This window comes from Urocitellus parryii, chromosome 12, assembly GCF_045843805.1.
Source record: "Urocitellus parryii isolate mUroPar1 chromosome 12, mUroPar1.hap1, whole genome shotgun sequence".
NCBI classification, from domain to species: domain Eukaryota; kingdom Metazoa; phylum Chordata; class Mammalia; order Rodentia; family Sciuridae; genus Urocitellus; species Urocitellus parryii.
Genome location: NC_135542.1, coordinates 92,310,725 through 92,366,394, shown reverse-complemented (window position 1 = coordinate 92,366,394; position 55,670 = coordinate 92,310,725). Strand labels below are relative to the sequence as shown.

Sequence of the window (55,670 nt, the reverse complement as noted above, 5' to 3'; positions counted from 1 at the left end):
CACATCCAACAAAAGTGTCTACTGAGACTATGAGCTATTTGTTTTTCTTACAGGGGACATGTGGGTGAAGTCAAGTTTCCAGAAAGGTCTCCCCTAGCTTGGTGTGTCAGAAATGGGGGTGTTCTCACATTGGGGTTGGGGTTATCCTTGAGACAAGTGGTGCAGGATTGAGGTACTTGTTGGAGATACTGTAAATCTGAAGAGGACAGTTTTAGTGAATTATTCAGGGATCATTGGAGGGAGCACATATCAGTGTAAGATAATAGGACTTTAGTTTCATCAGGGAGAAAGTGGAGTTTTGTGGGCATAGAGGCTTGTGATGATTGAGGGTGGTGGTGAGAAAGAGCACCCTGCTTCACTAGCCAGTCCCCTGTACTATTTCCTCAGGAAATATATCCCTTGCCAGCCTGATGTCCTTTACAGTGCAACTCTCCCATCTTGTGGAATACAGGAGCAGCTTCAAGCAAATTTCTTATGTAATTAGATTAAGAATTCCTGCCTGAGGAAGAAAACCGCTTTCCCTACAGATTAGGATATTAGAATGAATTATGTTATAAGTGAATTTGAATCAATAAAAATATTGACTGATTTGTTTTCAGCTCATGATAAAACTTGAGTGAGAGCAGCAAGTTCAGCTTGTTGAGATGTGGTGCCTGAGGGGAGGGAAGCAGCCTCAATTAAATGGGTGAGGACAAAAGAAAAACCTGCTGTAATGTTTCCATGAAGTATAGCATAGCCTGCAAGGTTTGGGGTCTGTTAGCACAAAAGGTCCAGGCTGGATACAAACTTTATGGATCAGCACAGCTTTTATGCAGGAACAGAGTGCTGCCTCTGATGAACCCACTTCTCAGAAGGTGGAAAATGAGCCATGGGCCCAACAAGGAATCAATGCTTATGTAGGTTACAGAGAGGTGACTTACTTAATGAGTAGTCAGGAAACAGGTTTTGGAGAATTTGAAAATTTGTTTTTATTGTACAATGTTTTTACTTGGAGTAGAATGGAGGGTCTGGGGTCAGCATTCAGTGTTTAACTCTTTCTCTTCGGAGTCCAATTGTAGTGTTACTGTGAAAATATTTATTTGGGGAAGGATTAATGCTCTGGCTTCCTTTCTAGGGATTTTTCTGTCACTGGCAAAGAATGCAGTGGGAAATGATCAATTCCATCAATATGCTGCTTTTTTTTAACCCCTTCTTCCCATGCCCCAGTATTTTGGAGTTTGTCATTTTCCATATCCAACAGGGACTCTTTGTGGGAGCTTCCAATTATGAACCAGTCTGGGGAGTCAGGGATTGGCTAATCAGTTATATGTGAAAAGGGGTTCATTAAGAAATCAAGGGTGGGACTGGGGTTGTGGCTCAGTGGTAAAGTGCTCTCCTTGCACAGGAGGGGCCCTGGGTTTGATCCCCGGCACCACATAAAAGTAAATAAATGAAATACAGGTATTGTGTCCTACTACAACTAAAAAATAAATATTAAAAAAATAAAAAAAATACAAATCAAGGGTTCAGGAAAAGAGTGAGAAATCACAGGGGCAGAGGGGTTTTTGGTTGGGAGAAGAGTGGTAGGGTTTAATAGGGAGTCTTGCTGCTAGGTAGTTAGGGGATCTAGTAGTTGTGTATGCAGTCATTGGACTCTGGTTGGGAGAATGTTGGTGGAATGCAGAGAAATGACCAGCAGCTGAGAAGTTCTGAAAGAGAGTCTCTTATAAGAATAGTAAAAAGTTGACATAATGCAAATGTCAAAAAAAGTTTTTTCTGGCCTCAGGGGTATATTCCCTGACTTCTGGTAAAGAAGTCTCAAGGACTCCTTTGTCTTCTTTGCCTGAGTGGAGTGACAGGAAGAAAGGCTTATTAGGGATAGGTAAGTAAAGAATTAAGGATTCCAGAAGAGAATTCTGGAGAGTAGAAATGGTGGAAGAAAGGGAATGGGGAGGTGGAAGAAGATCTAAAAGATTCCCTTTTGAGGCTTCATAAAAGGGTTTGACTATGAGAGGCAATTTGGGTATCCAGATGTGAAAATACTGAAAAAGGACTAAGAGGGAAAGCTTATCTCTTTTAGTGGAAGGTAGGGGAATGTTCTTTAAGGCCTGGAATCATTCTGAGGGTATTGTATGGGAGTTGGGGGGTCAGTAGGATACCTAACTATTGCACGAGGGGAGCAGAGAAGGGTCTTAGAATGAGAGATCTGGTACCCTAGGAGGCCAGGCCATTAAGTTGGGTGTTGATGATGTTTGGAGAATTTCGGGGATGAGCTACCGAGCAGGAGATCATCTACATGTTGTATGAGATGGCTGGGGGATAAATTTAAGGTGGCCAGGTCTTGTTGGAGAGCCTGGATAAAGTATTGGGGGCTATAATGGACGCCCTGTGGGAGAAGGGCCCAGAAGAGCTGCTAAGACACATTAGTGCTGAGAGCCATAGTGGAGTCCAAATGATGCATGGCATTCTTGCCAGAATGGAGTGTTTGAGAGGTGAAGGCAGCAAGCCATTGAGATGATAATGGTTATGTTAAGCTGTGTATATTAGACCCCTGCTGTCCGCCTCAGCCTGCTCCTTTGGAGTTCTCATGCTAATTTGGAGTTCTCCTGGGAATTTCCTGAGAGTTCCCATTTGTTGAGGAAGTGCCTGGAGAGGGATTTCCGGTTGTTGTGATGTGTGTCCGGAGAGAAGGCTGCATGCATGGCGTTCGCGGGAATGCAGAGAATAAAGTAGTTCCTGTTTTGAACCTACAAGGCTGTGTGGCGGCTGGGTTATTTTGTGCCCATCCAGACTGCGGCATTTCATGGCCCATGTGGGGAATGCCTGAGGGTAAATGATAAGGTAAATTGCTCGCCCCTGAGGGAAGGTGAGAGAATGGGTGACCATTTCAAAAAACAATGTGTTCTTGTTTTGATTTGTTTTGTTTTTGTTTCAAGCTGCCTATCCCTAGAACTTTCTCAGGCAAACTGGGAAAAACGGTTGACTCAAGGTTTGAAGTTGTTTGCCCCTGAGGAAGAGATAGAAATAGACCACAAATGCACATGTCAAGAAAATAGGAAAATTGATACAACGATTTTTTGTTCCGTTTTTGTTTCATTCTGTTTCGGTTTTGTTTTGTGTTATCTTGTTGGGTTGTGTTATCTTTATAGTAGATTAGAAATTAGTAAAAAACAAACCAAAAGAGTTTTAAGTAAATTGTTAGAGGTTCAGACCATGGAAAAAGACATTTTAGATCAAGTAGAAGAGAAGGTCTCTCGAGCTAGTCAGACAGAGGAAAAAAATTGAAAGGAGGAAGAACTATCAGGGAAACAGTTACAACAGGAGCCTGCTACTAACACCTTTGTATCACCAGAGGGCTTAAGTGTCCAACCAACAGTTCCACCTATAGAGACAACATATCCTATGTGGCTCCCAACCCCCGTAGTTGATAGATGGGATCCTAAGACAGGACCTCAAAGATTAGCATGCCCTGTACTTGAGCAGGCAGGAGGGCAGCAAATTCACCATACTTTAGATTTCAAAACAGTGAAGCAGTTAAAGGAGGCTGTAACAACCTATGGTCCCCAAGCACCCTTCACTGTAAGCATGGTCGAATCCATTACCAACTTGAACATGACGCCAGCAGACCGAACTAGCATGTGTAAAGCTGTGCTAAATGGAGGGCAATACCTGTTATGGAAGGTTGCCAATGAGGAATTTTGCATGGAGACGGCTAGGCAAAATGCAGCAGCCGGTTACCCTCAAAGAAATTTAGATATGTTGTTAGGAAAAGGACCTTATGAGGGTCATGGCAAGAAATTGAATATGATCCTGCTATATATTCACAAATTGCTGCAGATGCAGTTAGGGCATGGAAGACTTTACAAGGACATGGAGATTTACAAGGTCAATTATCTAAGGTAACACAAGGAACTAATGATAGGTTTATTCAATTTGTAGATAGGTTTATTCAATTTGTAGGTAGGTTTATTCAAATAGCTACCAGAGTTTTTGGGGATATAGAGCAAGCAATGCCATTAATTAAATAGCTAGACTTTGAGCAAGCAAACAGATGATGGAAGGAGGCCATTAGACCATGGAAACATGGAGATTTAAACACATATATCAAATTATGTAGAGATATTAATGAACAAAGGCAAGTCTTGGCAGCTGCAGTACAACAGGCTTTAGATGCCAGACCTAAAACATGCTATAATTGTGAACAAACAAGACATTTTAAAAGGAGTTGCCCCATAGGAGGAGGGTTTAACAAAGCTAGGTATCAAAGGAGTAGAATACCGGGTATTTTCCCACGATGCCATAAAGGGAGACATTGGGCTAATGAATGCCATTCTCAAACCACCATAGAGGGTACTCCATTATCAAAAAACGGACAAGGACCAGGTGTTTACCCACAATATAGTGGAGAAAAGCATCGGGCTCCATTGCCAAAAATAAACGGACAATGCTCCGGGGGCCACGACCACAAAAATATGGGCCACTGGAGGAACCCAACAACACCATGGAGAAACCCAGTGACACCATCAGGGTAGTGCCCAGGACACATTATCCATATAAGTTTGCCTTTATTATTTATTGTAGTACCAACAAAAAATATTCCTACAGGAGTATTTTGGCAAAAAGGTCCATTATTGTGGATACATTTATCTTATTCTTCTAACACTATTCTTACTAGGTATCCTAAGTCTGTAGGACTATTAATACTCAAAGGAATAAAAGCAACAAAGGGAGTGTTTGGAATTTCTCCCGATAAAATTATTACTCCATATACTATGGATCAAATTGATGAGTTAACTAATGAATTAAATACTTGGGCAATAATCATGTGTAAATCTAATGTTTCATTTGATAATCACTTACCATCTAATCCTTTGTTGTCTTTTTGGTCTTTGCATCCTGTAGTTTTTCCAAAAATGACAAGAAAAACACCTATCATGAATGCTCCAGATATATTCACTGTTACTGTAACAAACACCTGAGATAATCACCCTATAAAAGAGAAAGGATTTCATTTGTTTCACAGCTTTGGATGATTCAGTGCATAGTGAGTTGGAAAGGCAGCACATGATGAGGGGGTTTTCATGGTGGAACAAGCTGCTTACATTATGACCTGGATGGAAGAGAGAGAAGGGTGGGGAAGAGGAGGTACTGGGCCCTATTTTTCCCTTCAATACTGGAAACCCTCAAACCTTAATGACCAGAAGATATCCTACTAGGCACCCCCTGTTCTTTCTGATACTAGGGATTATGAGCTGTCACCAGCTCCTCTTTTAAAATCTTATTTTGAGACAGGGTCTTGCTCAGGTGTTCAGACAAGCATAGAACCTGAGATCATTCTGCTCAGCCTCCCAGGTAGCTGGGATTATAGACATACAACATTGTGCTTGGTTTAGGCCCCATGTCTTAAAGGTTCCACCATTTCCCACTAGTGCCAAGCTGGAGACTATGGGACATTCTAGATCAAACTTTATAGCATGTGGTAAGATCATTACTGAGAGCAATATAATTTGTACATAGTGAAATATGCAGGTTCAAATGCTGTTTGCCACTCCTGTTCCCAAGCTTCATAACAATTTGTTTTCATAATTCCATTCACTTAATTCTATCTTGAAGTCTCAGCATCATCATACATTCTAAAACTAGTCTAAAATGTGGTCTGAAGAACCTAAAGAGCCTTGGTATAACATAGCATCAAGTCCTCCCCAACCTAAATCCTCAGTTTTTATACTGAGGTTATTGTCCCAGGGACAACCCCATCCCTACATTTTGTACTGATCATGATGACTGGGACTCATTTTGGGTTCACCCTACCATACTATCTGTCACTGAGGTCCTTCTATATTCTCTTCTCAATTTTATTGAAGATTGGAAACCCTCAAACCTCCATATGGTACATAGGTCCTACCAAAAACTGTCACATTTTATTAGTGTCAACTACTACTCAGTTGCTCCAAATAGACCTTACTCCTGTCTCTATTTTCCTGTCCATGTATTAGGTATCTGGAAAAAATACCTAAAATCATCCAATGACCTCTCATGAGGTTTAGGGTTAGAATTTGTACTCTTTACCTGGATTGCAGAGTGATTCAGCCACTGTGGCCTCACTGACCTCATCTTTCTTCCTTGCTACTCTCCAGCCACACCATCAGAACCTCTACAGTTCCACTGCAGACCTTTGCCCAACTGATTACTCTCATGAGGTGCTTCTGTAGTGCTTTTCATTTGGCTGGTTATATCTTATCATTCATGTCACCTCCTTAGAGAGAAATTCCCTGCCCATGAATTCTAAGGAGCTACCCAGTTACCCTGTATCAGTTGGTCTTGTTTCAGTTTTCTTGATAGTCCTTACCTGTCTCTGATATGGTTTGGTTGGTTTATTGTCTTTCATTTTTCACTAGGATATGATGTCCAGAAAGACAGGATTTATGATTTGCTTCCAGCTCCCTTCTCAGTGCTGACATTGTTTTGTGACCCCAGTGGATATTCAATACATATTCCCGGTTGCTCACATATTACTGAGGTCAATGCTGTCTCCTTGTGCCCAAAATCAATTTCATGGATGGTCTAGCCAATTATGGTGATAACCACGATGTGCAAAGCTAAACCAACCATTATGTACCTGGGACCAAGAATTCTTGAAAAGGCAGTCCAAGGTAGAAGCATAAAGCCTCAAGGATAGCTGCCTTCATTAGCTATCATGTTTGGGAATCTATACTTGCCAATGGCTCTACAATGAAAACGAACACATTCTGTTTTGATAGATTTAATAGATGTTGGCTTAGAGCCATCAGAAGGACAAATAATTTTAAAAGATGAGCATGGGGGCTGAGGTTGTGGCTCAGTGGTAGAGTGCTCACTAGCATGCATGAGGCACTGGGTTTGATCCTCAGAACCACACAAAAATAAAATAAAGATACTGTGTCCACTTAGGCTCAAGTATAAATATTTTTTAAAAATTCAGTGAGATCTTTTGGAGGATTTAGGTGGGTTGCATGCATTGAAACACTACAGCAGCCTATGTGAAACATTGCTAGGGAACGGAGGTTATCAGAAAGCAGAAATGGAATGTGTATTAAAGAAAATTGTTCACACTGGTAAGATGTTTGCTGTGAACCCATTGGGAATATAAAAGGACAGAATTTGAAAAGTAGATACTTGGGAAGACAAAGATGGGATGAACTGGTTAAAATATAGGTAAATACACAAATGCATTGCAATTTTTAAAATTGTGCATTATTATTGTAGGTAAATTATCTTCTTTTTCACATGGAATTGGGATTACCTGATGATGTTGTCCCTTAAGAAGGGAGGTGATTTAGCCTTTGAAGACGTGGGCATTAAGCCCACAAAATGTGGGCATTCAAGAAAAAGGTGGCAGTAAAACCATACATGTAAAACCATAACATGAAGAGTAATCTGTGGTTTGGAGCACCACCTATAGTTTCTTTAAAGACTGGTATCTGCTGTCAGCAAGGAAATGACAGAATTGGAAAACATGTTCTTCCTCATGCGTGGATAGATCTTTAATATGTGTGTCTGTTAAAATTAATGATTAAATTTATTTTATAAATACTCTGTTCCTTTTTATGGCTAGTTAGCTATGCACTATATGATTTATATTAAGTAATTCAAAATCTTTGTTTCAGTTAAACGTTTCATCTCAAGGTTGAGAATTTCTAAAAGAGTTAAATGCCATAAGAAACTTTAGGGTTCTTTGGTGTACTTCAGGTCAGTGATTTTATCATTTTCTATTTGGTTTACACATTTACTTTATAAAGTGGGTAGTAAGCAGACACTGTATCTGTTTTGTATTTATAATTTTTAAAAGTTTTTAAAATTTATTTGTTCTTTTTGTATATACATGATAGTAGAGTATATATATATATATATATATATATATATATATATAACCTTATTTGACATATAAGTATAGATATAAAGTATATATATATATATATATATATATATATATATAAACCTTATTTGACATATAAGGTTTACATGAAGTATAATTTTCCATTCTTTTGTGTTTGTTTGGTGTTGGGGGAGGAGTTTAGAGGAACATCCTTTAATGGTGTATACCTCAGCATACTCCCACACCCAGATTGGAGTGGAGTCAAAGAAGCAGGGATGAGTGAGTGACCCCACAGAGCCTCACATGGCAAAGAGGAAGAGGAAGGTGACCATCAAACAGAAGAGCCAATGGCGTCAAAAGGCATAGGAGAAGAGCTGTTGCTTGAGAGATGGGTTTCTACCCGGGACAGAGATCAATGCCTACCCAGGAAGAGGAGAAAATGAGAGTGGGGGAGGGTGGAGGGCACAGGAAGGTGAGGGGAAGGTGACAGTGAGAGTCTAGCCTGCACATAACCTGGGGATCCGATAGGTAACAATTTGGCAAGTCGAATTGAACTTGGTTGGACACACATTTATATTCTGGTTTAGTTGTCACTGGCATAGCCAGTGGTCAAGCTGGGTTTATAAAGTGGCTAATAAGCAACTACTATAACATTTTTGTATTTCTAATTTCAAATTTTTTTAAATTATTGATTTTTTTTGTTTATACATGATAGTAGAGTATATTTTGACATATTAGGCATACATGGAGTATAACTTTGCATTCTTTTGTGTTTGTTTGGTCTTGGGGAAGACGTTTAGGGAAACATCATTTCTCCAAACACAGTTCCAAACCAGCCTATGATCTGGTCACACCAACAGTGGCAGCCCTGCCACCAATGAACTTGTCTGCTGAGTCAATGTCCCAGGAGACAGTCCTGTTCTGGAGCTTTTGTCTGGCCATCTGGAGAGGAGCTGGTGTAGGAAGGCTGTTTAGATGAGTCCTGTGGTCTACTCCGGAGGGAGACAGACAGAGGCCTGATTAGACCCCTGGTAAAACAGCGGGTCAGAGCTGGAGAAATAAGCAGTGCCTGGGTGGTCTGCATTTTTTCAGTCTCTCACCTTTAGCCCTTGGTCCCAGTGTCCAACTGCCCAACCCACGTATCCCTAACTTCCCATTCTTGTGGTTGTTTGTGTGGTGCAGTTAACTGGTCATGTATTCACACATGAACACAGAAAACCTACGACCAATTCATTCTACTGCCTTTCCTATTCCCACCTTCTTCCATCCCTTCATTCCTCTTTCTCTAATCCAATGAACTTCTACTCTTCCCTCCCCCATCCCCCAACATTCTGTGTTAGCATCTATGCATATCACAGAAAATTCAGCCTTTGGCTTTTGGGAGATTGGCTTATTTCTCTTAGCATGACAGTCTCCAGTTCCATCCCTCGACTGGCAAATGCCATGACTTCATTCTTCTTTATCACTGAGTAATATTCCATTGTACATAGATACCACATTTTATTTATCCATTTATCTGTTAAAGGGCTCTGTTGGTCCCATCATTTAGCTATTATGAATTGAGCTGCTGTAAACTTGAATGCGTCAGCATTAGTATACTATGCTGATTTTAAGCCCTTTGGGTATATGCCATTCAACAAACATGTACTGATCAGCTCTTATTTTTGAGACACTGTTTAAGACATGGGACACATGGAAATGAACAACATATGAGAAAATTTTGTGCTCTCAAGGGTCTTACATTTTAGGAATTGCCGGGCAAGGGAGTGATGGAAAGTCTAAACCATAAAGACAACGAAGAATTAAATTACAAAATGTATTGAAAGGTTCACAACAGTACAGGAGATGTAGTCCCTGGTGAAGGGAATCAGATGGAAGGAAGGGAGAAACCCTGAGAGGTGCTTGCAGTTTTAAAGAGTGTAGTCAGACAAAGCAACATTGAAAGGTACAATTTGAGAAGAGGCTTGAAGGAGGTGAGGAGTGTTTTTTAGGCTTGGAACAGCAAGTGGGCTCAGGGGGTCTGGGGTGGAGTGATTGAAAGGGAGCATAGCAGTGGATCAGGCAGAGCCAGAGTCTGTAAAGCAGTACAGCCTGTTTTTGTGAGTAAAGTTTTATTAAAACAGAGCTAATCCATGTGTTCTCCTATTTTGCATGGCCACTTTCATGCTACAAGTGCAGAGTGGAGCTGTGGAGACAGAGAGAATCTGGCTCACAGACAGTTATGTATTCACCATCTATCTGTCTTTTTATGGAAAACATGTGTATCCCCTATCATGGGGATAGAAAGGCAGTAAATGGTTAGGGATTATGCTACAGCAGAAATGGAGGAATGGAGTTAGAAGTGGGTAGGTTTTAGATGTGATGTGAAGAGAGGGCAGATGAAATTTACTAAAATTCCGAGTGTGTAATTGGGAGAGAGAGAAAGGAATCAAAGGATGTCAAAGGTTTCTGGCCTGGACAACTGGAAAGATGATGCTAAGGAAGACAAGGAAACTGTGTATAGACCCGACACCCCACCCCCACCCACAGGGGAAGGAGAGCAAATAGGAGATTCCTTCTCAAATGTGTTCAGAAAGAAAATACAAAGAAAAGAAAAAGACACATTTGGACTAGAGGCCATGTCCCCATTCTTCACCTGTCCCGCAGACTACTCCCTCTTCCTGTGGCCAGATGTCCCTCCCCCATGAACCTTGAGATTGCTTCTCACTCAAACACCAACATAGCAAGCAAAGACACCAGGTGCCATGGTCTTTACAGGGGACTCACAGTCTGCCTTAGTCTTAACTAGTTTGGGGGAAATGAAGCTCTGCTTCAGGGAACTGAAACCTGCAACATTCTCAATTTAAAATAATTATGTTATCCATGAAGATTTCAGAAAGATGCAGGCAGAATTGTAGTTTGGAGTCTCCCAAAACAAAGAGAAGAAAAAGACACGTTTGGCCTAGAGGCCATGGAAATAGATGAAAGAAAGCCAAACCCTGGAGTAGCATTTACCACAAAAGTAGAGAACACAGTGTTCCCTAGGAACCTCAGAACAAAAGGATAGGGCCAACCACCAGCAGGAGGCACCAGACCTGCCTGGCAGCAGCACTTGTACCAGAGGAAATGGGAGACAGGAGGCTTTCAAAGCTCTAGCAGGCATTCCTGCAAAGCACTGTGGGCCAGCAGGAGAAGAGCAGCTGAAACTGAGAGGAGTTCTGGCCAACCCCAAAGTGAGTGCAGTAGGTGTCCTACAAAATGTACTATACGTTGTATAATCAATATGGTACAACAGCTATTTACATAGCATTTACATTGTGTTAGGTATGGTAAGTAATTAGAGATGATTTAGATCATTTGTGTGCAGTCTCTCTTCAACTCTGTGGAATTTGGTGTCTGTGAGGGGTCCTGGGTGCCATTGTCTGTGGATACTGAGGAGCAGCTGTAAGTACAAATGTTCCACATTTAAATCGGAAGGGCTGACGCTGTCCAGCCCCTGAACTCTCTTGAAAAATGAACATAGAACGCTCCTTTTTAGACAAGGCCTCACCCAGAGGAGAAATCGCTGGGAGGAACAATAGACACAAAGCATAAAACTCCCTGTGTAAACATCCAGAAAGTTTTAGAAAATAAGTCGACATGTTTTTAATACTTCAAGAAGTAAGAGGAGGAGAAGGAGGAGAGCAAAGGGAAAATGGGGACGGACAGAACTGGAGGGAAGAAGAAGAGGTGGAGGAAGGAGAGGTGGAAGTTGTCGTACCGTCACATAAGAAACTCTATCCTCAACCATACTTTTACAAAGAAAATGAATCTTGCATAAAAGTGCATAGCAAGAAAAGAAGGAAACCAAATCCCAAATAAAGGTATTCTAAGAAACAGGAGAATAGCATCCTCTCAGACGACGAAAACAAGTCAGAAAAGAACCCCCCAAGCACATCAGATGGTAGCCCACTCTTTCAAAACTAGCTAAAAAACAGAAGGCCAAGCAATGCAAAATAGGACAGAACATGAGAGGGGAATGGAAAATTATATCATGGATATAGCTTTCTGTTTGGGATGGTGAAAAGTTTTGGATTTGGATAGTGAATAATGCTTGAACAACATTGTGCATCTACTTAATGCTGTAGAGTTATCCACATAAAAATGGTTGAAATGTTGAGTTTTATGTTTCATAATAAAAAAGAACAACATAAGTGGAGATTAGATGAGATGGTAGAAATCAACATAAGACTAATCTAAAAGGGAAAACATGAATGAACATAATAGATGTCTAAAAAGAAAGAATAATGAATTTTTTTTTAAAAGGAAAAACATGATAAAAAATATCCTAGAGACCTGGTAAATAGGAAAAGCAAGAAAGCCAGGCAAATTCTACAAAGAAGAATGCAAATACACATAGGAATTTAATATGTCATAAAGGTTACATTTCAAATCCGTAGGTCAGATAATTTAACAAATTGTGATACATATATTTTGGGGTCAAATATCTCTGGAAGTTTCCAAAATGTGGGAAAAGTTGATGTCTCCTGTGGGAAGAGTGGTGAAGATGGTGACTGGCAGTTTTGAGGGAATGGGTAAAAGCTGTTGGGGCTGCTGGGTCCTGCAGCTGTTGGCAGGTTGCTCTTTGCACATGCGCACTCTGCTTGCGTTGGGTGGAGATGGAAGCCAAGGAGTGATGTTTTCCTTGTGAGCTTCGGTTCATGGCAATGGTCCCTGAAGACAGCATCTGCCAGAATCAATGGAAGAGGACCTGACAGGCTTCTCAGTTCAGTATTTAACCCCCTTTCAAGTGTGATCTCTCTCCTTCACCCTCTACCCCAACGTCTCTATGGTGTGCTCTAAAAGCCAGGTTGGCTGCCTGCAGGGGGCCCTTGCCAACACTGAGGACTTGAGGACACAAGCCTCAGATTGAGGCCTTGCTTCTCAACCATTAGTAAAGTGTCAGAGTGGTACTGGCCTTGTGTGTGAAGGTTCATTCAAGTAGTGCCTCTCTGCTGCCCTGGTGCATGGGTGTTGAGTCAATGGTGATTTATTCCAGGCCATGTTCTGGGTGGGCCTCATGCTGCTGAGTTCACTTGGCCAAGTTCCAGTTATCAGCTTCCCTCAGGGTAACTGAGAACCCTGTAACACCCCTGGTAGATTCCCCGTGTTTTGTATTCACCTTTCCCAGCTAGGATCTTAAGTGACCCAATCATGGTGGGGATGTGCCCTGAATCTTATTTTTGAAAATGCCATTCAGGTATACCAAAACTCAGCCATTCTCCATGAGAGTTTTTTGTTTGATTTTTGCATTTCTTCTGGTCAACCTGAACCCGTCTCCTATCATTTTCAACTTGCTTGACATTTTATCATTTTAACCCTCGTTTCAAACATTGTGTTATTGGTCAGCCATTTTGCCAATTCCTGATTCTTCCAGTAAACCCATACATCTGTCTTCTTTTTGCCTTCCTAGTGCTGGATGACATGCCTTCCTCTTTCCCCCATTCCTAGCCTTTACTTCTATTATCCTGGCCAAATTTGAGTTCCTTTCTTCTCATGTAGGCTGTGATCCACACCGCTACCAAAATAAACCACATTTAACAGCCATTCAAACTCAAAATTCCTGTTTATTATCTATTAATCAATTCCATTACATTTCTTTATTCAATTTTATTAAGTTTTAAAAGTATATTGGAATGAGTACATATTCATATGTCTATGAGGACAAATGTTTGATAGCCCAGTGGTAACACAAGGCCTCTTTATTATCTATTAACCAATTCTATGGAATTTCTTCCTTCAATTTGACTAAACTTTAAAAATATATTAGAGTGAATACATTTGTATCTTTGTATCTACATATTTATAAAATTTATATCTACACATGTGGAAAACTATGTGATGCCCAAGCAGTACCAGGAAGCATCTTTATTACTTATCTCTCAAACAATACTATTACATTTCTTTATTCAAGTATATTAAGTCTTAAAAATATATAAGTGAACACTTTTGTATCTATGTACCTCTCTGTATATATACGTATAAAACTATTTGATATTCAAATGGCAATATAAAGCCTCTTTATTACTTACCCTCTAATCAATACTATAGCATTTCTTTATTAAACTATACTACCTTTTCAACTATGAATAAATTCTCATGTATCTATCTATGTGTATATGAGAACACTATTTGGTACCCTTGTAGTACCGAAAGGCCTCTTTATTTTCTAACAATTCTCAGTGGTACCAGAAGGCCTCTTTATTATGTATTAGTGAATAATATTACATTTCTTTGTATAAGTTTATTAAACGTTGAAAGCATCTGAGAATAAATAAATGTGTATGACTCTATCTAGATACATGTGGAAAACTATTTGGTCCCTAAGTGGCACCACTGATCTTAGCAGCTCTTACATTGTGTAGCCATAGTAGCGAGAAATCTCCATCTCTCTTTCCCTCTCAATGAAACACTGCACTCTCCCCAAAGCAGTGTACTTGGCAGCATTCTCACGCTCTTGTTGAGCCTTCTTCTTCATGGCTTCCCGCTCTGGCCTCTGCTGTTTGGTGATGGGAGTTGATACTACTTGCCCAGCAACATTGGGTTTCCTCCATGGAATTGGTTGTAAGGCAAAGTCTTGGAGGAGATATTGGTTTTGAGGCTTGGGCGGTTGTGACTGGGGCTTGGTCCCAACCCTGGGAATGGGTTGCCAATGAAGAGAAGTACAAGATGATGTTTTGTAGGGTGCAGGCCCAGAAGCAGCAGACCAAGGGACACTAGGCTGGGTAGAAGCGCTCACACGTGACTGAATGGCATGAGTCAAAACGGGGTGAGCTGGCTTGGCAGGACGAATCCAAGATGGGTTGGCAGTAGCTGGTTGGGATGTGTTGACTGCCATGGGTTGAGCTGAGCTAGCAGGGCCAGGCTGGGCAGGGTAAGCCCCAGTGGGTCTCCGTGAGGCCAGAGACTGTGGCCTCCTATTGATTACTGGTCGAGGTGGAGGTTTCTCCTGGGTCAGAAAAGGCAAAGGTACCAATTTGACCTTCCCAGGTGGTGGAGGCTCATAAATGGATGGAGCGGGACCCTCTCCTTCAGCACTGATATCTGGATTCTGGGCTTTGACTTGTGATTTCTCAGGACCCTTAACCACCAGCCTTGGTTTCATAGCTGGGCAAGTACGGGGGTCTTGGGTACTGCCTGAGTTTCCCGGGGCCCGGGAGGAAGAGAGCCCAGTTTTCTTGTCATTCTTCTTCCCCAGTGCATGGAAAACCTGCACCGACTCCACCATGTGCATGCCGAGACAGCTCCGAGGCTTTTTAAAGGACTCCTGGCAAAGCTCAGGTTGGTTCCTCTTCCGCTTTAGTTTGGGCACAGTTGGCTTCTCTTCCGCCTGGACTCTGTTGCCTGGCTGCTTCCTCTCCTCGGCTTTCTTGGAATTTTTTTCCCTGGTTCTCTTGGTCTTTTCCTGCCCATGGCCCTTAGCCTTGCTGTTCCTGCTGGATGCAGCTTCCTGAGCTTTGCTGTTAGAGTGCTTGGCTGTGTGCACATTGGCCCTACTGCTGTCTGTATCCCTGTGAGCAACTTCTCCTCCTAATGCACCCTCTAGGTCCCTTAGCTGCATTTTGGCCTGAGGAGTTCCATGAGGAGACTCTGAGGCTTTATGTTTTTTGTTCCTCACTGGATCACTAGGACCCTTTAAGGCACTTGTGATTTCCTGCCCCTGATTCACCATGATGGATCTGGTGTCATTGGAATTTGTTATTGTGGGACTCTCAGCTTGGTCAAGGTCTTTCAAGGAATCGAAAAGCTCAGGAAGTTGAATATCCCCCAGCAGTGCAGTGAGGTCTCCAAAACAACTGCTAAATTCAGTCCCATTTTCAAGTGTGCCTTGGTCCTCAAGACTCAAGCTACTCCTTTCTAGAAGGGTATTTTCAGAATGTGGCTTCTCCTCTTGGTCCAGAGGACCAACGGAGGCCAGAAGCCGGTGGATTTCTGGGATGTCTAAAGGGAGTAGTGGAGGATCCTGGTTCTCCATGGCAATTTGGTAGGCATCCAGCGGCTCTGTGAGCATGGTGTTAATCTCACACAAATTCTTAATCTCTGTTTGTTTCTGGCTTTGATTTGGGGGCAATGCCAAGAAATCAGTGGAACTCTGGACTGGAGTGATTGTGGAAATGTCCCCAAGTTCAGTTTGTGAGTTTTTCTCACTTATTTGGCTTTTTCTGTTATTGCAGATGTATGAGAATTCTGGAGGCTGTGGAAGACAAAATGTCTGACTTGGAGGTTGCAATCCCAAGGAAGCCTCCATCCCTAGGGAAGTTTCCATCCCTGCAAAGGAATCAAGGACGATGGTAAGTAGGATGCTCCCCCTTCCCAGCTACACACTATTCAGGGAAACCACCAACTGTGGAGAAAGCATTTCTATTAGCTCTTTTAAAGGACCACTGACAGATATCTGTTAAGAGTTGCATATTAGTTACAGGTGATCCCTTGAAGTCTTACTTTTGGGCTGGTTCATCACCATGGCAGCATGGGTTTCTGGTAGAGCACTTGTCTCCTCTGTGGGAAACCCAGAAAAACTCTTTCATGAAGTCTCTCGTTCTCATATAGGGGCCTCTCAATTCTCTCCACTCTCCCCAGAATGTAAGAACACTTAACACCATGAACTAGGAGAGGGTGGAGCTGTTGCTCATGAGATCAATGTGAATGGTCATGGGTTTTGGACTCCTGCTTTGGGCAGCATCTCTACATACAGAGGTTAAATCCTGCAGTCAATTAAGGGACAATTAAACTGTCACACCCTGATATGTGTTGATGTATTTTTCTAAACCAAAGTACAATTAGGGAAATATATTTATAGTGTGGTTGTGCAGCTGGACTGAGTGCAAAAATAGTGAACAGCCGCTTCCTTCCGTGTGCTCCTAGAGGTCTCTTAAATGCATGGGTGGCCATTATGCTGTGCTGCATGCTTCTCTTACAGAGTCTGAAAATGGGGACTGCTGAACAAGATTGTGGTTAAAATCTCAGCACTTGAATTCTAGGGATGTGTGGACGCACAATTACCAGCTGAAAACTGGACCCTCCATTCGAATGGTAATCTTATTCCTTCCCCTTTTTGCTGTTTGTACTCACCTTGAAAATTTGTTCCTTCTATACTCTGAGTGGACACAGAGTAGTAGGTCACAGGTGTAGGGACTGATGGTAGGGCATTTGTGGGCTGAACTTCCTTTAGCACTGTCACCATTTCTGGTTGAGGGGCAGCGGCACTACTTCCTGCATATGGCACAGAGCCATAGGATTGCAGGCAGGGCCAATGTTCTCCAGAGAGCAGAGTCCCCAGAGAGCTTTGATCATAGTAGTAGACCTGGCTTCCTTCTTGGTGGGGTAGTGAGAGGCAATGTCCTTGATTTGGAATCTGAGGTAGTGTCACCTGGACAAGCCTACCCGATAGTAGTGGATACCCAGGGATCATGACATTGGCTTCAGAAGTTTTGTCATACTGGAATGCCATAGATAGGGAAGAATCTGCTGTAATCTGCCTTAATCTGACAGTCAGATTAAAGTCCCTGAGTGAAGATGAGCTCTTTTCAGCACTTCCTGGGATATACCACTCAGAGATACTTGGACAGGGGGCAGGTGCCATGGGAGTCTGGTTCCGGCCAGTAACCCCAGACACCATGGCTGTGCTAGCATGTTGATAAAGGGAGGCACTGCCCATGAGTGGCTGGAAGGAGGTGCCACAGGTTGAGGGCAGTAACCATGCTGAAGTGGCAGCTGGAGCAGAGGCTCTGGAGAAGTTGCAGACACTTCCTGTCAGGGAAGCTGCATTGGTCACCACAGGAAGAGAGAGCTGCAGAGAATCAGCATTTCCATGTAAAGAAGAATTTTGGAAATTTTCTGTAGGAAGAAGAGGGTGGTGAAAATATTGATGAGACAGGCAGATTCTTACAATAGTCAAGAAACAATGACATCATACTGTTGTAGTAATCAGGAGGGCCCTGATTTCAATAATCATTGAGAGACCCCAAATCACTCCATTTAGGATGGCTGCAAGTACTCTTCTGATTACCAGCCTTTTCTCTCAAATTGGGCACAGAAGTCCCAAGTGGTCTGCTTCACACATTGTTCCCTATAAGTATCCTTCTACCTGTCCTACCTTTCCTTTGAGCCTGCACTAGTATTGACTCCTGAATTGGCCCTAGAACTGAAGTATTTTCGAACTCAGAGAAAACCCCAACATTACCAGTTAGCAAATGAGTACACCAAGGGTCAGGGAAGTGAGACTGACTTTTTCAGAATCCGCAACAGATTATGGAAACTTTCTCCCTGGCCAGGACTCTTGTTCCAAAGACCAGAAATCTGGAGATACAGAAATTTGTTTTTCCCTGTTCATAGAAAATCGTACTGATATCACCACAGTGATCTTTAGTATCTCCTTTTGTTTGTCCAGGTCACATGATATTTCCTAGAGTTCAGTTTGACCATCCAAATGATAATTTAAGCGTCATTCTTTGCCCTCTTTCAGCCTAACTGCTGATCCTACATGAAAATGACTACCTGAAATTCAGTTTCTCAAGAAATGCTTCTTGAAAGAAATTGAAACATGCGAGGCCCTGGGTTCAATCCTGAGCACCATGTAAAAATAAATAAAATAAAAGTATTGTCTTGAGCTACAACTGATAAATAGGCATTACAAAAAGTTTCATTTGGAGGGAGTTACAGTATGTTCTGTAAAGATAGAAGCAAAAGTCAAAAACAGCTCAGAACTAAAAGGAATGACTACGTAGTAATGAACATATGGATATGAGCAAAAGTGAGTGTATATGAAAATTGCTAAGAAATGAGTTCTGTTATCATGCATACAATATTATGAAAGTGAATGTTTCTCTTTGATTTTAGTGAATACTCTTAATCAAAACAAAGCTCATAATTGAAGGTGAGTTTGAATGCATTCTCAAGCTGTACATATAGACAGAGAAACTATACTAAAAATGTGTGTAATTTTAAGTAAAGTGAACACAAATTTGAAGTAAAGTGAACACAAATTTAAGTAGGGTGAACAGATGGGTAGCCACGTGGAGAAGCGAAAACTAAAGCCAAAACCCATGATGAATCTGGGCATGCTGTGGTGGGCCTCTGGTCCCAGCACCCGGGAGCCCGAGGCAGTGGGATTGCAGGAAACCAGGAATTCAAAGCCACTCTGGGCAATTCAGCAAGATCCTATCTGAGAAAAGAAATAAAATATCCTGGAGATATAGCTTGTGTAGCATGCTTGCCTAGCATTCATGAGACCCTGTGTTCAATCCTCAGAACTGGAAAGAAGAGAAGAAAATAAGAAAGAAAGAATGAATGAGAGGAAGGAAGGAAGGCATAAGGAGCAAGGCAGGGAGGGAAGGAGAGAGAAATGGAGGGAGTGAGGGAAAGAAGAAGGGAATGAGGACAGAAGGAAGGACGAAAGAAATTTTGTACATACTAGAGAAAAAACCAATAAGTGTAAAGTCATTACTGTTCTTGTTTCTCTTCCTCTAAGGATTACCAACACCAAATAAAAGACATTAATTCCACTAGGTAGATATTTCAATTAATATAAACACATTTTCTGATAATCCTTTTGATTATTCAAAAAACAGAAAAAATGCTTTAACAAAATCATAGAAGCCTGGTTTATTATCACATTTAGAGAAAAGTCTTGTCCCTAAAGTCTGAGAAAACCATCACAGTATAATAAAATAACAAATTTAAAACAATTTTTGTCTTTTATTCTGACATTTTCTTCTCCCATTTATATTAATACAAAAATGTTTGAGCTACCTTACACCCCAGCCCCAAACAATTATTTGAAATGTAGACAAAACAAAACGTCTTCACATAGTTATTTAAATAAACTTGGAATTAGAGATGTGAGCTTGAATTTTTATTCTTATACAGTTCTTTCTTTCGGTTCTTAGATTTAGAAATCATCAATGACCATTTGTATATTGTCTGTTTTAGAAAAAAAAAAACTGTTGTAAAGATGGAAAACAGCTTCACCTTGACAGCTTATATCACACAAAGGAATGTGTCCTTCTGATGCAGGTTTGGACAAAACATGTTTTAGAAATCACTGTAGTTTAAAAATCAGAACAAAATAGGACACGGAAATTGCCATTTCCCCAGCTCTGTCTAGAACCACTTTCCTTGGCATGTTTGGAGGAAGAATCATTTCTAAAACATACTTCTAAAATGTTCATGTTCAAACTGTCAACATCATCTGTGTTGAAAGCGATCATAGAAGAACTCTAACAGCCAAGTGTGACTTTTCTGATAACCTGCTTACCCCAGTGATACCCTCATTCAAGTCTTAGTTTCCTTGCTGGTCTGTTAATCTAAACATTCTCTAAACCAGCCTCTGGGAACATTCACTCTATGCTGTCTGTTGGTTTAAATAAAATCTTTGCTTTTCTTCCACATCCATCCCAACCAACCTCTTTTTTTCTCAACAACATCATTCTCTTCATCTCTATTTTTCTAACATTTTCTTCTCCTTTATTTTTATATTTTCTTCCTCCGCCGAGTTCCTATTGCCGTGTGCTTAAACAGTCACAAACTTGCTTTCCCAAGAACATCTGCCTCCTTACAGCCCTGTCCTCCTGCTCCTCTCTCCCTATTTCTCTTTTCACCTAGTTGAAACAGAAAACTCCCAAATATGTGAATGTCCCTTTTATGAACGGCACTAAATTTGAAATACTGAAGTAGAAATCTTTTTGAAGGGAAACTGTTACAGAGGAAACCTCTTGGTTTCCACCCTGCCTAGGTTTTGTCTCTTTCAGTTGAAACAACACAACCATGAAATCGGATTTCATTCTCTATAAACACGCCCCTCAAGATGCAAGAAAAGTAAGGGACCAGAACATGGGCAATCTGTTATCCTCATGTAGCAAATCAGGAAACAGATTTTGTGAGAGAGTAAGATAGTCCAGTTCTATACCTAGTACATGTCAAATTCCAAATGAAATTAGGTGTCCAGATTTCTAGTTCCATCCTTTCCCCTATTATTCTTAGCTCTTTTGACTCCATTAGTAAATTGAGGCAGGTAAAAAGTCTAATAAAAAGCTTTAAAAAGTTTCTTTACTCACCTGACATGGTCAGAGAAGAGGTCACATCAATTGTAGATACAAAGGATGAGGAGATCACCCTAGAGGATGCGTGGGTGGCTGAGGCTAGAGAATGCATGTTTCCCAGTATGGAGTTCACTGGTCACTGTTTACTGGCCACACTAATGACTGGTTACTGGTCACTGGTCACTGGTCACTTGCGATGATTCAAATTTGTTTACAACTACATGGCAAGCCTAAGATTCTAGCAGGTGGCAGTAGGTTTGGTGGGAGAATGATGTCACAAACCTGGCCGTTTAAAGGTATGAAGTAGCCAATAGAGTGGTCAGACTCCGAAGGAGAAGGTGGGATTGGGTGGGGAAAATGACAAGAGAGTTGATTGGGTGGAGAAAGTGACAGGAAAGTTATAATAGAAACTAAATGGCTCAGTTCTGGTAGGTGAGCCCTGCAGGAGGGACATAATGGGCTCACCCCATGGCTCCCCTCCCGCAGGCTCTTGTGTTAGGGATATCATCTCTGTGTTCCTCTTAAATGTTCATTAAAATATTATGAATATGTTATAAATTATGTTTCACACTATAAGAGGTAATAGTAATACATTACTTTATTAACATATGCAGTTAATATCCCTGGAGATGGAAGAAAGAGACATCTAGGTTGAGCAAGTATAGTGGTTCTGGAACCACAGAAGTTGATTTGATTATTGAAGTTACTGCAGTATTCAAGGATTCAGAAAGGGGTTAAAAAGTTGTTGTTTTTTTTTTCCCTATTTGTAGATGGACCCAATACTTTTATTTTATTCATGGGTCAAGTCCAGTGCCTCACGAGTGCTTGGCTAACATTCTACCACTGAGCCACAATCCCAGCCCTAGGGGGAAGTTCCTTGAGTGCATTCTCTGGGGAATGATGTGGCCCAAGATTCTCTTTAGTTTCTCCTAGATCCCTGTTTTCTTTGGCCTGGGCTGGGCCAGGTTAGACTGGTAACTCTCTTCTGCTCTCCTTCCCCCATCCCTCTTCATTGTAGACATTTTTTCATGGACAAGCCTTGAGTCTGCATTCTTGTACACATTGATATTACTTTATTTTAACTTGCAGAAGCAGGGGTCTTTTTTTCTGTGAGTTGATTCTTTGAAAAATGAACTCTGAACAATAGCAGAAACTCTAGAGAGGTGGAAGACTTAGTTGCCTGTAAAATTTCCCTCTCTGGAGTTTTGTTGTACTCCTTTAACTTATAACTCCCTGAGGACAGCTCCTTGGCCATGTAGACTTTGTGCCATCAGCCTCTTTCATATGTGAGAGGCACTGAGGATCCTCTCTCTCTTCTCATGTAAGAGGATCCAGTGTGGCAGTTACTGTGACTTCCTCCCCCATGCAAACAGCCACTATAGAATCTTGGGCTTCTCACATTCTTTGTCTTGCATGTTTGGGTGGCAGGCCAGGAGAAAAGTTAGAACATTAAGAGAACATAAAAAAGTATGGATAACATAAATAAAGGAGAGGGTAACATGGACTTTTAAATTTTAACTTTTTGTTAGAAACAAGTTAACTCATTGAGGTCTCATTTTGTGTTAATAAAAGAGGCAATTAATTTTTTTTTTTTTTTTTTTTTTTTTTTTTTTTTTTTTTTTTTTTTTTTTTTTTTTTTTTGCTGAGTGGACGGGTCCTTGGAATTTAAACCAGGGACACTTTCCCATTACCTCACATCCCCAGCCCTTTTTATTTTTCTTTAGAGACAGGGTCTCACTATGTTGCTTAGGGCCTGATGGATTTGTGTAGACATGCAAAGAGAGGCTTGTGGAAAAAGCATTGTGGTTATGCTGTGCACCCAAGTAAGAGGTGTGTCTGTTCAGCACAACTTTATCTAAAGTGCTTTTGCTTTTGATCCCCTGGAGAGTGTTAGTTTCACCGCTTTCTCTTGTAATGTGATAAAGTCAGTCAGGACTGAATTGGTAATAATATATATATATGAGTACTGAGCTGGTTTGGGGGAGTACAACTGGGATTTATTCATTTTTCTTGGTGGTAACCTTTTTTTTTTTTGTGGTGGTGGGGGTTTACCAGGGATTGAACTCTACCACTGAGCCACATCACCAGCCCTATTTTATGTTTTATTAGAGACATGGTCTCCCTGAGTTGCTTAGCACCTTGCCATTGCTGATGTATGCTTTGAACTTGCGATCTTCCTGCCTCAGTCTCCCAAGCTGCTGGGATTATAGTCGTGTGTTTTTTAAAAAAATAATATTCTGTTAGTTGTCAATGGACCTTTATTTAACTTTTGGACTTCCTTAGAGACAGTGAGTAGATAGTGTGATTCACAATGTCAAGAACCCACAGGAAATCAAGCGCATATATAGAAAAAATTGCTCATAAATAAAGATAAATATTGCATTTACAGGCCTATTTTTCCCATCTCTTACACTGCTAATTATGGAATATATATATATATATATATATATATATATATCTTTTTGCTGGTTGTGTGTGGGATAATTCTTAGCTAAGAGGGATTGTGAAATGTTTGGTGGTATAAAGATATGGCTTGGAGTATGTCAACTTTTTCAGGGTATATATTTTTTCTTTTTATCTCAGTTGCATACCTCAGATAGCTTGCTTTTATAATACTGGCATGTAATGTGAGACTAAGAACTTTTTCAGGGTATATATTTTTTCTTTTTATCTCAGTTGCATACCTCAGATAGCTTGCTTCTATAATACTGGCATGTAATGTGAGACTAAGAACATACAGTGAGTATCTGTAAGCCAGATTATTCCTTATGTTCTCTTAGGAATCAAGGGTATCCCCAGCTACTATAGGTTAAGGAGATGGAGATGATGGAGACGGGTGCAGACCTCATGAATTCAGCAAAGCCTTTATTCAGCTATGGAGTCAGGCATCAGATGGGCAGACTTTTTGGTTAGAAATGGCTGCTGGTCTGGGTTTATATAGGTTACACACTGGGAGGTAACTTACCCATTGAAGGCTTTAACAGGACGTGGGCATTCAGGAAAAAGGTTGCAAAAACTAGAAATTTGTTTTTATTGGCAGTGTTTTCATAGGGCCAAAATGGAGGGTGCATTGTCCTATCCCTGAGAATGGATATATTGGGAAAGGACCAATTCTTGCCCCTTTCCAGGGATTTCTTGTCACTGAGTGATGTTTGCTTCCTTCCCAGGGATTTTTATGTCACTGGGAAAAAAAGTATTGGGAAAGGATCAATGTTATCAATGTTCTGGTTTTCCCTCCGTCCCTCTTCCTAGGCCACACTGTTTTTGGGTTGTCATTTGCATATGTTTTATTCCAGACTCTGAAAAGTCATAATGAATAGTGGCAATGATTTCAGATCTGGTTGCTTCTTGGTGAGAAACGGTGAAGAAGGAGGACCCCTTCTCTCAGAGTTCTGGAAAAGAACATGGGTTCTCTTGTGGTTGAGGCTTAAGAAGAGTATATGTGGGAGTAGACTTGGGGCTCAGGCACAGTCCTCCTTTTGTGGTTTCAGAAATTTGGACTGTATTCTGGAGAGGGCTTGAGCCAGACAGGTCACCTCATTAAGAAAATGTTTTTTTGTACACAATTAAGAACAGGGATAAGAAAGGCTATTATAATAAAGGTGAAGATTAACAGATTTGTTAGTTCTAGGAAAACAATTTTAGCAGGTCCTATCATTGGGGAGCCTATTTCCCTTAATGAAGGCCATTGTATCCCTTTCAAACTTAGGGTGCACTTTCCATGATCTCAGGAGTTCGGGTCCTTTGGAGCATTGCAAGGATGATTATTGTTGGAACCATATTTTCCTGATGGTTTAATCATTTCCAACCTGCTTGAAAGACTGTGCAGAACTAGAATAGAAATGAACTCTATAGTTATAGCTAGTAGCCCAGGTATATGTGTAGAAAAGTATTTCAAAGAGTTGAGGGAAGAAATCCCCTTAGCTAAACTGCCCCAAATTTCTTCTCAAAAGTAGATGTTTTTGCATTTTCTATGGCAGAACCTGAGATTGTGATTTTTAACTCAAACAAGTATTGATATGAAAAAAGTCAAGTCCATTAGGTGATTACATACATTTTGCCATTGTGTCTCAGTGTCATCATATGTATCTCTAGTGACACAAAATTGGGTGATATTACAATGACCCTGAAGTTTCTGAGCCCATTGTAAATGTTATACTTATTCTCCTAGTCAAATAATAGAATCTTTTAGTTGTTGAATTTTGTTTGAATTATCTGGGATCCAAATGTTGTTGAGTTTGCCAGGTCTTGGTAACATTCTTATGGAATTGTTGAAGGTAATGGGTGTTTGGACCTGCTGATGCAATGTCTCCGCTGCAGTCAAAACAACAGTCCCAGCTCTCAGCCACCAGATGAGCCATTTAGTGTGGTGTTTCAGGTGCCTCAGTAGTTCCTACGTGGATGGTACTTAAGGGGCCTCCTGCCATGGTACTTTTAATTTTACAAGGAGCCTTTTGAGAGTCATTATAATTTGTGCTGAACTTTGGCATAGAGTTCAAATGTTGTTGTAGCATACACTTTACACATTTAACATAATATAGGTTTTTGTGAGGCATCACAAAATTTGATTGGGTATTTGAATGGGTCTGGACCCTAAAACATAGGGATTTAATACACATACTGTGAAGGTACAATTCCTTATGAAAGGAAATGTTACGATAGATAACATTTTTCAATTTATTATATTGAGAAATACCCTTCCATATCCCCAAAGTCTCCTCAGTCAGACCTATTTTTGTCCTTAATTAGCAGAGAATCCATTCTCATGGCAGGTGATAATTCTCCCTTAGACCAGTATCTAGTGATGTTGGAATGGAAAACATCTCTATAAACCAGATGTTCTAAATTGTCTCTATAAGGTAATTTTCATCCCAAAGCTCTGGATTCAGCATCAGTCAGTTCCCCAGGAGAACCCCAATGTATAACTTGTTTTCCTACAACAGAAAGATTCGATGATAGGGTTATCACCTTCAGACCATTGTAAAACTTTTGGTGAATGATTTCTGTGCCAATGGTAAGAGCATATGGGTCTGCTTAATGAGTAATTAACATTAACTCCCTGGCATGCAGATGAGCCTCTGCCAGTGAGGAAAATAAGCCTGGCCTCTTGATCCTGTTATTTTGGGACATATGTAAGCCGAGTTTCGAGGCCCAGTGTGGTAACAATATGAGTTTCTGAGAGAAACACAAAGAGGGGGTCAGGAGGACAGTCCTGAATAATTGAACAAAGATTGTTGGGAGGACCTGGTAGTCAAGAAAGGACCAGGCAACAGGCTTGGAATTAAGATAGATTGAAGGGGGAGGATCAAACCATGTTACTGGGTGAGCAGTGACAGGCTGTAGAATGTGGGCCCTATAAGCCTCTGTGTTTCTAGCCAAGCTGGCAGTTGTGCATATTATGAAGAGCAGCCTGAGGGACATGCTAATAGGCATAATGGACTGACCTGTTTTCCTCCATTGCCCCCAGTTATCTCTCTTAACCTATCCCCATGGCCTGGGGTTTGTCTTCCAGGCTCAAGACATTAACATTTTTGCCTGTAGAGAGAGGATTCTCACTGAATACATCAGCCACTTCTTGTCTCTGCTGTTTCTGGTCCAGTGTGGCAGTTAGTGAAGTTAAAGATGATATGTGGAAAACACAAAGAGAGGAAATGTATCTTGGGTGGGGGTCAGGACAATGTATATTCCTTGAAGCCAGGGATCTCAAATGAGTTCTAATGTTTGTAGAGGAGAAAGATGAAGGGGAAGTAAATATGATGAATTTAATTTGACTCTTGAGTGCTATTAAGAAAAGGTAGTAGAGGCTGGGGTTGTGGCTCAGCAGTAGAGCACTCGCCTAGCACATGCGAGGCGCTAGGTTTGATCCTCAGCACCACGTGTAAATAAAGAAATAAAATAAAGGTATTGAGCCCAAGTATAACTAAAAAATATTTTTAAAAAGGTAGAAGGGTATCTGAGAGAGCAACACTAAGAATTCTGGGTGTGAGGGTCAGTGGCTTCCTCAGGAATGGCTGGAAGGTAGGTCATGTGTAGTCAGATGAGGCCTGTGAGAACAGAATGGTACGTGGCATTAGCAGGAACAGATTTGAAATTGCTTAAATGGATCCTGGATGGATGGCCTTATAGTTTGGCTGTGGTAGGTGTGGAGAGAGTCACCTTAAAAAGGCCCTTTCATTTTCTTTTTTGGTAAGGGAACTACACATTGGAAAGGGGAGAGGCAAACTAAGTCCCCTATGGAAATAGGAGGAGGGGCCCCTGAAGATTGAGTGTGGGAAGATGAGTGTGGGCATATTTCCAGAAGGCATCCCTGAGGTGAGGTAGGAGGTCTTTTGGGACATCTGGAGGAATGCTAGGTGGTTGAGGTTGAATGGTGAGGGAGCAAATTCTCCCCTAAATTAGTTCAAAGGGGCTGATCATAAGAGGATTTGGGGGCAGTACCTGGATCCAGAGAAGGGCCAAAGGGAGGAGCTTAATCAAATACAAGGAATGTCACTACATAATTTGGTTAAGGTTGCTTTTAAGGTCCTATTTGTCCTTTCAACCTTTCCTGAGGACTGCAGATGATAGGGGATGAGGAAATTCCATTTTATATTTCAACTTTAGCCAATTCTTGGGTAATAAAGAAATTAACTTGGGGGCCTATATGAGATTGGAGAGAGGCAGGTAAATCAAAACATGGAATTATTTCTTGGGAAGCTATGTTGCAATGGTAAAAGCCTTCTTATTGTTAGCTGGAAAGGCTTTGACCCATCCAGTAAAGGTGTCTACTGAGTCTAGGTGGTATTTGTTTTTCTTACAGGGGACATGTGGGTGAAGTCAAGTTGCCAGTCTGTGGCAGGAAGGTCTCCCTAGCTTGGTGTGTCAGAAATGGGTGTGGTCTCACATTAGGGTTGGGGTTATCCTTGAGACAAGTGGTGCAGGATTGAGGAACTTGTTGGAGATCCTGTAAATCTGAAGAGGGTAGGTTTAGTGAATTCTTCAGGAGTCACTGGAGGGAGCGCATATCAGGGTGGAGTAAACTTTGTAGGTAAAATAATAGGACTTTAGTTTCATCAGGGAGAAACTGGAGATTTGTGGACTTAGAGGCTTGTGAAGATTGAGGGTGGTGGTGAGAGAGAGCAGCCCGCTTCACTAGCCAGTCCTCTGTATTATTCCTAAGGATATGTAACACTAGCCAGCCTGATGTCCTTTACAGTGCAACTCTGCCATCTTGTGGAATAAAGGAGCAGCTTCAAGCAAATTTCTTATGTAATTAGCATTAGAATTCCTGCCTGAGGAAGAAAACCTCTTTCCCTGCAGATTAGGATATTAGAATGAATTATGTTATAAGTGAATTGGAATCAGTAGAAATATTGACTGATTTGTTTCTGGCTCATGATACAACTTGAGTGAGAGCAGCAAATTCAGCTTGTTGAGATGTGGTGCCTGAGGGGAGGGGAGCAGCCTCAATTAAATGGGTAAGGACAAAAGAAGAATCTCCTGTAATCTTTCCTTGAAGTACAGCATAGCCTGCAAGATTTGGGGACTGTTAGCACAAGAGGTCCAGGCTGGATACAAACTTCATGGATCAGCACAGCTTTTATGCAGGTACAGAGTGCTGCCTCTGATGAACCCACTTCTCAGAAGGTGGAAAATGAGTCATGGGCCTAAGGGAGAATCAATGCTTATATAGGTTACAGAGAGGTGACTTATTTTAAGGAGGACTCATGATACAGGTTTGGGAGAATTTGAAAATTTGTTTTTACTGTACAGTGTTTTTACTTGGAGAAAAATGGAGCGTCTGGGGTTAGCATTCTGTGTTTAACTCTTTCCCTTCGGAGTCCCATTGTAGTGTTACTGGGAAAAGATTTATTTGTGGAAGGATCAATGCTCTGGCTTCCTTTCTAGGGATTTTTTCTGTCACTGGGAAAGAATGCAATGGGAAATGATCAATGCCATCGATATGCTGTTTTTTTTCTTTACTCCCTCTTCCCATGCCACAGTATTTTGGAGTTTGTCATTTTCCATATCCAACAGGGACTCTTTGTGGGAGCTTCCAATTATGAACCAGTCTGGGGAGTCAGGGATTGGCTGATTAGTTATATGTGAAAAGGGGTTCACTAAGAAATCAAGGATGGGGCTGGGTTTGTGGCTCAGCAGTAGAATGCTCTTTTTGCACAGGCGGGGCACTAGGTTGGATCCTCAGCACCACATAAAAATAAATAAACGAAATAGAGGTGTTGCGTCCAACTACGACTAAAAAATAAATATTAAAAAAAATTTAAAAAATAGAAATCAAGGGTGTCAGGACAAGAGTGAGAAATCACAGGGGCAGAGGGGTTTTTGGTTGGAAGAAGAGTGACAGAGTTTAATAGGGAGTTTTGTTGCTAGTTAGTTATGGGATCCAGGAATTGTGCATGCAGTCATTGGACTCTGGTTTGGGGAATGTTGGTGGATTGGAGAGAAATGACCAGCAGCTGAGAAGTTCTGAAAGAGAGTGTGTGATAAGAATAGAAAAAGGTTGACATAATGCAAATGTCAAAATTTTTTTTTTTTTTTTTCTGGCCTCAGGGATCAGTAGAGCTACAGTCTCTTAAACCTTGAGGCTAGGGCCAACCTTGATAAACTAATTCTAATTGTTTGGATGAGAATGTCCTGGGGTGGGGGATATTCCCTTTCCCTGGCTTCTGGTAAAGAAGTCCCAAGGACTCCTTTGTTCTTTTTGTCTGAGTGGAGTGACAGGAAGAAAAGCTTATTAGGGATTGGTAAATAAAGAGTTAAGGATTCCAGAAGAGAATTCTGGAGAGTAGAAATGGTGGAAGAAAAGGAATGGGGAGATGGAAGAAGATCTAAAAGATTCTCTTTTGAGGCTTCCTAAAAGGATTTGGGTATCCAGATGTGAAAATACTGAAAAAGGCCTAAGAGGGAAAGCTTATCTCTTTTAGTAGAAGGTAGGGGAATGTTCTTTAAGGCCTAGAGTCATTCTGCGGGTATTGTATAGGAGTTGGGAGGTCAGTAGGATATGTAACTACTGCACCTGAGGGGAGCAGAGCAGGGTCTTAGATTGAGAGACCTTGTACCCTAGGAGGCCAGGGCATTAAGTAGGGTGTTGCTGATGTTTGGACAATTTGGGGGATGGGCTTCGGAGCAGGAGATCATCTACATGTTGTATGAGATGGCTGGGGGATAAATTTAAGGTGGGCATGTCTTGTTGGAGAGCCTGGCCAAAGAATTAGGGACTATCCTGGACGCCCTATGGGAGAAGAGCTGAGGTGAGCTGCTGAGACACATTAGTGCCTGAGTCAGTCCAGGTAAAGGCATAAGTGAGCATCAGCCAGGATGGAGGGGAATAGTGTACAAAGTAGCTTTCAGGTGGAGCACTGAGAAATGTGTGGTGGAGGCTGGGATATGAGATAAGGGTATAGGGACTGGATACTGCAGGGTATGTGGGAACACTTGCCTTATTGATTTTCCTGACCTTCTGTACTAGCCAGAATTTGCTGGGTATTGGGGAAGGGAACATAGTGGTATTTTTTAGTTGGGCATTCAAGAAAAAGGTGGCAGTAAAACCATACGTGTAAATCTATAACATGAAGCGTAATATGTGGTTTGGAGCACCACCTAGTTTCTTTAAAGACTGGTATCTCCTGTCAGCAAGGAAATGACAGATTGGGAAAACATGTTCTTCCTCATGCATGGAAAGATCTTTAATATGTGTGTCTGTTAAAATTAATGATTAAATTTATTTTATAAATACTCTGTTCCTTTTTATGGCTAGTTAGCTATGCACTATATGATTTATATTAAGTAATTCAAAATCTTTGTTTCAGTTAAACGTTTCATCTCAAGGTTGAGAATTTCTAAAAGAGTTAAATGCCATAAGAAACTTTAGGGTTCTTTGGTGTACTTCAGGTCAGTGATTTTATCATTTTCTATTTGGTTTACACATTTACTTTATAAAGTGGGTAGTAAGCAGACACTGTATCTGTTTTGTATTTATAATTTTTAAAAGTTTTTAAAATTTATTTGTTCTTTTTGTATATACATGATAGTAGAGTATATATATATATATATATATATATATATATAACCTTATTTGACATATAAGTATAGATATAAAGTATATATATATATATATATATATATATATATATATATATATATATAAACCTTATTTGACATATAAGGTTTACATGAAGTATAATTTTCCATTCTTTTGTGTTTGTTTGGTGTTGGGGGAGGAGTTTAGAGGAACATCCTTTAATGGTGTATACCTCAGCATACTCCCACACCCAGATTGGAGTGGAGTCAAAGAAGCAGGGATGAGTGAGTGACCCCACAGAGCCTCACATGGCAAAGAGGAAGAGGAAGGTGACCATCAAACAGAAGAGCCAATGGCCTTAAAAGGCATAGGAGAAGAGCTGTTGCTTGAGAGATGGGTTTCTACCCGGGACAGAGATCAATGCCTACCCAGGAAGAGGAGAAAATGAGAGTGGGGGAGGGTGGAGGGCACAGGAAGGTGAGGGGAAGGTGACAGTGAGAGTCTAGCCTGCACATAACCTGGGGATCCGATAGGTAACAATTTGGCAAGTCGAATTGAACTTGGTTGGACACACATTTATATTCTGGTTTAGTTGTCACTGGCATAGCCAGTGGTCAAGCTGGGTTTATAAAGTGGCTAATAAGCAACTACTATAACATTTTTGTATTTCTAATTTCAAATTTTTTTAAATTATTGATTTTTTTTGTTTATACATGATAGTAGAGTATATTTTGACATATTAGGCATACATGGAGTATAACTTTGCATTCTTTTGTGTTTGTTTGGTCTTGGGGAAGACGTTTAGGGAAACATCATTTCTCCAAACACAGTTCCAAACCAGCCTATGATCTGGTCACACCAACAGTGGCAGCCCTGCCACCAATGAACTTGTCTGCTGAGTCAATGTCCCAGGAGACAGTCCTGTTCTGGAGCTTTTGTCTGGCCATCTGGAGAGGAGCTGGTGTAGGAAGGCTGTTTAGATGAGTCCTGTGGTCTACTCCGGAGGGAGACAGACAGAGGCCTGATTAGACCCCTGGTAAAACAGCGGGTCAGAGCTGGAGAAATAAGCAGTGCCTGGGTGGTCTGCATTTTTTCAGTCTCTCACCTTTAGCCCTTGGTCCCAGTGTCCAACTGCCCAACCCACGTATCCCTAACTTCCCATTCTTGTGGTTGTTTGTGTGGTGCAGTTAACTGGTCATGTATTCACACATGAACACAGAAAACCTACGACCAATTCATTCTACTGCCTTTCCTATTCCCACCTTCTTCCATCCCTTCATTCCTCTTTCTCTAATCCAATGAACTTCTACTCTTCCCTCCCCCATCCCCCAACATTCTGTGTTAGCATCTATGCATATCACAGAAAATTCAGCCTTTGGCTTTTGGGAGATTGGCTTATTTCTCTTAGCATGACAGTCTCCAGTTCCATCCCTCGACTGGCAAATGCCATGATTTCATTCTTCTTTATCACTGAGTAATATTCCATTGTACATAGATACCACATTTTATTTATCCATTTATCTGTTAAAGGGCTCTGTTGGTCCCATCATTTAGCTATTATGAATTGAGCTGCTGTAAACTTGAATGTGTCAGCATTAGTATAGTATGGTGATTTTAAGCCCTTTGGGTATATGCCATTCAACAAACATGTACTGATCAGCTCTTATTTTTGAGACACTGTTTAAGACATGGGACACATGGAAATGAACAACATATGAGAAAATTTTGTGCTCTCGAGGGTCTTACATTTTAGGAATTGCCGGGCAAGGGAGTGATGGAAAGTCTAAACCATAAAGACAACGAAGAATTAAATTACAAAATGTATTGAAAGGTTCACAACAGTACAGGAGATGTAGTCCCTGGTGAAGGGAATCAGATGGAAGGAAGGGAGAAACCCTGAGAGGTGCTTGCAGTGTAGTCAGACAAAGCCTCATTGAAAGGTACAATTTGAGAAGAGGCTTGAAGGAGGTGAGGAGTGTTTTTTAGGCTTGGAACAGCAAGTGGGCTCAGGGGGTCTGGGGTGGAGTGATTGAAAGGGAGCATAGCAGTGGATCAGGCAGAGCCAGAGTCTGTAAAGCAGTACAGCCTGTTTTTGTGAGTAAAGTTTTATTAAAACAGAGCTAATCCATGTGTTCTCCTATTTTGCGTGGCCACGTTCATGCTACAAGTGCAGAGTGGAGCTGTGCAGACAGAGACAATCTGGCTCACAGACAGTTATGTATTCACCATCTATCTGTCTTTTTATGGAAAACGTGTGTATCCCCTATCATGGGGATAGAAAGGCAGTAAATGGTTAGGGATTATGCTACAGCAGAAATGGAGGAATGGAGTTAGAAGTGGGTAGGTTTTAGATGTGATGTGAAGAGAGGGCAGATGAAATTTACTAAAATTCCGAGTGTGTAATTGGGAGAGAGAGAAAGGAATCAAAGGATGTCAAAGGTTTCTGGCCTGGACAACTGGAAAGATGATGCTAAGGAAGACAAGGAAACTGTGTATAGACCCGACACCCCACCCCCACCCACAGGGGAAGGAGAGCAAATAGGAGATTCCTTCTCAAATGTGTTCAGAAAGAAAATACAAAGAAAAGAAAAAGACACATTTGGACTAGAGGCCATGTCCCCATTCTTCACCTGTCCCGCAGACTACTCCCTCTTCCTGTGGCCAGATGTCCCTCCCCCATGAACCTTGAGATTGCTTCTCACTCAAACACCAACATAGCAAGCAAAGACACCAGGTGCCATGGTCTTTACAGGGGACTCACAGTCTGCCTTAGTCTTAACTAGTTTGGGGGAAATGAAGCTCTGCTTCAGGGAACTGAAACCTGCAACGTTCTCAATTTAAAATAATTATGTTATCCATGAAGATTTCAGAAAGATGCAGGCAGAATTGTAGTTTGGAGTCTCCCAAAACAAAGAGAAGAAAAAGACACGTTTGGCCTAGAGGCCATGGAAATAGATGAAAGAAAGCCAAACCCTGGAGTAGCATTTACCACAAAAGTAGAGAACACAGTGTTCCCTAGGAACCTCAGAACAAAAGGATAGGGCCAACCACCAGCAGGAGGCACCAGACCTGCCTGGCAGCAGCACTTGCACCAGAGGAAATGGGAGACAGGAGGCTTTCAAAGCTCTAGCAGGCATTCCTGCAAAGCACTGTGGGCCAGCAGGAGAAGAGCAGCTGAAACTGAGAGGAGTTCTGGCCAACCCCAAAGTGAGTGCAGTAGGTGTCCTACAAAATGTACTATACGTTGTATAATCAATATGGTACAACAGCTATTTACATAGCATTTACATTGTAGTTATAATAAGTAATTAGAGATGATTTAGATAATTTGAATGTGTGCAGTCTCTCTTCGACTCTGTGGAATTTGATGTCTTTGAGGGGTCCTGGGTGCAATTCTCTGTGGAAACTGAGGAGCAGCTGTAAGTACAAATGTCCCACATTCAAATCGGAAGGGCTGACGCTGTCCAGCCCCTAAACTCTCTTGAAAAATGAACAGCCAATGCTCCTTTTCAGGACAAGGCCTCACCCAGAGGAGAAATCGCTGGGAGGAACAATAGACACAAAGGATAAAACTCCCTGTGTAAACAGCCAGAAAGTTTTAGAAAATAAGTCGACATGTTTTTAATACTTCAAGAAGTAAGAGGAGGAGAAGGAGGAGAGCAAAGGGAAAATGGGGACGGACAGAACTGGAGGGAAGAAGAAGAGGTGGAGGAAGGAGAGGTGGAAGTTGTCGTACCGTCACATAAGAAACTCTATCCTCAACCATACTTTTACAAAGAAAATGAATTTTGCATAAAAGTGCATAGCAAGAAAAGAAGGAAACCAAATCCCAAATAAAGGTATTCTAAGAAACAGGAGAATAGCATCCTCTCAGACGACAAAAACAAGTCAGAAAAGAACCCCCCAAGCACATCAGATGGTAGCCCACTCTTTCAAAACTAGCTAAAAAACAGAAGGCCAAGCAATGCAAAATAGGACAGAACATGAGAGGGGAATGGAAAATTATATCATGGATATAGCTTTCTGTTTGGGATGGTGAAAAGTTTTGGATTTGGATAGTGAATAATGCTTGAACAACATTGTGCATCTACTTAATGCTGTAGAGTTATCCACATAAAAATGGTTGAAATGTTGAGTTTTATGTTTCATAAAAGAAAAGAACAACATAAATGGAAATTAGATGAGATATGGTAGAAATCAACATAACTAAAAGGGAAAACATGAATGAACATAATAGATGTCTAAAAAGAAAGAATAATGAATTTTTTTTTTAAAAAGGAAAAACATGATAAAAAATATCCTAGAGACCTGGTAAATAGGAAAAGCAAGAAAGCCAGGCAAATTCTACAAAGAAGAATGCAAATACGCATAGGAATTTAATATGTCATAAAGGTTACATTTGAAATCCGTAGGTCAGATAATTTAACAAATTGTGATACATATATTTTGGGGTCAAATATCTCTGGAAGTTTCCAAAATGTGGGAAAAGGTGATGTCTCCTGTGGGAAGAGTGGTGAAGATGGTGACTGGCAGTTTTGAGGGAATGGGTAAAAGCTGTTGGGGCTGCTGGGTCCTGCAGCTGTTGGCAGGTTGCTCTTTGCACATGCGCACTCTGCTTGCGTTGGGTGGAGATGGAAGCCAAGGAGTGATGTTTTCCTTGTGAGCTTCGGTTCATGGCAATGGTCCCTGAAGACAGCATCTGCCAGAATCAATGGAAGAGGACCTGACAGGCTTCTCAGTTCAGTATTTAACCCCCTTTCAAGTGTGATCTCTCTCCTTCACCCTCTACCCCAACGTCTCTATGGTGTGCTCTAAAAGCCAGGTTGGCTGCCTGCAGGGGGCCCTTGCCAACACTGAGGACTTGAGGACACAAGCCTCAGATTGAGGCCTTGCTTCTCAACCATTAGTAAAGTGTCAGAGTGGTACTGGCCTTGTGTGTGAAGGTTCATTCAAGTAGTGCCTCTCTGCTGCCCTGGTGCATGGGTGTTGAGTCAATGGTGATTTATTCCAGGCCATGTTCTGGGTGGGCCTCATGCTGCTGAGTTCACTTGGCCAAGTTCCAGTTATCAGCTTCCCTCAGGGTAACTGAGAACCCTGTAACACCCCTGGTAGATTCCCCGTGTTTTGTATTCACCTTTCCCAGCTAGGATCTTAAGTGACCCAATCATGGTGGGGATGTGCCCTGAATCTTATTTTTGAAAATGCCATTCAGGTATACCAAAACTCAGCCATTCTCCATGAGAGTTTTTTGTTTGATTTTTGCATTTCTTCTGGTCAACCTGAACCCGTCTCCTATCATTTTCAACTTGCTTGACATTTTATCATTTTAACCCTCGTTTCAAACATTGTGTTATTGGTCAGCCATTTTGCCAATTCCTGATTCTTCCAGTAAACCCATACATCTGTCTTCTTTTTGCCTTCCTAGTGCTGGATGACATGCCTTCCTCTTTCCCCCATTCCTAGCCTTTACTTCTATTATCCTGGCCAAATTTGAGTTCCTTTCTTCTCATGTAGGCTGTGATCCACACCGCTACCAAAATAAACCACATTTAACAGCCATTCAAACTCAAAATTCCTGTTTATTATCTATTAATCAATTCCATTACATTTCTTTATTCAATTTTATTAAGTTTTAAAAGTATATTGGAATGAGTACATATCCATATGTCTATGAGGACAAATGTTTGATAGCCCAGTGGTAACACAAGGCCTCTTTATTATCTATTAACCAATTCTATGGAATTTCTTCCTTCAATTTGACTAAACTTTAAAAATATATTAGAGTGAATACATTTGTATCTTTGTATCTACATATTTATAAAATTTATATCTACACATGTGGAAAACTATGTGATGCCCAAGCAGTACCAGGAAGCATCTTTATTACTTATCTCTCAAACAATACTATTACATTTCTTTATTCAAGTATATTAAGTCTTAAAAATATATAAGTGAACACTTTTGTATCTATGTACCTCTCTGTATATATACGTATAAAACTATTTGATATTCAAATGGCAATATAAAGCCTCTTTATTACTTACCCTCTAATCAATACTATAGCATTTCTTTATTAAACTATACTACCTTTTCAACTATGAATAAATTCTCATGTATCTATCTATGTGTATATGAGAACACTATTTGGTACCCTTGTAGTACCGAAAGGCCTCTTTATTTTCTAACAATTCTCAGTGGTACCAGAAGGCCTCTTTATTATGTATTAGTGAATAATATTACATTTCTTTGTATAAGTTTATTAAACGTTGAAAGCATCTGAGAATAAATAAATGTGTATCACTCTATCTAGATACATGTGGAAAACTATTTGGTCCCTAAGTGGCACCACTGATCTTAGCAGCTCTTACATTGTGTAGCCATAGAAGCGAGAAATCTCCATCTCTCTTTCCCTCTCAATGAAACACTGCACTCTCCCCAAAGCAGTGTACTTGGCAGCATTCTCACGCTCTTGTTGAGCCTTCTTCTTCATGGCTTCCCGCTCTGGCCTCTGCTGTTTGGTGATGGGAGTTGATACTACTTGCCCAGCAACATTGGGTTTCCTCCATGGAATTGGTTGTAAGGCAAAGTCTTGGAGGAGATATTGGTTTTGAGGCTTGGGCGGTTGTGACTGGGGCTTGGTCCCAACCCTGGGAATGGGTTGCCAATGAAGAGAAGTACAAGATGATGTTTTGTAGGGTGCAGGCCCAGAAGCAGCAGACCAAGGGACACTAGGCTGGGTAGAAGCGCTCACACGTGACTGAATGGCATGAGTCAAAACGGGGTGAGCTGGCTTGGCAGGACGAATCCAAGATGGGTTGGCAGTAGCTGGTTGGGATGTGTTGACTGCCATGGGTTGAGCTGAGCTAGCAGGGCCAGGCTGGGCAGGGTAAGCCCCAGTGGGTCTCCGTGAGGCCAGAGACTGTGGCCTCCTATTGATTACTGGTCGAGGTGGAGGTTTCTCCTGGGTCAGAAAAGGCAAAGGTACCAATTTGACCTTCCCAGGTGGTGGAGGCTCATAAATGGATGGAGCGGGACCCTCTCCTTCAGCACTGATATCTGGATTCTGGGCTTTGACTTGTGATTTCTCAGGACCCTTAACCACCAGCCTTGGTTTCATAGCTGGGCATGTACGGGGGTCTTGGGTACTGCCTGAGTTTCCCGGGGCCCGGGAGGAAGAGAGCCCAGTTTTCTTGTCATTCTTCTTCCCCAGTGCATGGAAAACCTGCACCGACTCCACCATGTGCATGCCGAGACAGCTCCGAGGCTTTTTAAAGGACTCCTGGCAAAGCTCAGGTTGGTTCCTCTTCCGCTTTAGTTTGGGCACAGTTGGCTTCTCTTCCGCCTGGATTCTGTTGCCTGGCTGCTTCCTCTCCTCGGCTTTCTTGGAATTTTTTTCCCTGGTTCTCTTGGTCTTTTCCTGCCCATGGCCCTTAGCCTTGCTGTTCCTGCTGGATGCAGCTTCCTGAGCTTTGCTGTTAGAGTGCTTGGCTGTGTGCACATTGGCCCTACTGCTGTCTGTATCCCTGTGAGCAACTTCTCCTCCTAATGCACCCTCTAGGTCCCTTAGCTGCATTTTGGCCTGAGGAGTTCCATGAGGAGACTCTGAGGCTTTATGTTTTTTGTTCCTCACTGGATCACTAGGACCCTTTAAGGCACTTGTGATTTCCTGCCCCTGATTCACCATGATGGATCTGGTGTCATTGGAATTTGTTATTGTGGGACTTTCAGCTTGGTCAAGGTCTTTCAAGGAATCGAAAAGCTCAGGAAGTTGAATATCCCCCAGCAGTGCAGTGAGGTCTCCAAAACAACTGCTAAATTCAGTCCCATTTTCAAGTGTGCCTTGGTCCTCAAGACTCAAGCTACTCCTTTCTAGAAGGGTATTTTCAGAATGTGGCTTCTCCTCTTGGTCCAGAGGACCAACGGAGGCCAGAAGCCGGTGGATTTCTGGGATGTCTAAAGGGAGTAGTGGAGGATCCTGGTTCTCCATGGCAATTTGGTAGGCATCCAGCGGCTCTGTGAGCATGGTGTTAATCTCACACAAATTCTTAATCTCTGTTTGTTTCTGGCTTTGATTTGGGGGCAATGCCAAGAAATCAGTGGAACTCTGGACTGGAGTGATTGTGGAAATGTCCCCAAGTTCAGTTTGTGAGTTTTTCTCACTTATTTGGCTTTTTCTGTTATTGCAGATGTATGAGAATTCTGGAGGCTGTGGAAGACAAAATGTCTGACTTGGAGGTTGCAATCCCAAGGAAGCCTCCATCCCTAGGGAAGTTTCCATCCCTGCAAAGGAATCAAGGACGATGGTAAGTAGGATGCTCCCCCTTCCCAGCTACACACTATTCAGGGAAACCACCAACTGTGGAGAAAGCATTTCTATTAGCTCTTTTAAAGGACCACTGACAGATATCTGTTAAGAGTTGCATATTAGTTACAGGTGATCCCTTGAAGTCTTACTTTTGGGCTGGTTCATCACCATGGCAGCATGGGTTTCTGGTAGAGCACTTGTCTCCTCTGTGGGAAACCCAGAAAAACTCTTTCATGAAGTCTCTCGTTCTCATATAGGGGCCTCTCAATTCTCTCCACTCTCCCCAGAATGTAAGAACACTTAACACCATGAACTAGGAGAGGGTGGAGCTGTTGCTCATGAGATCAATGTGAATGGTCGTTGGTTTTGGACTCCTGCTTTGGGCAGCATCTCTACATACAGAGGTTAAATCCTGCAGTCAATTAAGGGACAATTAAACTGTCACACCCTGATATGTGTTGATGTATTTTTCTAAACCAAAGTACAATTAGGGAAATATATTTATAGTGTGGTTGTGCAGCTGGACTGAGTGCAAAAATAGTGAACAGCCGCTTCCTTCCGTGTGCTCCTAGAGGTCTCTTAAATGCATGGGTGGCCATTATGCTGTGCTGCATGCTTCTCTTACAGAGTCTGAAAATGGGGACTGCTGAACAAGATTGTGGTTAAAATCTCAGCACTTGAATTCTAGGGATGTGTGGACGCACAATTACCAGCTGAAAACTGGACCCTCCATTCGAATGGTAATCTTATTCCTTCCCCTTTTTGCTGTTTGTACTCACCTTGAAAATTTGTTCCTTCTATACTCTGAGTGGACACAGAGTAGTAGGTCACAGGTGTAGGGACTGATGGTAGGGCATTTGTGGGCTGAACTTCCTTTAGCACTGTCACCATTTCTGGTTGAGGGGCAGCGGCACTACTTCCTGCATATGGCACAGAGCCATAGGATTGCAGGCAGGGCCAATGTTCTCCAGAGAGCAGAGTCCCCAGAGAGCTTTGATCATAGTAGTAGACCTGGCTTCCTTCTTGGTGGGGTAGTGAGAGGCAATGTCCTTGATTTGGAATCTGAGGTAGTGTCACCTGGACAAGCCTACCCGATAGTAGTGGATACCCAGGGATCATGACATTGGCTTCGGAAGTTTTGTCATCCTGGAATGCCATAGATAGGGAAGAATCTGCTGTAATCTGCCTTAACCTGACAGTCAGATTAAAGTCCCTGAGTGAAGATGAGCTCTTTTCAGCACTTCCTGGGATATACCACTCAGAGATACTTGGACAGGGGGCAGGTGCCATGGGAGTCTGGTTCCGGCCAGTAACCCCAGACACCATGGCTGTGCTAGCATGTTGATAAAGGGAGGCACTGCCCATGAGTGGCTGGAAGGAGGTGCCACAGGTTGAGGGCAGTAACCATGCTGAAGTGGCAGCTGGAGCAGAGGCTCTGGAGAAGTTGCAGACACTTCCTGTCAGGGAAGCTGCATTGGTCACCACAGGAAGAGAGAGCTGCAGAGAATCAGCATTTCCATGTAAAGAAGAATTTTGGAAATTTTCTGTAGGAAGAAGAGGGTGGTGAAAATATTGATGAGACAGGCAGATTCTTACAATAGTCAAGAAACAATGACATCTTACTGTTGTAGTAATCAGGAGGGCCCTGATTTCAATAATCATTGAGAGACCCCAAATCACTCCATTTAGGATGGCTGCAAGTACTCTTCTGATTACCTGCCTTTTCTCTCAAATTGGGCACAGAAGTCCCAAGTGGTCTGCTTCACACATTGTTCCCTATAAGCATCCTTCTACCTGTCCTACCTTTCCTTTGAGCCTGCACTAGTATTGACTCCTGAATTGGCCCTAGAACTGAAGTATTTTCGAACTCAGAGAAAACCCCAACATTACCAGTTAGCAAATGAGTACACCAAGGGTCAGGGAAGTGAGACTGACTTTTTCAGAATCCGCAACAGATTATGGAAACTTTCTCCCTGGCCAGGACTCTTGTTCCAAAGACCAGAAATCTGGAGATACAGAAATTTGTTTTTCCCTGTTCATAGAAAATCGTACTGATATCACCACAGTGATCTTTAGTATCTCCTTTTGTTTGTCCAGGTCACATGATATTTCCTAGAGTTCAGTTTGACCATCCAAATGATAATTTAAGCGTCATTCTTTGCCCTCTTTCAGCCTAACTGCTGATCCTACATGAAAATGACTACCTGAAATTCAGTTTCTCAAGAAATGCTTCTTGAAAGAAATTGAAACATGCGAGGCCCTGGGTTCAATCCTGAGCACCATGTAAAAATAAATAAAATAAAAGTATTGTCTTGAGCTACAACTGATAAATAGGTATTACAAAAAGTTTCATTTGGAGGGAGTTACAGTATGTTCTGTAAAGATAGAAGCAAAAGTCAAACACAGCTCAGAACTAAAAGGAATGACTACGTAGTAATGAACATATGGATATGAGCAAAAGTGAGTGTATATGAAATTTGCTAAGAAATGAGTTCTGTTATCATGCATACAATATTATGAAAGTGAATGTTTCTCTTTGATTTTAGTGAATACTCTTAATCAAAACAAAGCTCATAATTGAAGGTGAGTTTGAATGCATTCTCAAGCTGTACATATAGACAGAGAAACTATACTAAAAATGTGTGTAATTTTAAGTAAAGTGAACACAAATTTGAAGTAAAGTGAACACAAATTTAAGTAGGGTGAACAGATGGGTAGCCACGTGGAGAAGCGAAAACTAAAGCCAAAACCCATGATGAATCTGGGCATGCTGTGGTGGGCCTCTGGTCCCAGCACCCGGGAGCCTGAGGCAGTGGGATTGCAGGAAACCAGGAATTCAAAGCCACTCTGGGCAATTCAGCAAGATCCTATCTGAGAAAAGAAATAAAATATCCTGGAGATATAGCTTGTGTAGCATGCTTGCCTAGCATTCATGAGACCCTGTGTTCAATCCTCAGAACTGGAAAGAAGAGAAGAAAATAAGAAAGAAAGAATGAATGAGAGGAAGGAAGGAAGGCATAAGGAGCAAGGCAGGGAGGGAAGGAGAGAGAAATGGAGGGAGTGAGGGAAAGAAGAAGGGAATGAGGACAGAAGGAAGGATGAAAGAAATTTTGTACATACTAGAGAAAAAACCAATAAGTGTAAAGTCATTACTGTTCTTGTTTCTCTTCCTCTAAGGATTACCAACACCAAATAAAAGACATTAATTCCACTAGGTAGATATTTCAATTAATATAAACACATTTTCTGATAATCCTTTTGATTATTCAAAAAACAGAAAAAATGCTTTAACAAAATCATAGAAGCCTGGTTTATTATCACATTTAGAGAAAAGTCTTGTCCCTAAAGTCTGAGAAAACCATCACAGTATAATAAAATAACAAATTTAAAACAATTTTTGTCTTTTATTCTGACATTTTCTTCTCCCATTTATATTAATACAAAAATGTTTGAGCTACCTTACACCCCAGCCCCAAACAATTATTTGAAATGTAGACAAAACAAAACGTCTTCACATAGTTATTTAAATAAACTTGGAATTAGAGATGTGAGCTTGAATTTTTATTCTTATACAGTTCTTTCTTTCGGTTCTTAGATTTAGAAATCATCAATGACCATTTGTATATTGTCTGTTTTAGAAAAAAAAAAAAAAACTGTTGTAAAGATGGAAAACAGCTTCACCTTGACAGCTTATATCACACAAAGGAATGTGTCCTTCTGATGCAGGTTTGGACAAAACATGTTTTAGAAATCACTGTAGTTTAAAAATCAGAACAAAATAGGACACGGAAATTGCCATTTCCCCAGCTCTGTCTAGAACCACTTTCCTTGGCATGTTTGGAGGAAGAATCATTTCTAAAACATACTTCTAAAATGTTCATGTTCAAACTGTCAACATCATCTGTGTTGAAAGCGATCATAGAAGAACTCTAACAGCCAAGTGTGACTTTTCTGATAACCTGCTTACCCCAGTGATACCCTCATTCAAGTCTTAGTTTCCTTGCTGGTCTGTTAATCTAAACATTCTCTAAACCAGCCTCTGGGAACATTCACTCTATGCTGTCTGTTGGTTTAAATAAAATCTTTGCTTTTCTTCCACATCCATCCCAACCAACCTCTTTTTTTCTCAACAACATCATTCTCTTCATCTCTATTTTTCTAACATTTTCTTCTCCTTTATTTTTATATTTTCTTCCTCCGCCGAGTTCCTATTGCCGTGTGCTTAAACAGTCACAAACTTGCTTTCCCAAGAACATCTGCCTCCTTACAGCCCTGTCCTCCTGCTCCTCTCTCCCTATTTCTCTTTTCACCTAGTTGAAACAGAAAACTCCCAAATATGTGAATGTCCCTTTTATGAACGGCACTAAATTTGAAATACTGAAGTAGAAATCTTTTTGAAGGGAAACTGTTACAGAGGAAACCTCTTGGTTTCCACCCTGCCTAGGTTTTGTCTCTTTCAGTTGAAACAACACAACCATGAAATCGGATTTCATTCTCTATAAACACGCCCCTCAAGATGCAAGAAAAGTAAGGGACCAGAACATGGGCAATCTGTTATCCTCATGTAGCAAATCAGGAAACAGATTTTGTGAGAGAGTAAGATAGTCCAGTTCTATACCTAGTACATGTCAAATTCCAAATGAAATTAGGTGTCCAGATTTCTAGTTCCATCCTTTCCCCTATTATTCTTAGCTCTTTTGACTCCATTAGTAAATTGAGGCAGGTAAAAAGTCTAATAAAAAGCTTTAAAAAGTTTCTTTACTCACCTGACATGGTCAGAGAAGAGGTCACATCAATTGTAGATACAAAGGATGAGGAGATCACCCTAGAGGATGCGTGGGTGGCTGAGGCTAGAGAATGCATGTTTCCCAGTATGGAGTTCACTGGTCACTGTTTACTGGCCACACTAATGACTGGTTACTGGTCACTGGTCACTGGTCACTTGCGATGATTCAAATTTGTTTACAACTACATGGCAAGCCTAAGATTCTAGCAGGTGGCAGTAGGTTTGGTGGGAGAATGATGTCACAAACCTGGCCGTTTAAAGGTATGAAGTAGCCAATAGAGTGGTCAGACTCCGAAGGAGAAGGTGGGATTGGGTGGGGAAAATGACAAGAGAGTTGATTGGGTGGAGAAAGTGACAGGAAAGTTATAATAGAAACTAAATGGCTCAGTTCTGGTAGGTGAGCCCTGCAGGAGGGACATAATGGGCTCACCCCATGGCTCCCCTCCCCCAGGCTCTTGTGTTAGGGATATCATCTCTGTGTTCCTCTTAAATGTTCATTAAAATATTATGAATATGTTATAAATTATGTTTCACACTATAAGAGGTAATAATAATACATTACTTTATTAACATATGCAGTTAATATCCCTGGAGATGGAAGAAAGAGACATCTAGGTTGAGCAAGTATAGTGGTTCTGGAACCACAGAAGTTGATTTGATTATTGAAGTTACTGCAGTATTCAAGGATTCAGAAAGGGGTTAAAAAGTTGTTTTTTTTTTCCCTATTTGTAGATGGACCCAATACTTTTATTTTATTCATGGGTCAAGTCCAGTGCCTCACGAGTGCTTGGCTAACATTCTACCACTGAGCCACAATCCCAGCCCTAGGGGGAAGTTCCTTGAGTGCATTCTCTGGGGAATGATGTGGCCCAAGATTCTCTTTAGTTTCTCCTAGATCCCTGTTTTCTTTGGCCTGGGCTGGGCCAGGTTAGACTGGTAACTCTCTTCTGCTCTCCTTCCCCCATCCCTCTTCATTGTAGACATTTTTTCATGGACAAGCCTTGAGTCTGCATTCTTGTACACATTGATATTACTTTATTTTAACTTGCAGAAGCAGGGGTCTTTTTTTCTGTGAGTTGATTCTTTGAAAAATGAACTCTGAACAATAGCAGAAACTCTAGAGAGGTGGAAGACTTAGTTGCCTGTAAAATTTCCCTCTCTGGAGTTTTGTTGTACTCCTTTAACTTATAACTCCCTGAGGACAGCTCCTTGGCCATGTAGACTTTGTGCCATCAGCCTCTTTCATATGTGAGAGGCACTGAGGATCCTCTCTCTCTTCTCATGTAAGAGGATCCAGTGTGGCAGTTACTGTGACTTCCTCCCCCATGCAAACAGCCACTATAGAATCTTGGGCTTCTCACATTCTTTGTCTTGCATGTTTGGGTGGCAGGCCAGGAGAAAAGTTAGAACATTAAGAGAACATAAAAAAGTATGGATAACATAAATAAAGGAGAGGGTAACATGGACTTTTAAATTTTAACTTTTTGTTAGAAACAAGTTAACTCATTGAGGTCTCATTTTGTGTTAATAAAAGAGGCAATTAATTTTTTTTTTTTTTTTTTTTTTTTTTTTTGCTGAGTGGACGGGTCCTTGGAATTTAAACCAGGGACACTTTCCCATTACCTCACATCCCCAGCCCTTTTTATTTTTCTTTAGAGACAGGGTCTCACTATGTTGCTTAGAGCCTGATGGATTTGTGTAGACATGCAAAGAGAGGCTTGTGGAAAAAGCATTGTGGTTATGCTGTGCACCCAAGTAAGAGGTGTGTCTGTTCAGCACAACTTCATCTAAATTGCTTTTGCTTTTGATCCCCTGGAGAGTGTTAGTTTCACCACTTTCTCTTGTAATGTGATAAAGTCAGTCAGGACTGAATTGGTAATAATATATATATATGAGTACTGAGCTGGTTTGGGGGAGTACAACTGGGATTTATTCATTTTTCTTGGTGGTAACCTTTTTTTTTTTGTGGTGGTGGGGGTTTACCAGGGATTGAACTCTACCACTGAGCCACATCACCAGCCCTATTTTATGTTTTATTAGAGACATGGTCTCCCTGAGTTGCTTAGCACCTTGCCATTGCTGATGTATGCTTTGAACTTGCGATCTTCCTGCCTCAGTCTCCCAAGCTGCTGGGATTATAGTCGTGTGTTTTTTAAAAAAATAATATTCTGTTAGTTGTCAATGGACCTTTATTTAACTTTTGGACTTCCTTAGAGACAGTGAGTAGATAGTGTGATTCACAATGTCAAGAACCCACAGGAAATCAAGCGCATATATAGAAAAAATTGCTCATAAATAAAGATAAATATTGCATTTACAGGCCTATTTTTCCCATCTCTTACACTGCTAATTATGGAATATATATATATATATATATATATATATATATATATATATATATCTTTTTGCTGGTTGTGTGTGGGATAATTCTTAGCTAAGAGGGATTGTGAAATGTTTGGTGGTATAAAGATATGGCTTGGAGTATGTCAACTTTTTCAGGGTATATATTTTTTCTTTTTATCTCAGTTGCATACCTCAGATAGCTTGCTTTTATAATACTGGCATGTAATGTGAGACTAAGAACTTTTTCAGGGTATATATTTTTTCTTTTTATCTCAGTTGCATACCTCAGATAGCTTGCTTCTATAATACTGGCATGTAATGTGAGACTAAGAACATACAGTGAGTATCTGTAAGCCAGATTATTCCTTATGTTCTCTTAGGAATCAAGGGTATCCCCAGCTACTATAGGTTAAGGAGATGGAGATGATGGAGACGGGTGCAGACCTCATGAATTCAGCAAAGCCTTTATTCAGCTATGGAGTCAGGCATCAGATGGGCAGACTTTTTGGTTAGAAATGGCTGCTGGTCTGGGTTTATATAGGTTACACACTGGGAGGTAACTTACCCATTGAAGGCTTTAACAGGACGTGGGCATTCAGGAAAAAGGTTGCAAAAACTAGAAATTTGTTTTTATTGGCAGTGTTTTCATAGGGCCAAAATGGAGGGTGCATTGTCCTATCCCTGAGAATGGATATATTGGGAAAGGACCAATTCTTGCCCTTTTCCAGGGATTTCTTGTCACTGAGTGATGTTTGCTTCCTTCCCAGGGATTTTTATGTCACTGGGAAAAAAAGTATTGGGAAAGGATCAATGTTATCAATGTTCTGGTTTTCCCTCCGTCCCTCTTCCTAGGCCACACTGTTTTGGGGTTGTCATTTGCATATGTTTTATTCCAGACTCTGAAAAGTCATAATGAATAGTGGCAATGATTTCAGATCTGGTTGCTTCTTGGTGAGAAACGGTGAAGAAGGAGGACCCCTTCTCTCAGAGTTCTGGAAAAGAACATGGGTTCTCTTGTGGTTGAGGCTTAAGAAGAGTATATGTGGGAGTAGACTTGGGGCTCAGGCACAGTCCTCCTTTTGTGGTTTCAGAAATTTGGACTGTATTCTGGAGAGGGCTTGAGCCAGACAGGTCACCTCATTAAGAAAATGTTTTTTTTGTACACAATTAAGAACAGGGATAAGAAAGGCTATTATAATAAAGGTGAAGATTAACAGATTTGTTAGTTCTAGGAAAACAATTTTAGCAGGTCCTATCATTGGGGAGCCTATTTCCCTTAATGAAGGCCATTGTATCCCTTTCAAACTTAGGGTGCACTTTCCATGATCTCAGGAGTTCGGGTCCTTTGGAGCATTGCAAGGATGATTATTGTTGGAACCATATTTTCCTGATGGTTTAATCATTTCCAACCTGCTTGAAAGACTGTGCAGAACTAGAATAGAAATGAACTCTATAGTTATAGCTAGTAGCCCAGGTATATGTGTAGAAAAGTATTTCAAAGAGTTGAGGGAAGAAATCCCCTTAGCTAAACTGCCCCAAATTTCTTCTCAAAAGTAGATGTTTTTGCATTTTCTATGGCAGAACCTGAGATTGTGATTTTTAACTCAAACAAGTATTGATATGAAAAAAGTCAAGTCCATTAGGTGATTACATACATTTTGCCATTGTGTCTCAGTGTCATCATATGTATCTCTAGTGACACAAAATTGGGTGATATTACAATGACCCTGAAGTTTCTGAGCCCATTGTAAATGTTATACTTATTCTCCTAGTCAAATAATAGAATCTTTTAGTTGTTGAATTTTGTTTGAATTATCTGGGATCCAAATGTTGTTGAGTTTGCCAGGTCTTGGTAACATTCTTATGGAATTGTTGAAGGTAATGGGTGTTTGGACCTGCTGATGCAATGTCTCCGCTGCAGTCAAAACAACAGTCCCAGCTCTCAGCCACCAGATGAGCCATTTAGTGTGGTGTTTCAGGTGCCTCAGTAGTTCCTACGTGGATGGTACTTAAGGGGCCTCCTGCCATGGTACTTTTAATTTTACAAGGAGCCTTTTGAGAGTCATTATAATTTGTGCTGAACTTTGGCATAGAGTTCAAATGTTGTTGTAGCATACACTTTACACATTTAACATAATATAGGTTTTTGTGAGGCATCACAAAATTTGATTGGGTATTTGAATGGGTCTGGACCCTAAAACATAGGGATTTAATACACATACTGTGAAGGTACAATTCCTTATGAAAGGAAATGTTACGATAGATAACATTTTTCAATTTATTATATTGAGAAATACCCTTCCATATCCCCAAAGTCTCCTCAGTCAGACCTATTTTTGTCCTTAATTAGCAGAGAATCCATTCTCATGGCAGGTGATAATTCTCCCTTAGACCAGTATCTAGTGATGTTGGAATGGAAAACATCTCTATAAACCAGATGTTCTAAATTGTCTCTATAAGGTAATTTTCATCCCAAAGCTCTGGATTCAGCATCAGTCAGTTCCCCAGGAGAACCCCAATGTATAACTTGTTTTCCTACAACAGAAAGATTCGATGATAGGGTTATCACCTTCAGACCATTGTAAAACTTTTGGTGAATGATTTCTGTGCCAATGGTAAGAGCATATGGGTCTGCTTAATGAGTAATTAACATTAACTCCCTGGCATGCAGATGAGCCTCTGCCAGTGAGGAAAATAAGCCTGGCCTCTTGATCCTGTTATTTTGGGACATATGTAAGCCGAGTTTCGAGGCCCAGTGTGGTAACAATATGAGTTTCTGAGAGAAACACAAAGAGGGGGTCAGGAGGACAGTCCTGAATAATTGAACAAAGATTGTTGGGAGGACCTGGTAGTCAAGAAAGGACCAGGCAACAGGCTTGGAATTAAGATAGATTGAAGGGGGAGGATCAAACCATGTTACTGGGTGAGCAGTGACAGGCTGTAGAATGTGGGCCCTATAAGCCTCTGTGTTTCTAGCCAAGCTGGCAGTTGTGCATATTATGAAGAGCAGCCTGAGGGACATGCTAATAGGCATAATGGACTGACCTGTTTTCCTCCATTGCCCCCAGTTATCTCTCTTAACCTATCCCCATGGCCTGGGGTTTGTCTTCCAGGCTCAAGACATTAACATTTTTGCCTGTAGAGAGAGGATTCTCACTGAATACATCAGCCACTTCTTGTCTCTGCTGTTTCTGGTCCAGTGTGGCAGTTAGTGAAGTTAAAGATGATATGTGGAAAACACAAAGAGAGGAAATATATCTTGGGTGGGGGTCAGGACAATGTATATTCCTTGAAGCCAGGGATCTCAAATGAGTTCTAATGTTTGTAGAGGAGAAAGATGAAGGGGAAGTAAATATGATGAATTTAATTTGACTCTTGAGTGCTATTAAGAAAAGGTAGTAGAGGCTGGGGTTGTGGCTCAGCAGTAGAGCACTCGCCTAGCACATGCGAGGCGCTAGGTTTGATCCTCAGCACCACGTGTAAATAAAGAAATAAAATAAAGGTATTGAGCCCAAGTATAACTAAAAAATATTTTTAAAAAGGTAGAAGGGTATCTGAGAGAGCAACACTAAGAATTCTGGGTGTGAGGGTCAGTGGCTTCCTCAGGAATGGCTGGAAGGTAGGTCATGTGTAGTCAGATGAGGCCTGTGAGAACAGAATGGTACGTGGCATTAGCAGGAACAGATTTGAAATTGCTTAAATGGATCCTGGATGGATGGCCTTATAGTTTGGCTGTGGTAGGTGTGGAGAGAGTCACCTTAAAAAGGCCCTTTCATTTTCTTTTTTGGTAAGGGAACTACACATTGGAAAGGGGAGAGGCAAACTAAGTCCCCTATGGAAATAGGAGGAGGGGCCCCTGAAGATTGAGTGTGGGAAGATGAGTGTGGGCATATTTCCAGAAGGCATCCCTGAGGTGAGGTAGGAGGTCTTTTGGGACATCTGGAGGAATGCTAGGTGGTTGAGGTTGAATGGTGAGGGAGCAAATTCTCCCCTAAATTAGTTCAAAGGGGCTGATCATAAGAGGATTTGGGGGCAGTACCTGGATCCAGAGAAGGGCCAAAGGGAGGAGCTTAATCAAATACAAGGAATGTCACTACATAATTTGGTTAAGGTTGCTTTTAAGGTCCTATTTGTCCTTTCAACCTTTCCTGAGGACTGCAGATGATAGGGGATGAGGAAATTCCATTTTATATTTCAACTTTAGCCAATTCTTGGGTAATAAAGAAATTAACTTGGGGGCCTATATGAGATTGGAGAGAGGCAGGTAAATCAAAACATGGAATTATTTCTTGGGAAGCTATGTTGCAATGGTAAAAGCCTTCTTATTGTTAGCTGGAAAGGCTTTGACCCATCCAGTAAAGGTGTCTACTGAGTCTAGGTGGTATTTGTTTTTCTTACAGGGGACATGTGGGTGAAGTCAAGTTGCCAGTCTGTGGCAGGAAGGTCTCCCTAGCTTGGTGTGTCAGAAATGGGTGTGGTCTCACATTAGGGTTGGGGTTATCCTTGAGACAAGTGGTGCAGGATTGAGGAACTTGTTGGAGATCCTGTAAATCTGAAGAGGGTAGGTTTAGTGAATTCTTCAGGAGTCACTGGAGGGAGCGCATATCAGGGTGGAGTAAACTTTGTAGGTAAAATAATAGGACTTTAGTTTCATCAGGGAGAAACTGGAGATTTGTGGACTTAGAGGCTTGTGAAGATTGAGGGTGGTGGTGAGAGAGAGCAGCCCGCTTCACTAGCCAGTCCTCTGTATTATTCCTAAGGATATGTAACACTAGCCAGCCTGATGTCCTTTACAGTGCAACTCTGCCATCTTGTGGAATAAAGGAGCAGCTTCAAGCAAATTTCTTATGTAATTAGCATTAGAATTCCTGCCTGAGGAAGAAAACCTCTTTCCCTGCAGATTAGGATATTAGAATGAATTATGTTATAAGTGAATTGGAATCAGTAGAAATATTGACTGATTTGTTTCTGGCTCATGATACAACTTGAGTGAGAGCAGCAAATTCAGCTTGTTGAGATGTGGTGCCTGAGGGGAGGGGAGCAGCCTCAATTAAATGGGTAAGGACAAAAGAAGAATCTCCTGTAATCTTTCCTTGAAGTACAGCATAGCCTGCAAGATTTGGGGACTGTTAGCACAAGAGGTCCAGGCTGGATACAAACTTCATGGATCAGCACAGCTTTTATGCAGGTACAGAGTGCTGCCTCTGATGAACCCACTTCTCAGAAGGTGGAAAATGAGTCATGGGCCTAAGGGAGAATCAATGCTTATATAGGTTACAGAGAGGTGACTTATTTTAAGGAGGACTCATGATACAGGTTTGGGAGAATTTGAAAATTTGTTTTTACTGTACAGTGTTTTTACTTGGAGAAAAATGGAGCGTCTGGGGTTAGCATTCTGTGTTTAACTCTTTCCCTTCGGAGTCCCATTGTAGTGTTACTGGGAAAAGATTTATTTGTGGAAGGATCAATGCTCTGGCTTCCTTTCTAGGGATTTTTTCTGTCACTGGGAAAGAATGCAATGGGAAATGATCAATGCCATCGATATGCTGTTTTTTTTCTTTACTCCCTCTTCCCATGCCACAGTATTTTGGAGTTTGTCATTTTCCATATCCAACAGGGACTCTTTGTGGGAGCTTCCAATTATGAACCAGTCTGGGGAGTCAGGGATTGGCTGATTAGTTATATGTGAAAAGGGGTTCACTAAGAAATCAAGGATGGGGCTGGGTTTGTGGCTCAGCAGTAGAATGCTCTTTTTGCACAGGCGGGGCACTAGGTTGGATCCTCAGCACCACATAAAAATAAATAAACGAAATAGAGGTGTTGCGTCCAACTACGACTAAAAAATAAATATTAAAAAAAATTTAAAAAATAGAAATCAAGGGTGTCAGGACAAGAGTGAGAAATCACAGGGGCAGAGGGGTTTTTTGTTGGAAGAAGAGTGACAGAGTTTAATAGGGAGTTTTGTTGCTAGTTAGTTATGGGATCCAGGAATTGTGCATGCAGTCATTGGACTCTGGTTTGGGGAATGTTGGTGGATTGGAGAGAAATGACCAGCAGCTGAGAAGTTCTGAAAGAGAGTGTGTGATAAGAATAGAAAAAGGTTGACATAATGCAAATGTCAAAATTTTTTTTTTTTTTTTTCTGGCCTCAGGGATCAGTAGAGCTACAGTCTCTTAAACCTTGAGGCTAGGGCCAACCTTGATAAACTAATTCTAATTGTTTGGATGAGAATGTCCTGGGGTGGGGGATATTCCCTTTCCCTGGCTTCTGGTAAAGAAGTCCCAAGGACTCCTTTGTTCTTTTTGTCTGAGTGGAGTGACAGGAAGAAAAGCTTATTAGGGATTGGTAAATAAAGAGTTAAGGATTCCAGAAGAGAATTCTGGAGAGTAGAAATGGTGGAAGAAAAGGAATGGGGAGATGGAAGAAGATCTAAAAGATTCTCTTTTGAGGCTTCCTAAAAGGATTTGGGTATCCAGATGTGAAAATACTGAAAAAGGCCTAAGAGGGAAAGCTTATCTCTTTTAGTAGAAGGTAGGGGAATGTTCTTTAAGGCCTAGAGTCATTCTGCGGGTATTGTATAGGAGTTGGGAGGTCAGTAGGATATGTAACTACTGCACCTGAGGGGAGCAGAGCAGGGTCTTAGATTGAGAGACCTTGTACCCTAGGAGGCCAGGGCATTAAGTAGGGTGTTGCTGATGTTTGGACAATTTGGGGGATGGGCTTCGGAGCAGGAGATCATCTACATGTTGTATGAGATGGCTGGGGGATAAATTTAAGGTGGGCATGTCTTGTTGGAGAGCCTGGCCAAAGAATTAGGGACTATCCTGGACGCCCTATGGGAGAAGAGCTGAGGTGAGCTGCTGAGACACATTAGTGCCTGAGTCAGTCCAGGTAAAGGCATAAGTGAGCATCAGCCAGGATGGAGGGGAATAGTGTACAAAGTAGCTTTCAGGTGGAGCACTGAGAAATGTGTGGTGGAGGCTGGGATATGAGATAAGGGTATAGGGACTGGATACTGCAGGGTATGTGGGAACACTTGCCTTATTGATTTTCCTGACCTTCTGTACTAGCCAGAATTTGCTGGGTATTGGGGAAGGGAACATAGTGGTATTTTTTAGTTGGGCATTCAAGAAAAAGGTGGCAGTAAAACCATACGTGTAAATCTATAACATGAAGCGTAATATGTGGTTTGGAGCACCACCTAGTTTCTTTAAAGACTGGTATCTCCTGTCAGCAAGGAAATGACAGATTGGGAAAACATGTTCTTCCTCATGCATGGAAAGATCTTTAATATGTGTGTCTGTTAAAATTAATGATTAAATTTATTTTATAAATACTCTGTTCCTTTTTATGGCTAGTTAGCTATGCACTATATGATTTATATTAAGTAATTCAAAATCTTTGTTTCAGTTAAACGTTTCATCTCAAGGTTGAGAATTTCTAAAAGAGTTAAATGCCATAAGAAACTTTAGGGTTCTTTGGTGTACTTCAGGTCAGTGATTTTATCATTTTCTATTTGGTTTACACATTTACTTTATAAAGTGGGTAGTAAGCAGACACTGTATCTGTTTTGTATTTATAATTTTTAAAAGTTTTTAAAATTTATTTGTTCTTTTTGTATATACATGATAGTAGAGTATATATATATATATATATATATATATAACCTTATTTGACATATAAGTATATATATAAAGTGTATATATATATATATATATATATATATATATATATAAACTTTATTTGACATATAAGGTTTACATGAAGTATAATTTTCCATTCTTTTGTGTTTGTTTGGTGTTGGGGGAGGAGTTTAGAGGAACATCCTTTAATGGTGTATACCTCAGCATACTCCCACACCCAGATTGGAGTGGAGTCAAAGAAGCAGGGATGAGTGAGTGACCCCACAGAGCCTCACATGGCAAAGAGGAAGAGGAAGGTGACCATCAAACAGAAGAGCCAATGGCCTTAAAAGGCATAGGAGAAGAGCTGTTGCTTGAGAGATGGGTTTCTACCCGGGACAGAGATCAATGCCTACCCAGGAAGAGGAGAAAATGAGAGTGGGGGAGGGTGGAGGGCACAGGAAGGTGAGGGGAAGGTGACAGTGAGAGTCTAGCCTGCACATAACCTGGGGATCCGATAGGTAACAATTTGGCAAGTCGAATTGAACTTGGTTGGACACACATTTATATTCTGGTTTAGTTGTCACTGGCATAGCCAGTGGTCAAGCTGGGTTTATAAAGTGGCTAATAAGCAACTACTATAACATTTTTGTATTTCTAATTTCAAATTTTTTTAAATTATTGATTTTTTTTGTTTATACATGATAGTAGAGTATATTTTGACATATTAGGCATACATGGAGTATAACTTTGCATTCTTTTGTGTTTGTTTGGTCTTGGGGAAGACGTTTAGGGAAACATCATTTCTCCAAACACAGTTCCAAACCAGCCTATGATCTGGTCACACCAACAGTGGCAGCCCTGCCACCAATGAACTTGTCTGCTGAGTCAATGTCCCAGGAGACAGTCCTGTTCTGGAGCTTTTGTCTGGCCATCTGGAGAGGAGCTGGTGTAGGAAGGCTGTTTAGATGAGTCCTGTGGTCTACTCCGGAGGGAGACAGACAGAGGCCTGATTAGACCCCTGGTAAAACAGCGGGTCAGAGCTGGAGAAATAAGCAGTGCCTGGGTGGTCTGCATTTTTTCAGTCTCTCACCTTTAGCCCTTGGTCCCAGTGTCCAACTGCCCAACCCACGTATCCCTAACTTCCCATTCTTGTGGTTGTTTGTGTGGTGCAGTTAACTGGTCATGTATTCACACATGAACACAGAAAACCTACGACCAATTCATTCTACTGCCTTTCCTATTCCCACCTTCTTCCATCCCTTCATTCCTCTTTCTCTAATCCAATGAACTTCTACTCTTCCCTCCCCCATCCCCCAACATTCTGTGTTAGCATCTATGCATATCACAGAAAATTCAGCCTTTGGCTTTTGGGAGATTGGCTTATTTCTCTTAGCATGACAGTCTCCAGTTCCATCCCTCGACTGGCAAATGCCATGATTTCATTCTTCTTTATCACTGAGTAATATTCCATTGTACATAGATACCACATTTTATTTATCCATTTATCTGTTAAAGGGCTCTGTTGGTCCCATCATTTAGCTATTATGAATTGAGCTGCTGTAAACTTGAATGTGTCAGCATTAGTATAGTATGGTGATTTTAAGCCCTTTGGGTATATGCCATTCAACAAACATGTACTGATCAGCTCTTATTTTTGAGACACTGTTTAAGACATGGGACACATGGAAATGAACAACA

General features: G+C 41.2%; 2 protein-coding genes across 2 annotated transcripts; both read right to left on the bottom strand.

The window, feature by feature from the left end:
- Positions 1-14,204: 14,204 nt before the first annotated feature.
- Positions 14,205-21,004, bottom strand: LOC144249681 (uncharacterized protein C2orf78-like). Its single transcript, XM_077791820.1, has 3 exons — positions 20,908-21,004; positions 16,925-17,689; positions 14,205-16,120 (listed from the first exon to the last, which is right to left on the bottom strand). Exons 1-3 carry the CDS (start codon positions 21,002-21,004, stop codon positions 14,205-14,207), a joined length of 2,778 nt encoding a protein of 925 aa, XP_077647946.1.
- A 16,273-nt stretch (positions 21,005-37,277) lies between these two features.
- LOC144249682 (uncharacterized protein C2orf78-like) lies at positions 37,278-44,081 on the bottom strand. The gene is made up of 3 exons (XM_077791821.1): positions 43,985-44,081; positions 39,998-40,762; positions 37,278-39,193 (listed from the first exon to the last, which is right to left on the bottom strand). Exons 1-3 carry the CDS (start codon positions 44,079-44,081, stop codon positions 37,278-37,280), a joined length of 2,778 nt encoding a protein of 925 aa, XP_077647947.1.
- Between the last annotated feature and the right edge of the window lie 11,589 nt (positions 44,082-55,670).

Bases quoted from the DNA above. Each gene is read 5' to 3' on its own strand.
- LOC144249681 (XM_077791820.1), bottom strand. From the start codon at position 21,004: ATGCATTCTCTAGCCTCAGCCACCCACGCATCCTCTAGGGTGATCTCC. The intron at 17,690-20,907 runs GTGAGTAAAGAA...TTCTTCCTACAG, and splicing joins CTCTTCTCTGACCATGTCAG to AAAATTTCCAAAATTCTTCT. The intron at 16,121-16,924 runs GTGAGTACAAAC...ATTCCTTTGCAG, and splicing joins AGAAGGAACAAATTTTCAAG to GGATGGAAACTTCCCTAGGG.
- LOC144249682 (XM_077791821.1), bottom strand. From the start codon at position 44,081: ATGCATTCTCTAGCCTCAGCCACCCACGCATCCTCTAGGGTGATCTCC. The intron at 40,763-43,984 runs GTGAGTAAAGAA...TTCTTCCTACAG, and splicing joins CTCTTCTCTGACCATGTCAG to AAAATTTCCAAAATTCTTCT. The intron at 39,194-39,997 runs GTGAGTACAAAC...ATTCCTTTGCAG, and splicing joins AGAAGGAACAAATTTTCAAG to GGATGGAAACTTCCCTAGGG.